Here is a 70,055-nt window from a genome sequence, read left to right as displayed (position 1 = left end):
TCAAACATTTTCAAAATTAAAATAACCAGCAGAAACCTTACGTTACTCTTAGTTCTTGGACATTATTCAAGATTCTAGATTGAAGTAGCAGGAACAACTTATAATTTATTATGAGTCCAAACCATGAATTTAATAAAGCCAATAATTAAGTCTATTGAATAGAAATATTAAATTTAAAATCTATACAAAATTGATTTTGTTTATACTTATTCTTATAGTTTTTTCGTTTCTTTTCATCTTGTAATTCTTACTTATCGCTTATCTTATTTTGTATTTTTTAATTATGGATGGAAATCAAAACAGAAGAATAATATTGAATATGAAATGCCATAGAATGCATATTAATATTCGTGTGTGTTCCTGTCACACCATACAAATATGGCTAGGTAGGGAATAATAACATAATACAACTAACATTCTATAACTTTACATTGTGTAACATGTAAGCATTATTCTCCAAGCCTTCAGCTTCAAGACCTAACAAACAAGAGTGCTGAAGCTGGCAAAAAATGCTCAGTTATCTTCATTCTCTGCTGAATTATGTATCCTTTTCCCTCTGCTTCTTCCTTCGTGTATTTCCACTGTATGTATCTACATCTACATACATAATATCATTTGACATGTTTAACTAAATCAACTTCACATAAAACAACTGTACGTGAGTTACTTTACTTTACTAGAGAATAATAGCTGCACAATTTCCTAAATGCAGATCATGAATACACCATGCACGTGCAAGATATAATTAAGTTCCCTATACATGAGACATATATACACAAAATTATACTAATTTATGCGATGTATTATTATTATTATAAGTAGTAGTGATTTGCAATGCCATAGGTAGCAGGATACCATGATATCAGTGTTCCATCTTGGCAAATCGGCCCTTGACTCTTATCCTGCTTTGTGCCCGAACTTTTCGTGATTCATATCTTATGTGCTTCTCATATCTGTTTGTTTTCCATGTCAAGAAGCAATGTCAATTTAATAAGATGTCTAAGGAAGCTCATAACTTTATATATGAACAGAATATAAATTCTGTAACACCAGCATTTTCCCTAAAAGTCTGTGTAGAACTCTTCCAACTCAACAATTTTGAGAAAATATGTTGCATAGAACTATGTTTACTTGTCAGTGAAAACTCAGGTGCAGTCGATTTTATGTGAAGTTGATAGCTGAGAGCCGTTAGATCATCTAACAGCTCTCAGTTATCAACTTCACGTGAAGTTGACTGCATCTGGTTTCCACCTTACTTGACATCTCAGGAGATTCTGAAGGACTGAAATCCAAAAACAATTACTAATGACCGATATTACGATTTTAACCGCAGCTTTTATAAGTGGTAAGAACTCAGTTATTCCATCCATCCTAATTTTCCTTGTAACACAAAGATTGTTGAGTTTAAAAGCACACCAACAAAGCAAGGGATGAAGCAATAGGAATACCTTCTGGTTTTCTTCTTTTGCTTGTACCGTAACAAAGCAGAATCTCTTTCTTGACTTGTTAACTCACATGGAGTAGCTTTTGGAACAACTGATACAGTTTCGGATTTGAAAGATATGGGTGTTTTCCCCTCATTGTTCTCCGAAACTGCAGAAGTTGGATGTTCAACTGCAACTTCTTCATTCAACAATGTATTCAGAGGAACAACTTGATTCATAGGTTCACTGCTTCTTCTATGCCACTGAAATACACAATCAATAATCATTACAGCAGGGAATTGGTAATAAAAACAAGTGCAATAGAAGGTTTAATTACCTCATAAGAAGGGAATTTATCAGTCTTGAAATCATGTTCAAGATCTGTGGACATGTTCCCTGATTGCAAGTATTGTTGTTGTTCAGTGTCTAAGTCTAAAGGCTCAGACTTTGCGAGTTCACGAAGCTGACTAAGAATCTCTTCTCTATGTCTCCCACAAGAAGACTTGCGATTCTGATTCAATAACAATCAATACCCTGAACCAAGTCAACAATCATAGAGCAATATACATAGATTTTCAATGTGTTCTTAACACATTCAAAACAATCCACACTCCTACTCAAACACCTGCCTCAGAGATAATGAAACACACACAAAAACAAAAGACAAGAACTATGTCTCTATCTTGAAACAAATTTGCTCAATGTTCTATCCATCCAAAAACAAAAATTGACATATTCACCGACACGAATTTCTCAATTGTTATAGAAAATGGAGCATGAATCAGAACATACCTTGGGGAGTGGAGGAACCTCCATAGCCTGAAAGTTATGAGAAGGAGCAGAAGAAGAAATCAAATCATCGAGACTAACAACAGAAGGAGCATCCCAAACGAAGAAATCTGAAAAGCCTTCAATCTCACACCCCATAAAGTCGTCAGCAGAATTCTTTTCCCCTCCTCCTCCATCACCACCACCACCACCATCACCATAAAGCAGAGCCTTTTTCCCAACATCTTCAAACCCCAGAATGGTTAAAAGCTCCGAAACGGAAGGGCAAGCAGTGAATCCTTCAAGGGGACCTCTCTCGTGTACGGTTGGAAGAGAAAGGTTGTGACTTTCCCAGTCACAATTATGGCAGAGAACAGAGGATTCCGTGGAACAGAGTATGGAAGCAGGGGAATCGTAGCAAGAGTCACAGAGAAGAGTGCGTGTGTGCTTCGAGAAGAGCTGGTTTGTTGAATGAACCTCGCGGTCACATTTGAAACAGAGCTTCGCTGAATCTGCTCTGCAGTACAGAACTGATCTGGAGCTGTTGCAGTAATCGCATGGTGATGGTGTTGAAGCTTTATCTTGTTGTGTGTGTGATGCAGAGTGTGTTGAATTTTGATGAGAACCAGTCATGGCTTCTTTGTATGAGTTCAAATCTCAGAAAAAGAAAGGGTTTTGAGAGAGAAAAGTTAGTTGGGTTGGGTTGAATATGAGAAGAGAAAAGAGGATATGGCTTCAAATCAGCGCTATTGAGAATGAGAATTTTGGATCAACCACCTACTTAGCTACATACACTCATTACTATTTCTTGCACAGCAAGAACTAAAATCAACACCAATTTTTTCCTTTTTTTTTTTTGTATCTGTCACTTAAGGTTGGTACAGAAGTATTCATTTAAGAAAAATGATAGATGGTTGATATTTTTATTTTTATTTTATATTTAAATTAATATTAATAAAAAAGAGTAATATTAGAAAATTAATTTTTTTAATTATTTTATTTTATTTATTTTAAATTCTAAATCATAAATTATTAATTGTGAATTTTATAATATTAAATTGATTAATATTGATTAACTAAAAATTAGTTATTTATATTTTTTTATTAAAAATATTAACTTCTTAATATTTATCTTAATTTAATTTGTATTGATATATTTGTATTTTTTAGAAATTAAAATAGAATTAAAAAAAAACGAGTGTTAGGGACTTTTAAGTTAATTGTTAATTAATTGTACGGTTTGGTATATAAAATATTGAGGTTAAGAAGAGAGCCCAGCAAAAGAGGAATGAAGTCAAAGAGAAAAGTTCATTAGTGGGTTTTACCGTTTTACTCAAAATAGAAAACATAATTTAATAAATGAAAACTAGAATGGTATCGAATCTTGTGCTTTTGAGTTTTTGACTTGGCTTTTTCTATAATCAACGAGTGATAATATAGCTGGACAGATAAGACATTTACATTTATTTATTTGTATTTTAAATACTAGAATAAATTATTGTTTTTATTCAAATGATTTTATGAATAAATAAATTTAATTTTATATTTATAAAATATGAATAAATCATCATTATTTTTTTTTTTATCAAATATAAGAGACTCGAATCCGTAATCTCGTAATTGAGTATCTGAAAACTATGTCATTTGAGCTATAATTCATTGGCTATAAATCATCATTGTTATTTATCAATAAAATTAACATTTGAATAATTAATACATGAAGTTTTTTTATGGGTATATTATTTAAGTAATTACTCAAATGAAGATGATAAAAATATCTTTTTATAAAAAAAAACTTTATTTAAAAATATGATTTATTTATTTAAATACACTTTAAATAAAAATAACACTTTTATAATATATTAAAATTTAACCATACAATCCATTATCTAAGAATAAAAAAATATCTTTAAATAAAAATAATTATAAAATTTTTATGATAATATTTACCTATTATTTATTTACAAATAAATTTGTCTAAGCATTTTAAATTCTTGCGAGTAAAATAGTTGTTTATTCTAAATACGATTATTTAAAGAATTATTTTTGCTACCTTTATTTTTATATGGGTATTGAAATATCAATACATTACCCATAATGTTAAATTGTTAATACATTCTCTAATGATTTAGTATCAAATTTCAAATAAAAAACAATATAATTTTTATTTGAGAAGAAAATATCCCTTCATAAGTTATTATGTATCTATAAACACTGATACTATAAATAGCGCAAAAAACATATATAAGCCAACGGTGAGCAGATATTACGTGAATCTGCCAAGTTGAAAATTGATTCATTAATCAACCAAAGCAATTCTCTATACAATTCAAACTAGCTTAGATCGAATTGCATTTGTATATAAATCGAATCGAATCAGCTCGAATTATTTGGCAAAATTCACAATTCGAACCATGTTGGTTCGAACTCATCCCATACACAATTCGTAGTGTTGGTTCACGACAGAGGATCCATTAAGAAGAAAATTCGTTCCGGTGTGAAGTTCACTGATAAGGATCCTCTGTGTATGATCGTCAGGTCTACTACGAGGTATGAGAACCTTGTTAGCTCTGTACTGCTGAAACTTGGTCTAGAAGGTGTGAAACGGGTTAAGAAGTTTTTCTATCGCATTCCAATCACGATGCTCCAGGAAACCGTTAAGTATGATTGTTTTACGATCGGGAGTGATGAGGATTTGCAGGTCATGTTTCATTGTCGCTGGCAGTTTCCAGAGGGGAGGACACTTAAACTGTTGGAAAAGTTGGTTGACGTGGTATCCAGCTCGGGAGGTTCGAACCGGCATACCACCACTTTAGCCACGGTAGCCGGTTCTAGCTCCAGACCTGCCGTTGCTTCTTCCTCCGTCCCTGCGTACGAGCCACCCATCCAACCTGTTGCCTCCCCTTCGTTCGCTGTTGATCTCAACGGCAGTGTAGGCGACGAGGTTGGAACAGGAGAATTTCTGCGAACCTCTTTACAGTGTGCTGCACCAGCTGGGGTTGGAGATGGATTTTTGGATGATCCAGATGACGATGATATCGAGCCGGATATGATTGCTGATGACAGTGGCGATGATGTCGGAGCAAGTGAGCCTGCTGGGGCGGGTGGTGGTTTTAGCTCTGGAACATAGGAGTACCCTCCACATTTTTCCTCTTTGGACTTGGATGCCATGAGGTAGGAGGGGGTTCCTGGGCAGCCGGCTGGATTTGGCGCTAGAGATGGCGAAGGGTCTACAGGTCTGACAGAGTTTCAGGTTGGTCAGCAATTTCAGGATAAAGATGAGGCCCTGTTAAGTGTGAAGACTTACAGCATCCGTTGAGGGGTACAGTACAAGGTCGTGGAATCTGACTATCGCCGGTATGTGGGCAAGTGTTCTGGGTTCGGGAATGGGTGCACCTGGTTGATTCGCCTGAGTCTCCGACAGCGCAAGGGCCTTTGGGAAGTCAAACGCTACAATGGACCGCATACGTGTCTCGCCACCTCCATCTCCAGCAACCACAGGAGTTTGGATTACCATGTGATATCGGCATTCATTATGCCAATGGTTAAGGCTGATGCATCCGTCAGCATCAAGGTGCTCCTAAATGCCACCGCCGCACACTTTGGTTTTAGGCCGACGTATAGGAGGGTCTGGTTGGCCAAGCAGAAGGATGTTGCCCTCATCTATGGTGACTGGGATGAGTCGTACAACGAGCTTCCAAGGTGGGTTTTAGGAGTCCAGTTGACGATGCTTGGTACTGTTGCAGTCCTTAGGACGAGTCCTGTTCGTGTTGGTGGACAACTGGACGAGTCTCAAGCTTATTTTCACAGACTATTCTGGACGTTTCCACCGTGTATCGAGGCATTCCATCATTGCAAGCCCCTAGTTAGTATTGACGGCACCCATCTCTATGGCAAGTATGGGGGAACGTTGCTTGTCACGATTGCACAGGACGGGAACTCCAACATACTCCCTGTGGCATTTGCATTAGTCGAGGGTGAGAATGCTGAGTCGTGGGCCTTCTTTCTCTCCGACTTGCGTGAGCATGTGACATCGTAGCCGAATCTGCTGGTTATATCGGACAGGCATAACGGCATCAAGGCCGCGCTTGAGGCTCCTGACGGAGGATGGTTACCTCCGTCTGCATACCGGGCATTCTGCATTTGACATGTAGCGGCAAATTTTGCCCTAACCTTCAAGGGCAAAGACGCAAGGAGGCTACTTGTGAATGCAGCGTACGCTAAGACCGATGTCGAGTTTCATTACTGGTTTGATATTCTGAGGTTTGAAGACCCGGCAATGTGTGAATGGACGAACCGGATTGAGTATTCATTGTGGACACAGTATTGTGATGAGGGGCGTAGATTCGGACACATGACGACGAATATCTCTGAGTGTGTGAACTCAATCCTTAAGGGTGTCAGAAACCTACCTGTGTGCTCGCTAGTGAAGGCAACATACGGAAGGTTGGCCGAATTATTTGTTCGCAAAGGGAGAGAGGCTGAGGCGCAACAGGAACCGGACAACAATTTACTCAGCACTTGGTCAAGTGTATAGAGGCCAACTTGAAGATGGCTAGATGCTTCACGGTGACTTTGTATGACAGGGATAACTCCGAGTTCACCGTCGCAGAGACGACTCCTACTGGTTCTTTCTCACTGGGTAGCTACAGAGTCTCGCTTGCATCTCAGACATGTGACTGCGGATACTTCCAGGCACTTCATTTCCCGTGTCCCCACGCACTGGCATGCTGTGCCTACTCACGGCTTACATGGGAGCCTTACGTCCACCAGGTGTATCGTCTTAGTTCGGTCTTCAGTGTGTATCGGATGGGTTTCACACCTCCCATTCCGGAGGGTTTCTGGCCACCATATGACGGGCCGACTGTCATCCCAGACCCGAATAAGAGGCGTGCAAGAGAAGATCGTCCGAGGTCCACTCGGATACGGACCAATATGGACGAGGCAGACCCGAACCGGCCAAAGAGATGTGGGCTTTGTCGGCAGTCCGGCCACACACGTTGGAGTTGCCCACAGCTCCAAGGAGCAGAGTACACAGAGGGACATGATTAGGTGTATTGCTAGCTTTCGTACTTTTGTTATTTCAATTTCGCGTTTAGATTCTAGTATTTTCGGTTTTCTTACTTGTAGTTGGTAAATGATAAAATTTGTTAATTGTTAGTGTGATGTACTGTGAATGGGATCATAATTGATGAATATATTTTGTTTCCGGAGTTTTAAACGAAATGTATTTTGAATGCACACCGGAATAACAAACTCTACGAGTTAAATTAAGACATTAGGCAGAAACTATGCTAGTAACAGAAATTAGTATGGAACGAATTGTGAGTAATTCGAACCAATCTGGTTCGAATTACTTGGGGAGTGGTTCACCTGTGTAATTCGAACCTAGCTAGTTCGATCTATGCTAGTTGTAGTTCAAACCAAATTGGTTCGATTTATTTATTATTGTAGTTCGAACCAAGCTTGTTCGAATTACATAGTAATGTGTTTTGGCTGATTCGTGAAACAATTTTCAGTTTGGCTGATTCGTGTTATTTTTTTGCTCCCTTGGTTTATATATGTTTTTTGCCCTATAAATATGAATATGAATACAATATAAAATTACGCATCAATCAGTATTATGTTGTTAAAATCTTATGCATATTTTTATAATATTACTATTATCATGGTTAAATATCTCTAATAATACGTATTTAATTAATGTCACAGAATATATTCTTAAATACTTATAAGTTTTCATTGAATAAATTATATCTTCTGAACTTTTTTCTTCTTTTTTAATATTTTTTGGTTTATTAGTGACTTTTACTTAGTCTTTGGATGGGCATATCCCTAAATTGGACTGAAGTGTATCTCTTATCCGCAATTAGAAAACCAACAAACTATAAAGAAAAAGTTGAAAGTTACTTCAAAAGGATTTGGTGGCTTTTCTTTTGAAGATGATTACTTGCTTTCTAACCTATTTTTTGGACTTAGTTTTTTGAATGGCTAATTGCTATTTAAAAAAAAAAAGGGTAAGAGGGTAAACGTAACATTTTTTCCATAAAAAATTATTATAGTTCACCTTTTCCTCGTGAAAACTGTACGACTGATTTCCAACATCTAGATAATACATCATTACAATATAACTTGTAATTATTATTTTCTTTTATTGGAAGAAATGAATTTCTTTATAAAAAAAACTCAATTACAAGAGACAGTAATTTCAGCATTATAGCAATGCCCAACAAAATGATAGACAAGGACTGTTAAGTATGCATACATACAGAAAATAAATTGTCCATAAAATTTAATAATTTTCTAAATTCTATAAAATTCTGTGATTTTCCAACAGTTCTTGTACCTTGCTTCGAATTTTGCCTATAAGAGGAATGAAGATAGCCTCCAACACATTTATTAATCGAAAATAAAGAGTTTTATTACAACTTCCTATTGGCATGTTGCACTAAAGCTCCTAAAAATCTTTTTTTTTTTTAAATTTGATAAAATTATAAAACAAAAGTAAATAAAGAGAAAAACTTAGAATCATAAAAAATAGTAATTTTTATTTAATAATTTAAAATGTTTATAACTTTTTGTTAAGTTAAATTGTTTCTATTGGAATGGCAACTACCAAAAAGAGATTAAAGATAACCACGGAAAGGGTGGGAGATATCGTTTTCAGAGAGAAGGGTAGCATGGCAATTGGCATGGATATTTGATGAGTGTGGGCCAAGGGCCTTTTCAACCGAACTTGCTGGAAAAATATTATGGGCCCCCCACCTTCCTCTTCCTTCTTTTTTCTGACCCATCAACCACAATGTCACTGCAGTGGCTAAATCCTCATACTCATAAATATTTTATGACCAGGCCACCGTAGACACTCATTAAGATGAAATTTGTCCTCTCTTCCTCAGCAAAGTTGATAGGACCCACTTCCATCCACATTTACACTTCCCACTTCACACTCTGGATTGAATATTGATTTGCAACGTAGTCATGGTTCAAAAACGTGACAATTAAATTATAGTTGCTCTTGTTATCGTCAGCTATCTATTTCAGTAGGAATAGAACATGACATAGCCCCTTCTTGTGGTAATCGAACAAGACATGCTTCTAGCCTTCTACTACGTACAATCTATGAATCTGATAAGATTCACATACCCACTTGTAACAATGAAAAAATGGCCACAATAACACCGAGGAGGGGACACCTCCCAAAAAAGAACACCTAGGAAGGGGTCCGAGACAACTCGGAGTCAAGGATTTAATATTACCGAATTGACAAAGTGATTAATTTTTCTGGTCCATTGTATCATAAATGTCTTATCCCAATTTTACACTTTTCTAGCACTTATATATACATACATAAGCCTTGCGTATTTCCCACGTAATCACTAGTCCGATTGAAATAGCAATTTCCCACTTTTCCATCTTTAGTAGTAATAATCGTGTTATAAATTACAAGTCAATTAGAATGCTTAATCATGTTCCAATTTCTTTTCTTTCCCTTTAACTTCATTAGTTCATTACATAGCGGCATCTATAAGAAATCTAGGTGAACCCACCTAATCTAGCATCAGAGAAATTGATCTGTCCTTGACCTTTTCTTTTTGGCAATTCCAGTGTCATCAGTTTAGAAAAGTACTATAATTTGGGTGTCCCATCTTTCTTATCCAAATTATTAATTACATAATGATTTTCTCTTTCCACTTCACCGAAAGAATTAGGGAATGAGAGAAAAAAAAAATAAAGGGTGTATATCACAGCCATCCACAATGGACCTCATCCACAGAATATGCCTATAATAAACAAAATCAAGATGATTTCTTAAATGAAACAGTGGCATGTCCAAAAACAAAATGGAAAAGGTGAAAGAGAAATTTTGGGAGAATTCATGATTTTACTTCACTATCACCACTCACCAGCATCATTACTAGCTTTCTGGTGCTGAAATTCTGCGGGTGTTATACGAACCACAGTTTCTGCATTTGTGACCAAATAGGTGAAAGGAAACCCTGCCTGAATTGTTACAATCATTGCACAGAATAGAAACCTGCAAAACACCCCAGCAACCTAGTATTTATATTTTTCATAAAAGCATACCAAAGTTTGGTAAACAACTATCAATTTTTTTTTTTAGAAGAAGATATTATTATTATATGATGAGAAAGTAAAGAAATATGCATTCCCCACCTACAAATAGCAGTAACCCTTTGTAAAACAGGCTGATATAGTGATATGACTTGTATTATTAGTTTATTACTAAAGAGGCATTAACTAGCTGAGATTTTTTTTTTTTACAAAAGATTTAGTGTATTATAGGATTGTTGAATTCGGCTACACTGTATAAGCCAATATATCTCTACTAAGTTCCTTAAAAGATTCCACTTAGTAACATATTTTACAGCACGTTGGTATGACATGCATTAGTTAGAGCCTTAGAGGCATTCATTTATCTGAGATTTGGATATAGCAAAAAAGGATTTGGATCCTCTAAATTTTAAATTTCACTTTAGAGAGTAAAGTGTGATCTCTCACCATTTATTTCATAGGTAGGACCAAGAGAAAATATGAGAGATAAACCATTTAAGGGTGAGAGGTTACACTTTTACCCTCTAAAGTAAAAATTCAAAATTTAGAGGATCCAAATTCAGCAAAAAATAGGTGTAGCTTAGAACGGTGAATTTTCCTACAATGTTTATGACATGTTATGCCTACTAAGTTTCATAACAAAACCTCCATACCCTCCTTCATCTTGACCTATTCCGCTAATCCCAATATATCAGAACCATGTTTAGTGAGAATAATATTCTTCATCTTTTATGATGAATCATGCATAACTGAAAAGAATACTATCAACGCACTTCCATGCTTGATGATACACAAATACCAAGGGTTTTAAATCCAGGTAGAAACAGTGCCGTAAACAGGTTATAAAAAATATTCTCACCAAATTATCTGGAACTGAACTGAGTAAGATATTATGTGAAAGCTAACTGGATAAATTTGTCGAGCAATGTTTTTTTTTTTATGACTAGCCTAAAGAGAATCAGACAGTGAAGTAACTACCTCAAAATTATATTCCTCAGGCATGGGAACAGCTTCAATCTGGCTATGCAAATATAACAATGTTAAAGAAAGACATGTATGTAAAAACATCATATATTGAATTTAAAATGTCCTCCAAATCTAAAGAACTATATCAACCAAAATGTAACAAAAACTTTAATTTCATCAATTATTAACAATTTATCATTCAATAGTCATGATATCACTATTGAACTCATTAAGATAGTCACAAAAAAAAAAAATCATTGAATCAACTAAACCAATAAGAAATATTCAATTGAATTAAAAACAATGAGCATAAAAAGTACAACAATTCAGAGTACTAGCAGTAATTGATTGAATTAATTCAATTCATCTATTTCTTCATTGAATTAAAAACAATGAGCACAAAAAGTACAACAATGTAGTGAAATTCAGAGTACTAGCAGTGAAAAGTAGCAGTAATAGCTAAGTCTACAACATGAAAAATAGCTTATATTAGATTTTGGGAGTATCACATGCTCAAAATGGAGTTCCTTTCTATATCAACTTAACTTCCATTAGAAAAATAGCCAAGTCTACAACATGAAAATCACAACCACACAGTACCCTAATTCCCTTCATACATTGGATCAGCCATAACAAAAAGATAAGCTATCACCAGTACAAAGATGAAGATGCCACGGAAATTGGCAAAGAAACCCAGAATTTGATCATCAATTATCTGTAGCAAGACGCAAAAATAAATTCACAAGGTTTATTAGTTTATTACTAAAGAGGCATTAACTAGCTGAGATTTTTTTTACCAAAAGATTTAGTGTATTATAGGATTGTTGAATTCGGCTACACTATATAAGCCAATATATCTCTACCAAGTTCCTTAAAAGATTCCACTTAGTAATACATTTTACACCACGTTGGTATGACATGCATTAGTTAGAGCCTTAGAGGCATTCGTTTATCTGAGATTTGGATATAGCAAAAAATAGGTGTAGCTTAGAACGGTGAATTTTCCTACAATGTTTATGACATGTTATGCCTACAAAGTTTCACAACAAAACCTCCATACCCTCCTTCGTCTTGTCCTATTCCGCTAATCCCAAGATATCAGAACCATGTGTAGTGACCAACAATTTTCGTCTACAAAAATTTGATAGGAAGTTGAACATACCTCCTGATCTAAATGTTCCCAGCTCCGAGACATATCAAAAACTGTCTTTGAGCATATAGGACAGCGATACCTGATTGATATAATCAAAGGCCAGCTTATCAATCAAAAACAATTGCTTATCTCAAAAGGAATCTGATACAAGAAAAGGCTTAATAGGAAGTAACTTAACTGATTTTGCTCTGCCATTTCATAAAAGCAATCCATATGCATTGTGTGTCCACAAGTCATAATTGTGGTACCTTTTATTGAATCAAACAGATACTACCAGCATAAAGCACTACTGTCAGAAACATTTTGAGCAACGATTCTAACTTCTAAGCAAAACTGGCAATCGAAATAGACAAACCTCATAACAGACAGGACAGAAACTCTTCATTGAGTTCTCCACACACGGGTGGTTGCCTTGCAAGTTCACTGAATAGCAAGAGCCTGAATTTCATACAATATTCATAAAACATGTTGAGGAAATTCATGCTAAGTCAGATCACCAAGAACTGCAATACAAATGCTAACACAGGAGGAAACAAAACAAATGAAATACTCCACAAAAAACCTTCACAAGAGAACATACCACATGTCGGACAGTGGAAGAAATTATCACGACCACCAACCCTGAAATTAAGAATTAAGAAGATCTGATATAAACAGAAAGCTCAATGTTTGAGAGAAGAACAACTCATACAGTATCTTCAGTCAGACTCATAATTAAAGAATTCATCAATACACGATTCTAACCTACAAATCCCGCATTCGTCGCAATGGAACTGTCCTTTCTCTGTCTGCAGCAATGAAAAAACATTAGATATTAAGAAAGGGAGTTATACTCCATCACACAAGATAACTAATTGGAATAATAAAAAAAAAAAAAACTTACATTATCATCATAAAATTTGCAAATTTCACAATAATATTCTCCCATGTTGACGCCACAGTTAGCACAGACCTTAGCAGCCTGAGAATCATCGATGTCACAGGTAATGAGGTTATAACTTATAAACAGAATGAACGATTTTCAAATAAAAGAAAACAGAGGACACGAAATTGTACCTCTTGCTCAGTATCACAGATAGAACATATAACCTGAAATTACAGAAACATTCATAATTAGTTACATCCTAAAGCATCTCAAACAGAACAAAATGCTCAATTACGCAGTTCTCTTACTTGCTTAACATCGCGCCTGACAAGTTCATGGCGCTCCTTGGGATCGCTAAGTGAACCCTGAATCGCAAAAACAAAATAAAATAAAATAAAATAAAAACCCGGAGATTGAGAGAGAGAGAGAGGGAACGGACCATGGCGTCGTTGTGGCAGTGACGGCAAGAGAAGATCTGGTTGCAGCATGGAGCTCGAATTTTGCAACGTCTCTTGTAGTGTTCGCACCTAGGGTAAAGCATTCAATGCAATTTATGTATTAAGAAGAAGAAGAAGAAGAAGAAGAAGAAGAAGAAGAAGAAGAAGAATACCCGTGCTGCAATTTCCCAAAGTGTAGTCTAGTTTGAGATTCAGGTGGAGTTGGAAGAGTTGATGCGGAAGAGAACTCTGCCATTTATGAACTGAATGGAGTGGCTCCGCTGCGTGGAAAACAATGGGCGCCACCGAATCGGAGACGGCGGGGGCCAAAACTTTGATCCGCTTTAATTTTTATGAAAAACATAAAAAGTACTAGTATTGTCTTGAACTATTATGATGTTGTGTGTAGTAGTAACCCTGTCAGGAATAAAACTCCCTTGAATTGGTCCAACAATCACATTCAAGAAGGTCTCAACTTGTTAACAAGTATCTTTGTAATTATTTGCCTTATATTAAATAGTCACACAAGGTTCAATTTCTAGCAATAATTGATTTGTGATAGAGAAAAGTCTACAATATGTGGGCTGATTTTTTTTGTTATGGAAAAAAAAGTTGGTGTTGATCAATGAAATGGATATGTGGACAAAAATTTTACTGTTAGTAAAACATAACCTATGTTTTACTTTTGTCTTTGATTTTTTTTTGTTCAGAAAACTAAACAAACGCAGCGTGCGTTTTGTTTTTTTGTAAAGTTTTTAAATTTTTTTTATTTCATTTTAGTCCAAACGCAGTCTACATTTAGTCAGAAATTAATTTGTAAATGGATAACACAATAGTGAAGTGCAAATAAATAGATGCATGGTGTGATGTTCATAAATGTGGAGCTGTGAATATCAGAGACCTGCAAAACGTAGGTAGCGTTTTACAGGCATTAGAAACAGAAAATTGCAGACCCTGCAAAACGCAGGCTGCAATTGGTGAGGGAAGGGAACAAGAAATTGAAACGTGCCCACAGGACCAAGACTTGACCAACTTCGAACTGAGCAAAACGCAGAATGCGTTTGTCAGTGAACCAGAGCCAAATGCAGGTTGCGTTTTGCAGGCTCCATAGCTGCATGCGTGCCACGTGTTTTGGGAGGGGTTCAGCCCAACACAAAACGCAACCCACGTTTGGATTAAAACAAATTAAAAAAATTTTTTAAAATCCTGCACCAACCAAAACGTAAGCCACGTTTGGCCCCTTTCCTGCAAAAAACAAAAAAACAAAAAACAGGCCAAAAATAAAACGCATCTTACGTTTTATGCCTGTCATCATAGTAGGAAAAATTTTCTCCATGCATCCATTACGTTGAATATCACCAAGCTTTAATCCATATAAAAAAAAGACCCACATTTAGTGGTAGGCATATTTTTTTTTTTGAAATAACAAAACGCAGCTTGCGTTTTGCTTTTTGTGTCAGTTTTTTTTTAGAAGATGCAAAACGTAGGCTACGTTTCATAAAAAAGAATTTTAATCAAGAGTCCTGCCTATAAATACGAAGCAAGACTCGTTCAACTTGCCTCACTCCACTTTTACTCATCTTATTCTTCTTTCTTGCACATATGTCGTAGTTCTTAGTTTTTTTTTTTTTTTTGCAGTTAGATGTGTCAAAAAAGTTGGATTAAGTGAGGTTGAAGTTATAGAAAATATTGCAAATTTGCGAGTGTATTTATAACGGTGAATGTCCGTTGCAATTTGTTATTCCATGTACCATGAATTTTGTAGAGTTGCAAAATGAACTTTGTAATAACATTCAAAGCCACATTTCGAAAAGGGCGAGTAACATTTTATACAGGAATCTTGTACAAGTATTTGGTGAGCTGATACAGTTTCAAATAATGCACATCACTGGCGATGCCAGTATGCAACAGATGTTATGTATTTATCAATAAATCCGATTTCACGTGCCGATGATAAAGCCATACGTTGAGTTCGAACAGCAGCCAGGGTTGGGCGCAGTTGGCGAGGAGGTCAATGTTGATGAGCTCGGAGATATAGATTGGGAGAAAGATAATAATAACAGTGAAGAGGAGTTCGAAGCCAACTATGAAGTCGATGACGAAAACGATGACGGAGACTTGGCAGGTAATCTGGCAGTGCAGAATGAAGCGGATGCGATTGTAAGCCAGCACCCGTTTGGTGTTCCGTCTTTTATGCGAACTCTAGATCTCGAAGCCATGAATGCCCCAAAATTTCCTGAGTATGCGAATATGGGTACGTTATGATTATTAGTTCAAGTTACCTACACTGTTTATTTTATTTGCCTTATTTGACTGATGGTAGTGCGCATGTCGTAGGTGAAGACAACGCTGTAGCGAAAGATAGTGAGTTTAGTGTCGGAATGGAATTTGGTTCGAGAAAGTCGATGATATCTACAATCAAAAGCTACACTATCTCTAGAGAAGTTGATTACATTGTGTATGAGTCTGAGTCGCAGACATTCTATGCGAAATGTAAGGGTTATGATGCAAATTGTGATTGACTTATCCGAACTGGCTTGATTCGAAAAAAAGCTTGTTGAAAAATCAGAAGATACAATAACAAACACACCTGCACCATGGACACGATTATTATTTATTATTAAAAAATAATAATAATAATAATTTATTATTATTGTTCTCTATCGTATTTTACAAAATTAACAATATAATAATCTTCATATATAACATTTTTTTTCCTCCGAGACTTGATCTTAGTACTAATAATAACAATAACAATGTCACTAATAATAATAATAATAATAATAATAATAATAATAATAATAATAATATAAAAGTAAATATATTTATTTACTAATCATAAAATTAAAAAAAATATTCTTATTCATTGAGAATGATCCAAATATTCAATAATGTGTTCTTTAGGTTTGATAAAATTATGAAGCATTTTTTCTTCCTTCACCGTATACTTCTTCTCCGACACTTGACTCTTCAGTTTTTTTGCTCTTGTTTCACTCTTGGTTCACCACTGCTTCCCCTATTTACATTTTGGTTTTGGCTTTTATAAACATATTTACTACTCTCCATGACACGTGTCGCGCATACAGCTAGGGTGGCTGCCAAACGCAACTTGCGCTTTGTCCTGCTGCATGGATGACAAATGCAACTTGCATTTTGCCTTCTCACATACTGGTCAACAACTGTTCCTGTCTGCATGCAGGAGACACAGGGCTACTTTCGTCACTTGGTTGCCCTAGCCTGCTAAACGTAGGTTGCGTTTGTAGCATGCTACACTTTTTTGGTCTTTGTCCCAACCAAAACGTAACCTTCGTTTTGTGGTCTCTGACAATGCCAGCTCCATATTTGTGCATAACACACCATGCATCCATTTTTTAACATTTCACCATTTTTTATCCATTTACAAATTAATTTCTGACAATATGCGTGTGTATATGACCAAAAAAAATTGTGAAGAATTACATTAAGGGTTCTTGAATCAGGCTCATTTTTTTGGACATGCTCTGAAAAAATCGTACTATTTGATTTCTTTGTTAAAAATAATTAGGCCTACTAATTGGACGGTTCGATTTGTGTGGGAAGAAGAATTTGAATTTTGGCATAGCTAATCGGACCATTCGATTTTCATATAGATTTAATTTTTTTTATTTTGCAAAAATCAAATTGGACTGTCCAATTTGATTATTATATATTTTATTTAAATTCATCAATACGAATTAGTGGGTCCAATTTGCTATATATATATATATATATATATATATATATATATATATATATATATATATGTGTGTGTGTGTGTGTGTGAGTGTGCGTAACTTGTATACAAGTTCTCAATCTTCTCTCCTCTTTCTTCTTTTTTTTTTCTTCTTCTTCCCTCAACTCCTCTATCTCTATTATTTCCTATGAAGCAAAACAATTTGATAATGAAGTTTATATTCATGTGAGTGAGAAAAATAGATGATAGAATTCTACTAAAAGTATATTATTTCGGTCAAATTTTGTTGCAAACATTTGAAGGAGTAAAATTTATTTGTGAAAATCCATTAGATATTGTTATTCCATTCACTAGTATTTTCTGACATTGAACTATTCCAATTTAAAAAATATGATAAAAACCAATAAACCGTAAATGTTCCTCCACACTTTGATTATACCGATTCCGAAACAGTAGGTGGTTACATCATGTCAAATTCCATGAACCCTACAAAAACATAGCAAACTATTAGTCAAATCATTAATAATTACTAATTTGGTACTAAAAGTTAATAATTTCTAATAATAGTAAATAATTTATTAAACTAATGCTAAACTTACTATTAATTAACTAATTTAGTAACTATGTATAAATACAACTAACCTACTAATTAATTAACTATCATTATTAAAAAATTTTCACAGTTAACTGCACAAAACATATTAATTAAATACCTAACAGCTATTATTAATTATTGAAAATACCAAAAAATAAATAATTTTATTAAATCCATTTTACTAAACTCCAGAATAATAATAATTTAACTTCTAAATTTAATTAATAATCCTAGAAATTATTTCAAATGCTTTTTAATTTTTAAAAATTATGATATTATTATACATATTAAATATTTTAGACATAATGTTTTCTAAAGTGAGGATTGAATTATTTTTTACATAATTATTTATTTATTTAGTCATAGATAATTTACCGAGTAATAATTCTTATATCACTAATAATAAATACTAACTTACTATTGATAATAACTAATAAATAAATTCAATTTTTATTTTACTAATAATGTTCTACTTTATTAAAATTTCAACTACAATAATATATTTATGTCAATTAAATATCTAACAATAAACAAATAATTATTACCCTAGCAAAAATATATTATATTTTACAAAACCTAATTATTAATCATAATTCCCAAAATTATACAACAATTAATGTAACTCTAAAGTTAATTAATTATAATTTCTAAAATTATTATAAAAAATTCTAAACACATATTTTTTATTAATATATCACATTAGTCTAATTTAAATATTATTATTGATTAAAATGTTCACTAACTACATTTAAATATATATATTTCTAACTATTATTTAAACATATATTTCTAAATTTCTAACGATAATAATAATTCTGTAACATATATATTCCTAAATTCAATTTCTAACAATAATAATAATTTTGTAACATATATGATTTAAATATATATTCCTAAATTTTTAACCATAATAATAATAATTTTGAAATATAAAAAAATTTAAAAAATAAATTTATATAATCAGAATGGCAGAGATAATTTATAATATGAAGTTTAGGACGATTAACATTTTTACACTTTTGTTTCTTTAGCATTAATTTTTTTTTTTAATTGAAGTAGAAGAAGAAGAAGTTGTTAAACTGGTAAAGAAGAAGAAGAATAGAGAATGAAGTTTTTAATATTTTTTGCTGGTTATGTGCTTATTTTTTTGCTGGTTTTGTGCTTGTTTAATGCTGGTAAAAGTGCTTGTTTTTTGCTGGTTTTGTGCATGTTTAATGCTGGTAAAAGTGCTTGTTTTTTGCTGGTTCTGTGCTTGATTTATTGCTGGTTCTGTGCTTGTTTAATGCTGGTAAAAGTGCTTATTTTTTTGCTGGTTTTGTGCTTGTTTAATGCTGGTAAAAGTGCTTGTTTTTTGCTGGTTTTGTGCATGTTTAATGCTGGTAAAAGTGCTTGTTTTTTTGCTTGTTTTGTGCTTGTTTAATGCTAGTAAAAGTGCTTGTTTATTGCTGATCTTGTGCTTGTTTAATGCTGGTAAAAGTGCTTGTTTTTTACTGGTTTTGTGCTTGTTTAATGCTGGTAAAAGTGCCTGTTTTTCGCTGGTTCTGTGCTTATTTTTTCGCTGGTTCTGTGCTTATTGTTAAGATTATCTGGTTTTGTTCAATTTATTGCTTGTTTATTGATGGCTGCTGCTTAATGATTTAAACTTTTATTGCTTGTTCTGTCCTTGATTTATTGTATTTTGGTTTGTCGATTTCAGTGTTATGACTTTGCATAATAGTATGGTAGAATTTTTTTTATTTGATTGAAAAAACCGAACAAACCGAACCAAACCAAACCGATTTTAATTGGTTTGGTTTGGTTCGGATGACCTTGGAAAAAAACCGAACCAAACCGAACCGCAGCATAATTAAACGATCGGATCGGATGGCTTTTCCTTCAAAAACCGAACCAAACCGCACCGCAAACACCCCTAGGTGAGAGTGGGTACAAGAAGGGGCATGTTGGTATAAGGGATATCTCTGTGGGACACAAGGCATGCGCGACACGCGACGAGAAGGACATAAATCAGACGGTCCGTTTTGTTCTTTCCTAACACCACATTCAGGTAAAGCATGCATGCACTTTATAATGCCGTTCTATTCCATTCACCTCTCCATATCAAAATTAAAAAGTGACTTGAATCACATTGTTAATTTGTTATTACTGAAAATGCTATCTATCTATGATAGAGTAAATAATCAAATCAATATTCGGAAAATTTAGGAGTATACATGTGTTGGGTGAAATTGAGTTTGTTTTAATCCAGATTCAGTCTTAAATATACACTAAGTCTATTTTTGAGATACTAATTCAGTCCTAAACTCAATGAAACCTAAATATTTTTGGACCACAATTATACCGGGTTTAAATTGGGTGAAAACTTGGTCTTTAAAGCTTTAACAATAATTTATAAAAAAAAACTTATTTATGATGCACTTATTTATAAAGAAGAAACTTGTTACCGAAAAATTGATATCTATATTTAAACTTGAGTTTGTCCATAAATTCTAATTTGATTCTTCTTTTATTTATTTTCTAATTGGACAAATGTGATTAAAAATAAAATAATAAACTTATAATTAATATAACATAATATTGAAATTAATTTAAAACGTATATACCTTTTTTAGTTTTCTTAGGGTGCACATGGGTCAGGTGAAATCGGATTTGCCTCGACCCGAACTCGATCCTAAATAATGACCGAGTCTATTTTTGAGACCCTTTTCCAATCCTAAATCCGTTGAAATCATACTAAATTAGCCCTTAAAATGTTCAGATCCGGACTGGGTCGGGCCATGTATACCCCCAGGAAGATTATAGCGTTGAGGAAAATAACTCTAAAAAACACAACGATAAATTATACTTTAAAAAATACGGATTAAGTATTTTTTTCGTCCTTAACATTTTGGGTTAAAATCAAAATCGTTTTTGACTTTTTTTTTATTAATATCATTATCAACGTTACAAAAAGTTATAAAATCATCTTTTTTCTAATTCTTGAACCAAAACACCATTTATCATCATCCTCCCCTTCACTTTCTTCACTCAATTGTTCATTAGAGAGAGAGAAGCATTGCAAACAAAAGGAGAGGGTTGGGTCGCTGCTGTTATTAGGTCACCATCGCCGCTGGTTCATCGGAGAAAGAAAGAAAAAGAGAGAGAAAGAGAGAGAACCAATGCGAACAGAGAGAGGGAAGTGTTGTTGTGGTTCAACGGGGAGGAAGAGAGAGAGAAGAGGAGGGAGGGAGAAAGGGGTTGCTACTACAGGATCATCGCTGCTGCCACTGATTCATAAGAGAGAGAGAGAAAGAGAGAGAGAAGCGATACGAACAGAAGAAGGAATTGCTGTTGCTAGATTGCCGTTGTTGCGGGTTGCTGCTACTGCCGTTGTGCACTTTATTGCTAGTGACACCTTCTTCTCGCTGGCAATGTAAGTGTCAATGAATATGGTGGAAGTGATGGAAGAGAAATGATAATAAAAATATTTTGGTCCTAGAATTAGGTAAAGGATAATTTTATAATATTTTATAACGTTAATGATAATATTAATTGATTCGTCCGAACACTGGGAGGCCGAGTTTGAGCACTTCCGAGCAAGTCGTTAGCCGAGAGGAAGGGCTTTACGTCGGCCAAGACCAAACACCGCGGCGGGAATACCTGCAAAAGATACTCCGACGCTCAAGTTAGTGACAGTCTCAGGAAAGAGAGAGAGAGAATAATTAAGTGAAAGTGAGATAGGTGAACTTAGAGTAAAAAGTAAGGGACCGAGGGTGATAGAACCTGAGACTTAGCCGAGTGTATTAGCTAGGTTTTATAGAAGTTGGTTTTTACCCGTTAGTGGGTGAGTCCTAGTTTATAGATTAGTTAAGATATTCGGTTTTGGTGCTATAAACCAGTTGAGCACGTTTCTTATTTTCAGTTGGGTGATGCTGCTTCGGTCCTGATCATGTGCCGAGATTTTCGGACGGCTGATACGGGACCGAGCTTTATGATACACGTGTCTTTTTAATTGTTTGGGTGAGGCCGAGCTTATCCGCTTTTGTTCCGAGCTTGTTTAATGTGACGTCAGCCTCAGGTATTTGCATACCGAGCATGCCGGGCGACCGAGGATACAGGTAACGTATCATAGCCCCCAAGCTAGCCTTGGTGTGGACAGGACTAAGGCGAGATTTCGGACCATGAGTATTGGATCCTCGGTCGCCGATTTTGTCGCGCATGGTCCTCGCAGCCCCCAAGCTCGTCTTAGTGGGGTGTGTTGCTTTTGAAACGTTTTTGGCAGCATTAAATGCTTACTCTGTTTTTTCGCGCCCTCATAAGTGATTGATTTGATTGTGCTGCGCGTTCCAAGGAACCCCTGACCGTCTGATTTGTAGAGTGCTGATCGTGGGTTTTCTAATGGGTTTGGTTAAAGGGTAACGCTTCATTTCTAACTGCTTCTTATTCTGTAATAAGCAAGGCTTCTTCTCTTAGTCTTTTGTGTTGGAAACTTCTGTATTTTGGAGAATAATGAGCCAGAAAGGTGAGTGTTGATTTCGAGTCCTTAATCTTTTCATCCTGTCTTACTTTTAGTCTTCTTCTGTTTTGTTCTATGGAAGGGGGAGGTTCTGGTATGGGTGAGGATGATGTGTATGGTTGGGTTGATCCAAGGGTTAAGGGATATGTTTCTCAATTTTATGATAAGGAATCGGTTGACATGTTAGGCTCTAATGTATGGGTTAGAAACGGTAGTGGTATAAGGATAGAGATTCTTCCCTGTGAGGCTAATGACCGGGTTTACCATCGTCGCGATGATTGGGCTTATTTCTACATGTACAGTTGTCTGTTTACTGAGTTGGGGGTTAGGGTTCCATTTACTGGTTTTGAGTGCAGCGTCCTTTATTGGTTGAACTGTGCTCCGAGTCAACTTCATCCTAACTCTTGGGGGTTTGTGAGAGCCTTTGAAGTGTTGATGAGTTTTCTTGAGCAGCCGCCCTCTCCTCGGTTGTTCTTTTCCTTATTTCAGGCGAAAGGGGTTGAGCGGGGTGTCTGGGTTAACCTAAGTAGTTACCCACGTCGTGCGATTTTCGGCCTTTACAAGTCTTCCTTTAAAGACTTTAAGACTATGTATGTTAAGGTGAGGAGCGTACCCGAAGAGTTCCCCTTCTACTTGACTGAATACCTTGTTGAGAGATTCCCTTTATTCTGGTGTTCTGAGCCCATGCAGTCTCTAGATGCGGAAGATAGGTCGGTTGACGATCAGCTTGTTATGGAATTTTTGTTTGAGAAGTTGGGCCCCAAGGGATTGTTATCCATGTCCGAGTTGTTGAAATGGGATACAGATAGGGTTGCTGTTCTGAAATATCTAGGTAAATTGATCCTTTTTGATTCACTGCTTGTTTCTTTTTTGGCTTGCTCTTATCTTTTTTGTTTTCTTGTATAGGGGATAAGGTGCCGACGATCACTACTGCCGGCCTGAAGTTATTTTTTAGCCAGCGAAAAAAGGCTGAAAAGGAGGGGTCGACGACCAATGCTGAGAAGGGCTTTGCTATTTGCCCTGATCCTGGTCTTAAGGCTAAACGAAAAAGAGGTCATGTGAGAGAGAAGGTTGCTGAGGCTTTGGAGAAGGGGGAGTCTTCCGTGGAGCTTCAGAAGGTGGAGTCTGCCTATGAGTCTCAAAAAAGATTGCATGGCTATTCGGAAAATGTTCATTGTCGTTCATTGTGGGGAAAACTGTATCCTTTTTCTGTCATGGCTGATGAGCTTTGCTGTTTTCCGGATGATATGAAGATGATCGAGGATGTTGGTCATGTAGGAGTGAGCCGTTTTATGCAGGTGGGGGTTGTATTTGTCTTAGTGTGTGTTTGTTTATATTGTGTTGATGTTCTTTGCTGTTGTTTTAGGTGATTGGTGCACGTATGGTGGCTGTTGGTCGTGCTCAAGAGCTAATTTTTGAGAGAGAACACAAGTCTGCTCTGGATGTTGCCGAGCTGTCCTCGGCTTTGGAGAAAAAGGAGAAGACTATTATGGAGTTGTCCTCTTCGTTGGAGTTGAAAGAGTCCGAGCTTGCTGAGGAAAAACGTCTCCGCCTTTCTTGTGCAGAGGAGATGAAGACTGTTAAGGCTGACAATGATCGCTTGGGGTCAAGGGTGAAGGAGTTGCAGACTGAGGTTTATGAGTCATATGCTCAAGGCTTCGAGTGCGCTGTTTCTCAAGTGCGGGTGTTGTTTCCTGGGTCAGATGCGGACATGCTTGATGCAACTAAAGTGGTTGTGAACGGGCAGCTTGTGGATGATGGTGCTGCTGCTTCAGATGATAGTAGGGAGTCTAGTATCGGCGATAAGGCAGAATAGGCTTTAGTTTACTCTTTTTATTTTGTACAAGGTGTAATAGCTTTTGAACTTGTGACTGTTTTGGTTTTGTTAAACAACTCCGCGTATTAATCTCGGTAGCGGCATTTTGTGTTCCGAGTGTGTGGCTCGGTTTGATTATGACTTATGTTGTTCAAATGAAATTTGGTATTTCGATAAGTTATAACGGTGCGTTGTTATTGAAAGATGATTGTGTATGTGTATTGAAGGTGGCGGCAGCCATCCTTTGTCTGATCAAATTGTCAATGAGGAGAGCTGGGGTTCTAAATATAGGGCTTCTGTTTGAACGAACCTTTAAGATTTCGCTTGGATAACTTGGTTATTGCTTGTGTTTGTTTGTATTTACACGTGTTTCTCCGAGTATTATTATCGGAATGTGCGTGTTGTACTCCGAGTATGAAGCTCGGGTTAGTTTTAAATGTTCATTTGTTAGAAATGACGGGGATGTCAGTATGTACTTGTCCGAGTATTATGCTCGGCATGCGCATGTTGAATTCCGAGTATGAAGCTCGGATTAGTATGTTCGTTAGAAAAATTTTGACTTGTTTTTGTGGTGGAGGTTTTCCGAGAAATAAGCTCGGCTCGTGATGGTAAGGTTCCGAGGATTATGCTCGGATTCTCTGAAATGTACGTTTTAACTGCCAAAATGTGAACCGTTTTGATTGCTCAATAGTTTGTATGAGTACAATGATTTGTTGCGTCCGGCCTCGTTAAAACCCTCTCCGAGTAAAACCCATGTATTTTGGGAGAAAACCTTCGGAGGGGAAAAAGAGTACCATCATTCGCAAATTATAGATTACATCATGACTGATATTTCCTTAAGGAGGAGATGTTCCATGTTCCTGGAAGTTGATCTCCTTGAAGGGTTTCGAGCTTGTAAGCCCCCTTTCCGAGATTATGAAGTACTCGGAAAGGCCCTTCCCAGTTTGCCGCCAATTTGCCATGTGCTGGAGGTTTTCGGGCTTTCTCGGTGCGCCTAAGCACGAGGTCTCCATTGTTGAAAGATCTGGGAACTACTTTTCTGTTGTGTCTTTGCTCTAGGTATTGTTTTCTGGCTCGCTGCTTTATGGCAGAAATGTCTCTTTCTTCTTCTATGAGGTCCAATTCGGCTGTCCGAGCTTGTAGGTTGCTCGTTTGATCATAGAGCTCGGTCCTTAATGTTGGGACGCTGACCTCTACTGGGATAAGTGCCTCTGCGCCATATACCAGTTTGAAGGGAGTCTCTCCTGTGGCGGATTGAATGCTAGTATTGTAACTCCATAGAACTTCTGGAATGAGGTCTGCCCATTCTCCCTTAGCGTCGCCGAGCTTTTTCTTTAATCCCTGCAAGATAATTCTGTTAGCTGATTCAACTTGTCCGTTAGTTTGCGGGTGCTCTACTGAGCTGAAATGATGTTTGATGTTAAAGTTTGTTAGAAAGGCAGCGAGCTTATGATCTGTAAATTGTCTCCCGTTATCCGAGATTATCTCTCTTGGGATACCGTATCTGCATATGATATTTTTCCATAGAAAAGATCGCACTTTTTCTGCCGTTATATGTGCTAGTGGTTGCGCCTCTATCCACTTAGAAAAATAATCTATTGAAACCAAGAGGAACTTTACCTGGCCTGGCTCTTTCGGGAAAGGTCCGAGGATGTCTAATCCCCACCTATCGAAAGGCCAGCTTACCTCTATGGTATGGAGTTCTTCGGCTGGGGTCTCCGAGAGGGTGGCATGATTTTGACAATTATCACATGCTTTGACTTTGGAGATGCAGTCCCGTTTTATCGTCGGCCAATAATATCCTGTTCGCAGGATCTTTGCTGCTAATGCTCGGCCGCCGATATGGTTGCCGCAGACTCCTTCATGCGTTTCGGCCATAATCTCCTCGGCTTCTTTATTGCTGATGCACTTGAGCAATGGTTGTGAATGTCCTCGTCTGTATAGGGTGTTTCCGAGCACTGTGTAGAAACTTGCTCTTCTTCGGAAGAGTGGCAAGTTCGGCTCATCATTTGGAATGGTGCCTGTATTGATGTAATCGAAAAAAGGTGTTCGCCAATCTGGGACCTGTGTAATACTTAGAATTGCATCCTACTCAAAACTTGGTTTATCAAGTGTTAGTTGGGACAGTGCCGATGTGTTTTCGGCCTGCCGAGTTGTGGCTAATTTAGATAACACATCGGCCCTGGTGTTTTGTTCTCGGTTTACATGAATAATATCAAATTCTTTGAATTTTGAAATTAGATCCTTTGTTATGAGCCAATATTTCTCTAACAAAGGATCTTTTACCTGGAATTCTCCTTTTATTTGATGTACCACTAGTGAAGAGTCGCAGTAGGCTGTTATTCTTTGTACTTGTAGTTGTAGGGCGAGTTTTAGTCCAGCAAGTAGGGCTTCGTATTCCGCCTGATTGTTGCTTGCGTTGAAGCGGAACTGTAGTGATTGCTCGGCCACCACTTTGTTTCCTTCTTTGAGTAGTATCCCAGCTCCACTGCCTTCTTTGTTAGACGCTCCATCTACGTGTATGGTCCAACTGACTTCTGTATTATGTGTGTCATTGGTCATTTCTGATATAAAGTCGGCAAGCACCTGTGACTTCAGTGTTTTTCTTGATTCGTACTGAATGTCGAATTCGGAGAGCTCGACCGACCATTTTATTAATCTGCCAGCGAGCTCGGGTCTGGTTAGTATCTGCCTTAATGGTTGGTCCGTTCGTACTATGATTGTGTGGCTCTGGAAATAGTGCCGCAGTCTTCTTGCTGTTGTGATTAGTGCTAGCGCCAGTTGTTCTATCTTTGGGTACCGTGTTTCTGTTGGTTGTAGCACCCTACTGATGAAGTATACTGGGCTTTGATTTCTTCCTGTTTCTGTTACCAAAACCGAGCTTATAGCATGGTTAGATACTGATAGGTATAAGTACAGCGGCTTACCTGTCTCTGGTCTTTGGAGGATTGGTGGTGATGTGAGGTGTTGTTTAAGTTCGGCAAAAGCGTTCTCACACTCGTCTGTCCAGTTGAACTTCTTGCCTTTAGAGAATGTCTGGAAAAAGTGATAAGATCGGTTTGCCACTGCAGGTAAGAAACGTGACAAGGCAGCTATTCGTCCTGCAAGTTGCTGGACTTCCTTTACCGTTTTCGGGCTTGTCATGTTCAGTACGGCCTTGCATTTTTCTGGGTTGGCCTCGATGCCTCGAGATGTTAACATGAATCCAAGGAACTTCCCTCCTTGTACTCCGAACGCACATTTGTCTGGGTTACATGTTATATGCTCGGAGTTGCCTGAAGATTTCTACTAAGTCGTCACAATGCGACCCCTGCAAAGGTGTTTTTGCTACCATGTCATCTACATAGACCTCCATATTGCGGCCTATCTGTTTGTGGAATACCTTGTCCATTAGCCTTTGATACGTCGCACCTGCATTCTTTAGGCCAAAAGGCATTACCTTGTAACAAAAATTTCCATGTTCTGTTATAAAAGCCGTTTTGCTTTGGTCTTCTGGGTGCATCAGAATCTGGTTATAGCCAGAGTATGCATCCATAAAACTCAAAGCTTTGAAACCAGAGGCGTTATCAACTAATTTATCAATGCAAGGCAATGGGTATGCATCTTTGGGACAGGCTTTATTTAAATTTGTAAAGTCGACGCACATGCGCCATTTACCTGAACTCTTCCTTACCATTACCACGTTGGACAACCATGTGGTGAAGCGGATCTCTCTGATAAAACCTGCGTTGAGGAGCTTTTGGGTTTCTTCAAGTGCTGCTTTTCTTTTCTCCTCTCCGAGGTTCCTTTTCTTCTGTGCGACTGGTCGGATTGTTTCGTCAACTGCTAGCTTGTGGCAGATGACTTCGGGGTTTATTCCGGGCATGTCATCTGGTGTCCATGCGAAAAGGTCGGCGTTCTTACGCAGTATTTGAATGAGTCTTGCTCGTTCTGTCCCTTCTAACGCTTCTCCAACATATGTGCATTGCTTCTCGTTTGCTGTTAGTGTTACTTGCTGAAGGTTGTCCATTGGCCGAGGTCTGTCGCCGAGGTCTTCCCTAGGGTCTAGGTCGGCTAGTGTTGCCGAGCTGGCAGACATGTGAATTGCTTGAACTTGGGGCCGAGCTTCCTGCTTTGTTTGGACTGGTTTTAAACCAGCGTTGTAGCATTGCCGAGCTTCTCGATGATCGGCGTGTACTGTAGCGATCTTGTTTTCCTGCACTGGGAACTTGACGCACAAGTGTAATGTGGACACCACTGCCCTGAATATATTCAAGGCAGGTCTCCCGAGTATAATATTGTAAGGGCTGTAACAGTTTACTATTAAGTATTGAATGTCCATTGACTTTGACATAGGGATTTCTCCCATTGTGGTCTTTAGCCATATGTGTCCCATGATAGGGACTTTCTCTCCGGAGAACCCAATTAGCTCTCCAGAGGAAGGTCGTATTAATTTTTCAGATAATTTCATTTTTGTGAAGGTAGAGTAAAATAAAACATCAGCACTACTACCTGGATCTAATAATGTCTTTCTTACCAACAGTTCTCCGACTTGGATTGAAATCACCACGGGGTCGTCGAGGTTAGGGCTTGCCGATTTGAAATCTGCTTGAGTGAAAGATATTGTGGCATCTGGTTCTTTGTCCTTCCTCGGTTGTATGGTTCCTTCGATTGCCAACATTGCTCGGTAGCTCCTTTTCCTGGCCGAGCTTGTTTCTCCTCCACCTGCGAATCCCCCTGATATATGGTTGATGACTCCTCTTGGCGGCTCAGGCGTCGACTTCTTTTCTTTGTCGTCAGCCCTTGCTTGCTTATGCTCTATTCTGTCCAAATTTCCCCCTCTGCCCTTTCGGGTCTCGATATATTTGTCCAAGAGTCCTTGGCGTGCTAGCCTTTCCAGGAGGTCTTTGGCGACAATGCAGTCATCCGTAGTGTGGCCGAATTTTCGGTGGAAAGCGCAATGCTTTGTCTTATCCACGAACCTTTGGTCCTGGTAGTTTCCTGCTCAGGCTGGTGGTTTTATGATTTTGGCGTTGAGGATTTCTCTGATAATGTTTTCTCTTCTGGTATTGAATCTGGTGTATGTGTTGTAATTTGAAGCAGGCTTGGAGGGTTTCTTACTGTCCCTGTTGAATGGTGATCTGAAAGTTCTTTCCTCGTCTCTCCGATTTGGGTGTTTGTCCGATTTTTGGGCTTCTCGAAGTTCTTCGATTTCCATTTGACCTGCCGCCCTTTCTCGGAACTCCTCCAGGGTCTTCGGCTTTGTTATGGCAATGGTCTCCCGGAATTTACCAGGTCTGAGGCCGGCTTTGAGGGCGTGCAGGTGAACAGCTGGGTCCAAGTCTTGGATCTCCATGGTGGCGTCAGCGAACCTGGTCATGTAGTCTTTCAGGCTCTCATGCTGGCCTTGTTTGATGGTGCCGAGATAGTCCGATCCGTGGACGTAGATTCTTGATGCGGCAAAGTAGTCGATGAATGATCTGGCAAGATCTTCGAAAGAGGAAATTGATCCCTCAGGGAGTTTGGAGAACCAGAGTAATGCAGCACCGTCGAGGTAGGTTGGGAATGCTCGGCAAAGGACGGGCTCGTTCTTAGGGCCGTTGAAAAACATCATTGACTGGAACTTCTTTATGTGGGCTTGGGGGTCGCCGAACCCTTTGTACGGTTCCAGTGCGGTCGGGAGAGTAAAGTTTTTTGGCATCTGATAATTTGTGATCTCCTCGGAGAAGGGGTTGTCGAGGGTGAGCTTCTCCCTTGGCGGGGCGATGTTCAAGGGGTCTGTAGCACCTTGAGCCGAGTTTTTGGAGCTTTCTCCATTGTTCTGCGTAGACAACTCGGCTATTCTTCGTACTTCCGCCTGCAGCTCGGCGATTCGAGCTAGGAGGTCATCCTGTGAGAGTTGTGGGCTTTCCTTGTCAGCCATGTTCGATGATCGGGAATCCTGCAAAACAGGGTAGAAGACTAAACAAAGAAAAGAGTGGGGTTAGATGTACTCCGGCCCCACGGTGGGTGCCAAGTGATTCGTCCGAACATTGGGAGGCCGAGTTTGAGCACTTCCGAGCAAGTCGTTAGCCGAGAGGAAGGGCTTTACGTCGGCCAAGACCAAACACCGCGGCGGGAATACCTGCAAAAGATACTCCGACGCTCAAGTTAGTGACAGTCTCAGGAAAGAGAGAGAGAGAGAATAATTAAGTGAAAGTGAGATAGGTGAACTTAGAGTAAAAAGTAAGGGACCGAGGGTGATAGAACCTGAGACTTAGCCGAGTGTATTAGCTAGGTTTTATAGAAGTTGGTTTTTACCCGTTAGTAGGTGAGTCCTAGTTTATAGATTAGTTAAGATATTCGGTTTTGGTGCTATAAACCAGTTGAGCACGTTTCTTATTTTCAGTTGGGTGATGCTGCTTCGGTCCTGATCATGTGCCGAGATTTTCGGACGGCTGATACGGGACCGAGCTTTATGATACACGTGTCTTTTTAATTGTTTGGGTGAGGCCGAGCTTATCCGCTTTTGTTCCGAGCTTGTTTAATGTGACGTCAGCCTCAGGTATTTGCATACCGAGCATGCCGGACGACCGAGGATACAGGTAACGTATCATTAATAAAAAATATAAAAAATAATTTTAATTTTAATTCAAAATACTGAAGACGAATAAAATACTCAATCCAAAAAATAATTATTTACCTTAACAAACTTTTCTTCAACAGATAGGACTTCCAATTTAAAACACCAATAGTATGATTATTTTTACAATTTCGGCACGAGACAATGAATTAGATTAACCATTAATTTTTTTAAGAAAAAAATTTCTACCACATGACAATTATTTTTTTTCATACAATACAAACAAAAACAAGTTATTTGAAAAAAAAAAAACCTTTAGTCTTTTATTAAAACAAGTTCATAAGAAAATACGCATATGATATAAAAATTTGTGTTATATACAAAAATTTATATACTATATTAATGAAATATGTACAGAATATATAATTTGGTGTACAATGTAAAAATTTTAATACATAGTACAAAAATTTTGATGTGTAACACAGAAATTTTAGAAGATTACATCTCTAAAATATTGACTTACTCAACTAACAAAATACATTCGCAATAAAAATTTGTGTGTTATGTGTAAAATTTTTTATACTATATTAATAAATTTGTGTTATATACAAAAATTTATTTACTATATCAATAAAATACATATAACATATAAATTTTGGTGTACACCACAAAATTTGGTGCATAATATACAATTCTTGATGTGCAGCACAAATTTTTAAAGGACTACATACCTAAAACATTTATTCACCCAATAAACAAAATACATTCATAGCAAAAATTTGTATGCTATATACAAAAGTTTGTGTACTGTATTGATAAATTTGTGTTATTACAAAATTTTTTATGCTATGTTTTAAAAAATTGTGTACTATGTTAATAAATTTTTGTAGCATTACTGAACATAAAAAATACTAGTATTAGTACCAAAGATAGATTGAGAAATTTTATGACCAAACAAGTTATACACATCTCGTCTCTCTGTTTTCACTTCCAAAGAGAGACCGAAAACTTGAGCACCATATTCTTTTCTTTCTTCTCCCTTCTTCCCCTTCTCTTCTCCGTTTTTCATCTTGTGTTTGCTTTGATATTTTAAGCTTCAATTATTTTTTTAATCAAAATATGTATTCATTCTCAGGTTATATTTTAATATAAAAAGTATTTTTTTAAAAAAATTTAGATCTAACATATCGTTGCTATTTACAAATTTCATATGTATTTAGTATCTGACCAAGTTATAATCCAGTAGCCTCCTGATTAGTAAAGAGGTTACAGAAGTATCGAAAAATTATTAACCCCAAATAATAGTAAGATTTTTATTTAATGTCCCAAGCGATAGTAATAGGTTTTTGGGGAATTCTTATATACGGTACGCTTTGACAAGCAATGTTACTGATAGTGATGACCTGCCTTATTATATGGCAATTTTTTACATCCATAGTCTACATAATTAAATCAATTTGGTTGTAAATTAAACTTACACTATTCAATATCAAAGTAGTCTACACGTTACAATTTAGAAATTGCTTCCATAAATAAAGATAAAGATTAGGACTGAAGTGTAAGTTGGTGCTTCAATAGCTGGATATTTATAGCGTATAAAATGTCAAATTATACATTTCCAAACAACATATATTCATCAAATGCTACGAAGTGGCCTAATATGGACTCGTGGCCAAGGCTTTATGTCCTCCAATATTACACTCTTATTGTGGTCGTTGAGGTCAGAATTTTGCAATGATAATATCTGATTTCACTCCAAAGACAATGGCTAGTAATGAATTGAACATAAAAAAAAGCAAGCAACAAAGATTTGATAAATCCAAACATGTCAGAAGGCAATGCCACTTGATAGCGCACTGCCAATTCAACAACCGGAGAGGCTGAGATAAAAATAGGAAAAACGCAACCTTATCTTCAGGGGCAGCCGCAAGGTATGCCTCCTAACTAAAGGATGGTGCATGCACATGAATTCATCTTTTGCTTGTTCTCCTGGTTCTTTTCTGCAAGATAAGTAGATAGCCAAGGGGGAAGAGCGTATCGTGTGAGTGTAATTTAGTAATAAATAAATAAGTATCTTTAACTTGCCAAAAGCATCATATCTTTCAGAGCAACATAATATTAATAGCTACATTGATAGATATGAAGGACAAACAGATGACATCAGACAAAAGATAATTAACCTTATTCCACTAAGTTGGAACAGCTGCAGCCAGAGTGTTCTATCTTATTATTTTATGCATATTTTTTTCAAGATGCACTGTCATAATTGTGATTATTTACCAGACTAGACTCACTAACAGACCAATACCATAATACTACATTCACCATTACTGATCACGATCTGTTCAAGTTGTTGGAAGGAACATTTTCCATGACATCACAAGAACTACTTTAAAATCATTTGTGTCTTAACAGTCTCTATTCTACATCATTTACATCTCCATCCTGTTATAAAAGTAGGAGTGGGAAAGAAAGTGAAATGCCATACAGAAACAGATGGACGGAAGTTGGAACAGGATAAGAGATAGACTATAAAGTATAAACTATATAGCTTAAAATCAACTAATGAAAAATTAAATTTGCCAAATTTTTGCGGCACCTATGCTGGTATGTATTTGGTTAAGGTACTTGCTGGATGCACACGACTTATCTGTAACGGATTTTCTTTGTTTTTTTTTTTTAACTCTTTCCATTGTTCACAGTTTACTATCAACTACTAGGATACAAGAGCTGATATCTCACAGGTATAAGCCAGTCCATGCAACCTAGATGGTTCAGAAAAAGAACAAAACGTTGGATTGAACAAACCTGATTTCTTTTTAACTAATGGAGGTTGCACTACAACATGCATGGTAATAGCACCACCAGGGATGTCACCAAATGTTATTCTGGAATCCGCAAGAGTTTTGTTGTTTTCCAAAACTTTGCCCGCATGTATAATTTTTACATCATTTACTGACTTTGGCGTAACTGTTTTGCCTGTAGACAAAAATATTCAAATAAAGTTATGGATAAACAAATAGCTGAGACGAGAGAACAAAAGGTTAAATCAAATTGGTGTTAAATGACAATACTCATGTAAAAAGTATTCATGGAAAAGGAAGTTGAGTCTTTCATTGTTAAGAAGGATAATGCGTAAGACAGGACTTTGTATTAACTTTTTTGGTTAAACATAAAACTTGACTACAAACTAGTGAACTGCAGAATAAATGCATGCAGAACAGCATCCATTTCTGTAATTTAGAGAAGTAATACAAAATAATAAGAAAAATATTACATATTTTAGCTTATATAATTTATGCTTAATGAGAGATAATGAGTATGGCGAGATTGTAGCACTGTTACTGTCGTAAACCATAAAACAATAAAAATGCCTAGCACATATTTGCAGATAATCACTGAAAGATGAATCTAATGCTTGCTTTGAATTAGTTCTTTTTGGAAGGGTATCTAAATAGAGCATTCAATAACAATAGTTCAAAAATAACAACACAAATTATCAACACATGTACAAAAATAACAAAATCTATCTCATAGATGCCCCTCAGGATGACTCACCTTGAGGCCACTCGGTAATTAGCCTTTGCTTAAGGGTAGCAACTGTAGTAGATGGTAAGTAAGTCCTGTGCGCTATATCAGTTCCATCATATATGCGGAATTTAAGCTCAATCTCCTCTCGTTCAGCCATGATGGCCCGTCTCCACCTCTGCCAAGCTTATGCAACTGCAGAACGGTACTCCCCCGCATCAAATAATTTGGACTCACCAGGTCTACCTGCAAATAAATTCCCCTTCCAATGACTTCAATCCATTTAGAAACAATTCAATCACCACCTTAAATATTCTAAATGAAAAAAAAGGAAATCAATAAAATCAATAGTTCGATCAAGAATTGTATGGCAGGGTAGAAGGTTTTCAAGTGTAGGCACCTATAGCATATGTTTAGATTGGGAGACCACAAAATTAAAATCCCGAAACATAAACACGAAGAATGAAGTTAATGCACACGGTATCAACATGATCGTGCACAACTAACCTCAATGACTCCGCTGGAAATTTCCTTATTACAGCAAGCTCGCAAAAATTGCACATCTGAATTGACAGCTGGATAATCAATACAACCAAGTGAACACCTCATATGATCCAATTGCTTCTCCAAACAATCTTTACGACAGATATTTCTGCGTGAAGATATGGAATTTTAAGGCACAAAAAAATAAAGAAGAAGAAGAAGATCGGATTCCTACAGATCGCACCGAATTCAAATCAGAATTGATTCTATTCGAAAGCAAAACCTTATGAATCAAAAGGAGAATTGATTGGCATGCTCTCGACCGAATGAGATTCTACCGTATTACATGTATATATACGGCGCAAATTAAACCCTAGAATTGCAGGGAAAACGAAGAACCTAAACAAAGTGACGAATCAGACTCAACTTTCAATAAGGAATGGGTTTCTCAGAACGGGAAAAAAAATCCTGAAATTCTAGATAGCTAAAAGTGAAATTCAGGAAGAGAATAACAATATTTTCTTCAAAAAGAAAAAAAAGAAGAAAGAAAAGAAATGAAAAGTGTGAGAGTTTAGGGGAAAATTGATAGTACCTGGTCAAGAAGCCATTAATGGATGATGAGTGAGAATGTGAAAGTGTTGTTAGAGAGAAAGAGATCTATGTGAGAGTGGTGTGGGTTCGTTTCGGTTTCGATTTCGTTTTCGTGATGCTTTCTTTCTCCTCGCTCTTGTTGCTTCTTCGATCGGTTAATAGAGAGAGAATGGATCTAACTCTCAACAGTGGCAAAGCGGTTACCACTTACGACTTAATGAGTGGTATATCCAGTGCGGCCGGTTCTACAAACCCCAGGTGTAGTGCATTACTTGTAGTTTGCCACGTCATACGAGTTAATGGTATTGCCGTGTGTAGTGACTAGTATACCCTTGCCTAGGGTCCTCTTTGCTTTCTTTATTTCTGTGTGTTCTAGCCTTCTAGGTAATGCCTGAAGGAGTTAATTGCTCATAGAGTCCGTGGCAATTTTGACATTTTGCAACGTTATTTTTATTTTTTTTTATCAGATTGTTAAAAGTTATTGTTTTTTAAAAAATATTATTCTTATACCAAACATTTTTAATATTTATATAAGAATATAATAAATATTAATTAATTATATATTTAAATTATTTTTTAATTAATAAAATAAAAAATTATGTATTTGATTATTAAAAATATTAATATTAAAATAATATTTTTTTATAAAAAATATACACTTAATAGGATTTTTTTTATTAGGTTGTTAAAAATTAATGAACAGGTGGGAAAAAAAAGGAGAAAGTTGAACCTACTAGTGGTACATTTTTTTTTGTCTTCTGTGTTTTTACTATAGTAGTGAGAACGAGACCTCACTTGTTAGTTGTTACTTGATTTGGTAATTTAATAATTTAGAATATATAAGTTATCGAATTTTTAATTTAATACTACATTTTTATTTAAAATTGTTTCGAGCGTTACCTGAAATTGGGTCGCTTTAGGGTTGGCAAGCGAAGTCCAAATTTTCAATGGAGCGGATTCTGACTTATTTCACGTTTGGTGAGGATGGTACCTGCAAAATATTCCGATGTCTAGGTTAGCAAAGGTCTTAGCAGGTTTTAATGTATTGGAACTTAAGTATACCTGAAGGGTGTCAGTATATTTATAGGTGATGTGTCAATAACCACAGTTGGAGTAGTTCCACTTTTGATGGTGGATAACCGTCCCTTTATCTTAGGGTTATTAAGATCTCTCTTCTAGAAGTGGGTGAGAGATATTAGGGATTGATTATAACTCCTCTAAGACGGAGTCATCAAGCAGCGCTCTTATCCAACCTCTCAAAAGGTCGGTCACATGGTGGATGTCTTTTGGGCCTGGCCTATGGTTTTGTTAACGGAGGGTTCTTTTAGGGTTTCTTGTATAAGGCTTCTGTTGTTTTCTCCTAGTTTAGTACTTGCCAGCTTGAAAAGGGCATCAGCTCGGCTGTGGAGTTTCCAAGTTATATGCTGGACTTCAGTGTCATCAAATTGTTGAAGATGTTCAAGCGTTTTTTCTAAGTATCTCTTCATATTAGGGTCTTTTGCTTGGTATTCTCCATTAATCTGTGAAGTTACTATCTAGGAATCACTGAAGATTATTACTTTGGTCGCTCCCATTTCTTTGGCAAGTTTCAGTCCTACGATCAGGGATTCATATTAGACCTGGTTGTTGGAAGTAGGGAACTCAAATTTCAGGGAAACTTCAATTTGAGTCCCTTCTTTATTGACCAGTATTATGCCGCTCCACTTCCGACCTTATTAGATGACCCATCTACATAAAGTTTCCAGGTCGTGGAACTCTCTATTTATTCAACTGTATTCTGTGACAAAGTCGGTAAGGCATTGGGCTTTAATGGCAGTCTGAGTTTCGTACTTCAGGTCAAACTCAGATAGTTCTATGACCCATTGCACTATCTGACCTGCGATGTCGGTCTTTTAGAGAATATGCTTCATGGGTTGATTTGTCCAGACTCTTATAGTATGTGCCTGAAAGTAAGGTCGGAGTCTTCTGGACGACATGATTAAGGCATATGCAAATTTTTCTATTTTGTTGTACCTTAACTTTGGTCCTTGTAACACTTTGCTAGTGAAATAGATGAGATAGTGTCCAACCTCATCTTCTCGTATCAGTACTGAAGCCACTGCCTTTTCAGCAACAGCTAGATACAACACCAACTCCTCTCCCGCTTGTGGCCTGGTGAGGATGGGTGGTTCACTTAAGAATTTCTTAATTTCTTGAAAGGCCTATTCGCATTCAGAGTTCCACTCAAATTGGCATCCCTTTCTTAGTAATGAAAATAATGGCAAGGATCTCAAGGCTGATTCCGCCAAGAATCTGGATAATGCAGCGAGTCGGCCATTTAGTTGTTGGACTTCCTTTAAGCAAGTCAGACTCCTCATCTCTAAGATAGCTCTACAGTTGTCAGGGTTAGCCTCAATCCCCCTTTCTATGAGCATGAAACCTAGGAATTTTTCTACTTCTACTGTAAAGGTACATTTGGTGGGATTCAGTCTCATCCCGTGTCTTCTTATGGTGTCGAAGACTTGTGAGAGGTCGGATAGAAGGCAGGTCTCATCCTTAGTTTTTACTAACATGTCGTCCACATAGACTTCTATTAAGCTACCGAGGTGAGGTGCATACATTTTGTTCATCAACCTTTGATACGTGACCCCTGTGTTTTTTAATCCAAAAGGCATGACCACGTAGCAGTAGTTTGCTCTAGGTGTGATGAACGATGTCTTTTTCTGATCCGACTTATATATCGAAATTTGGTTGTATCCCGAGTATGTGTCCATGAATGATAGGTACTTGTATCCCGAGGACGAATCAACCAAAGCATCAATATTGGGTAGGGGATATGGGTCTTTTGGACAAACTTTGTTGAGGTCGGTGTAGTCGACACACATCCTACATTTCCCATTTTGCGTTTTTACTAGTGCCACGTTTGCTAACCATGTCAGGTACTTGACTTCCCTTATGAATCCTGCTTCAAAAAGAGCTTGAACATGCTCTTCAAACACCTGAGCTTGCTCCAATCCGAGCTTACGACGTCTTTGTTGCACAAGTTAGGATCTGGAATAGACAGCCAGCTTGTGCGTCATGAGCTCGGGGTCTATTCCAGGCATATCGGAGGCCTTCCAAGCGAAGAGGTCGGAATTTTCTTGTAGGAGTTTTACGAGCTCCTTCTTCAAATCTGCTTTCATGTAAGCTCTTATGTTGGTGTTTTTTCCTTCTTCTTCCCCGATTTGGATTTCTTCCATTTTCCCTTCAGGTTGTGACCGTAACTCTTCCCTTTCTCGGACTCCTCCGAGTTCAATGGTATTGACTTCTTTACCTTTACCTCGTAGGTTCAAGCTTTCATTGTAGCATTTTCTTGTCAACTTTTGATCTCCTTTGATGGTAATGATCCCTTCCTTTGTCGGGAATTTCATATAGAGGTGAGGAGTAGAAATGACGGCTCCCAGTCGATTTAGCGTTGTCCTGCCAATTAAGGCATTGTAGGCTAACGACACATCCACAACAATATAATCGATACTTAGGGTTTTGGACTTCAATCCCTTTCCAAAAGTAGTATGTAGGGAGATGAACCCTAGTGGCTTAATTAGGTGTCTCTCAACCCGAAAAGAGTGTCTGGGTAGGATTTCATCTCTTTTTCTTCCAGTCCTAATTTGTCAAAGGCATGCTTAAATAGTATGTCGGCCGAGTTTCCTTGGTCCACCAAAGTTCTGTGTAGATTTACAATGGTAAATATCATGGTGATTACCACGGGGTCATCATGCCCTGGTGAAATCGCGCTACACGTCCTCTTTTGTGAAGAAGATGGTGGGGAGGTCGGGAAGCTCTTCTCCGATGTAGTAGACTTCTTTCAGGTATCTCTTTCGAGACGACTTGGTCACTCCTCCCCCAGCAAAGCCTCCTGCTATCATATGAATGTGTCACTCTGAGGTTTGTGGGGGCTGACCCCTTCGGTCAGCTTCTTCGTTGTCTCTTTACCTTTTTCCGTGATTGTCCGACCTTTCTATGAAATATCTATCCAACCGATCTTTCTTGGCCAGTTTTTCTATCACATTTTTTAGGTCGTAACAATCATTCGTAGAGTGTCCTTAAAACTTGTGATATTTGCAATATTCGCTGTGGCTTCCCCCTTTCTTATTTTTGATCGGCCGCAGAGGGAGAAGCTTCTCGGTGTGACAGATTTTTCTGTAGACATCTACGAGAGAAACTTGTAGCGGGGTGTAGTTATGATATCTCCTAGGTTTTTCCGATTTGAACTCTTCCTTTTTCTTGGGCTCTTTCTCTTTTTCCCGAGGTTGGAGAGAATTCCCTAGTCGCCAGTTTGGTTCTCGCAGCTTGGCATTCTCTTCCATATTGATGTATTTTTCAGCTTGTTCCTGTACATCGCTCAAAGAAGTAGGGTGTCTTTTTTAGATGGACTGGGAAAAGGGTCCTTCTCAGAGGCCATTTACTAACCCCATTATTACTGCCTCAGTGGGCAGGTCTTGGATTTCCAAACATGCCTTATTGAATCTTTCCATGTAATCTCTCAGGAGTTCGCCGACCTCCTATTTGACTCCGAGTAGGCTGGGTGCATGCTTAACCTTATCCTTCTGAATTGAAAATCGCGTAAGGAATTTACGGGCAAGGTCGTCAAAGCTAGTAACCGACCTAGGTGGAAGGCTGTCGAACCACTTCATGGCGGATTTCGTTAAAATTGTCGGGAAGGCCTTGCAGCGTGTAGCATCCGAGGCGTCAGCCAAGTACATCCGACTTTTAAAATTGTTGAGGTGGTGCTTCGAGTCGGTTGTCCCGTCATAAAGATTCATATCGGGACTTTTAAAGTTTCTAGGAACTTTAGCCCGCATGATATCTTCAATAAAAGGATCTTCTCCTCCCAACGGGGTATCTTCTCGAGTTGTGCTCAAGCTCTTATTGCGGATGTCGGGTTCCAGTTTAGAGAGCTTTTTTTCCAGCTCTCTCTGTCGCTCGATTTCTTTTCTCAGATTCCTCTCTGCTTCGTGCTGCCACTCTAACTCTTGTTCTAAATGTGCAAGGCGGTCATGGTGTCCATGTAGCAGCCCCATGAAGTCGGTGGAATGGGGTTGTTCTTCCTTGTCTGGGTGGCGAACCTCAGAGAGGATCCTTCTGTGGTGATGCCTTCCTGAGGAGCCTTCTCCGTGCGGTTCCTTCGTAATTGGAGGAGGCACCACGAGAGCTTGGTCGTTATTGACCGTGTCTCGGTTCTCAGAGTTTGATTCTGACACCGTGCGTCCGTCTTCAAGGTGATCATCCGCCATGGGTGTTGACTTTCCAGTCCCTGGAAACGGTGCTAATGAGGGTTACCTGAAACTGAGTTGTCTTGAGGTTGGCAAGCGAAGCCCAAATCCTCAATGGAGCGGATTCCGACTTATTCCACGTTCGGTGGCCGTCGTCCGAGTTGTTTGTGAGAAGGTGGGGGAGGGGGTGGTACCTGCAAAATACTCCGATACGTAAGTTAGTAAATGTCTTAGTAGGTTTTAATATATTGAAACTTAAGTATACTTAAAGTGTGCCAATAACCATCGTTGGAGTAGTTCCACTTCTGATGTAGGATAGCTATCCCTTTATCTTAGGGTTGTTGAAATCTCTCTTCTAGAATTGGGTGAGAGATATTAGGAGTTGGTTATAACTCCTCTGGGAAGAAGTCATCAAGCAACGCTCTTATCCGACCTCTCAAAGAATCGGTCACACGTTGAATATTTTTTCGACCTGATCTATGTTTTTGAACCAAATATATGTTTTTTGGTCAGACATGAATAAAAATTATTTAAAAAAATATATATCGTCATTTATAGAATATTAAAGATTTGTAAAGATATAAAATCAATTTGATACTTATAATTTTTTTGATTAGTTTAATGAAATTATCAAATGAATTAAATAATCAAATTGTATAATTAAGTACGATTAGAATTTGAGTCAGTATAATATTTAATTTATGTAGAGGAAACTCCATTAATTAATTACAAGCTAAGAATCAGAATTAGAATCACATCAACTGAAATATTGCTTTAGAATTTGTCCTTGTCTTCCGTCTTCACCCTCCTTCACTATTAAAGTATTAAGTATTAACCACCTCCATGGCATGGAATCGAACTAGCTTTTCCAACCACTTTGGTTATATTTTCCAATCCGAAAGAAGGTGTCCCATCGTGGTCTCCACAACGTATTGTTCCATGTCATACACAAATTACATGCATCCATGAATTCTCATCTATGACAAGTAATAAAATAGGTAAAATTTTGCTAAGAAACTAATAAAATATATGTACAATGTATATAATTGGTTGTTTATTTAGTTTAATATGAATTAAAAAATGAATATTCGACTTATTTTAGTTTTTTTTCTGTTTTCATCAATACAATAGGATCATAAATTATATTATAAATGGTATGCCCAAAATAATCATCCACTTTAAAATGAAAAGAACCATCTACAATTATACTAACATAACATCTGCCTTAATTTAAAATTTTAAATTATAATAGACTCCATGTACACAATATTTTTAACAAAGCCATTTAATCAGGCAAAATTATGTTAAATTCAATCCAAATCAATTAAACACCCAAATTAGAATGAAAATAACCATCAACCTACCTAGTAAAACGAACATCCAGTCTATTTCAGTTTTTCTTTTAATTTTTTTATTTATATTAACACAACAGGATAATAAATTGTACTACAAATAGTATACATAAAATAACCATCCATTTTAGAATGGGTAAAACCATCCGTAATTATAGTAAAATGCACATTTGTCTTATTTTACATGGTTTAAAGTATAGTACATGATGTATTTCAATCCCTATGCAACTTTTTATTGAGCTCTCAATCCGTCTTCGTAAAATGAATATCCAAACTATTTTACTGATTGGACTATGTCTATTATGACCAAAAGGTGGCTGTGGCTTTTACTGATTTTTTAATGATAGATTTCAAAATAAACAGCACCCCAATTTTTAAAACTCTTGAACTTAAAGAAAAAATGGTACCATTTCTAATAGTAACTCCTATATTTGAAACATTAAATGACCTCAAAATATATTTAAAAATAAACCAAATATAACAACAAAATAAATTAAAAGGTATTAAATCCTAAAGATATGCAGAAAATATCAGATAATAATTCTAAAATTTTATTGGTCAAGTTACCATTCTAGGACAGGTTAAGCATATAATATGCAACTAGCCTACTATTACAGATGCATTATATATACACACTACAGTAATTTCAGCGACTCCATTGAAAAGAAACAATGAATTTCAAAACATATCATATGATGGCAATGGCTAGTTTCTCTTTCTTTTTCAAGAGATTTATTTCTCATTGTCACAGACATGCTTAAACAAATACCAATTCTAATAATAGCAACTAGCAAGCAACCCAAATTATCTGAAAAGAAACAGCAATAAAAATAACAAATTTGGTTAATAAATTAATTTCTTTTTTTTTTCAAAAATGACAACAAAAATCTTATTTCCTTGCACAAATAACATAATCTTATCAACAAGTAATTATTCAGCAAAAAATTAGAAAGCATCAAAATCGTTATTTTATATATTTATTACCTAATACATCTTTACACATAATCATACACATGTGCTGTTCCAGCAGCTAGATGCCAATATCCAGAAGCATCAACATTTTTCAATCGAAATTAATAAATTAAAAAGATCAATTATTTTGCATTAAACCAATCATACCCAAAAAAATTCACGACTCAAATAGAAAAAAGAAAAATTTCAACCCACAAAAAGAAAGAAAAACTGAAAATTGTACGTGTTGTGAGTAGGGGTGGGTAGGAGCGGATTTTTGCCCTACCCGACCCCGCCCTGCCGTCCTTATACTCCACTACTACCTGCCCCACCCCTACTCGCGGGTAGTAGGCTGCCCTACCCTAACCCGCCCCCACGGGTACCCGCCTCGCCCCTACCCGCCCCTATAAAAATTTAAAATTCATAACTAAATTAAAATACAAACATAAGATTCATACAATGTCAAATAACTTGAAATTAAAAAAAGATTAATGTTTAATCACTACAAATTTAACAGCATAATAAAAAAATTGCATCAAAAGAGTCTTCAATCATTATTCTTGTTCTTCCACCATTTAACAAACCTACATTGAAAACACAGCATAAAAACTAGTTAAGTTAAGCATTATGAACAGTAAACACAAAGTTTTATCAAATAACTTAGCACCATTTTTGAAAAAAAGGTGAAATAATTTTTCAGAAGTAACAACAATACCATTGAGAAGAAAGCAACACCAAATTAAAATTTCAAAACAAAGATAAACAAAAATAGAAGCAGCTAACACTTATTTTAGAATTGAACAATTTGCATAAGTATAGTTTCTATGGTCAACAAATAAAATAACTTTAATGATGATGCAATTAAAAATTACTATATAACTATGCAGAAATAGTTACTCTAACTCTTATTTTGTAAAATAATAAATAAAAAAACCAATCTTAGTAATGCCTCATGCTAAGAAATAAGAATATATAAAAATTGAGTCCTATTAACCAATCTCACCACTCTTTACCTGTTAACCATAACTAATCAAGTGTTATCCCAGCAAAAATTTCTCAATTATATCAAAAGACCAAGTGCAAACTCTACAAGCCTGGTTCCAAGTTCCAAGTTTCTAGTCAATCTTTTTTAAAAGTAAAGCCAAAAACAAATTAGCACCAATGCATCATATATCACACTATAGTCTCTTCTCTAAATACTTAAACCAGTTTGACAAGAACTAACTTTTTAAAAAATTTAAGTTTATTCAATGTTAATTCTAATAAAATTCATTGTATAAAATAAGAGTAACAAATTTACAGTCAACGGATTAATAATTTAATAAGCAAATTTGATACAACAATGCTAAATGTAAGCTGTAACATCAGCAAGTGAATCACTCATTACCTAAATAAGTTTCATGTGTATACATAGCAAGCATGATGACTTGATGGTGTTAGATTGAAATCAATTATAACTAATCAAGCACAAATCACAAGATTGACTGACTCTGAATCAGCTCCAAAAGAATACATGGCATTATGGATAATCAGCCTTCAATTTTATAACTACCACAAGTATCTTGATTGCTAGAAAATATTAATCAAGAAAGCCATAAACAACACTTAAACAGAAAAGCCATATGATATATATTTAACATAAAAAATGAGAAGTAATAGATAATTTCAGTTTCCAAACATACTTTGATTTAAAAAAATAAAGATACATAAGGCCAACATACATAAATTAGGCCGATTCTTACTAGTAAGTAAGAAAACTTACAGTTATTATTCAAACAAATTGCAAAGCTCATGCTTTAAAGAAGTACATAAATCAACTCAGATTAGCAAATGTTAATTTCTTTAAAAAGGAGAGGACCTTGGCAGGGCCAACAAGTTCCTGAGGGCTGAGGACATCATTCTTTATATCGTCATTTAGGGATTTTTCAAGATCAATAATTATTGTATTCAAAGAAGTCCTCTGTCATTCATCAACAATTTACATAATATTAATGAAAAGGCAAGTTTAACTGTTCTAACATAAAAAAAATTAACTATAAAATCTACTCACAAAAAACAAATCTGGAGAAGGCAAGAAGCAAAGAGCAAACCAGTAAGCTGTAAGTAGTGAGTAAAGGAGGAGTGCTTGCTGCTTACCAGTGAGACGACGACAGAGGAAAGAAGGACCAGAGACTGCAAATCAAAGAGACGAACGGCGAGGAGAGTGACGGCAACGAGAGAAGTGCGAGCGAAGTGAGTACGGTGAGGGAGAGCGGCGAGGTGAGCGACTGCGCGACGACGGCGGTGAGCGACTGAGCAAAGCAAGCAACAGCGGCGGTGAGCCACGGAGTCGGTGAGCAAGGTTGCTGCTGTGTGGGTTTCTGGGATCTGGGTAAGTGAGTGCTGTGTGTGTTTCTGAGATTTGGGTATGTGGGTAGGTGGGTATGAGGGTATGAGGGAGGCAACCCTAATTGCTAAGAGAGATATATATATATGAGGGAGTATATGTACACTCCGGGGCGGGTAGGGGCGGGTTTACCATGAACCCGACCCCGCCCCGCCCTGATCAACACCCCGCCCCGCTTCGGGTCGGGTTTAAACCCGCCTTGGTTGGGTTGGGGCGGGTTGGGTACCCGCGGGTTCGAGTACTCCTGCCACCCCTAGTTGTGAGTGGCGGCACAACACAATGAAAGAGGATGAGACTGGGGAAGAGCAATTCCATTCACACGGGAGAGAGGAAGGCAGTTATGCTGTGCGACGATGTCGCTCGATCCTTCGCGGTGCGCACGGCGACGTCTCCCGAGTCTATGTGTGATGGCGACTGTTGTGGGTTGCGAAACGATACTGTTAAAAGAAGATGAGAATATCTGAGGAGTAAATTTGTGCAAATAGGAGAGAAAATTAGTAGTTTTCAAGTTTGCATTGTTTACGATATGAAATTTTTATTTGGGTTGAATTTAAAATTGAAAATAAATAATAATTAATTAATTTAATTATTATTTAATTTTAATTACAAAACTATTCTTATTATATCCATTATACATTAATTATATTGACTTTTATACTTTTTCAAATAGGTATTACCTAATAGACAACAAGTAACAAATTAAAGAAAAATGAAAACATGTAAGCATACATACACAATGTACAGTGAGTGCATCCCTCCTAGCTACTTTCCATAATATATACGGGAGAAATACAGTGAAAGTATATATCCGTATATATATTGTTTCAAGGCATCCTCAAAACGGTATATATATTGTTTTGAGACATACTTAAAACGAATTGAATTTATTTTAGTTTACGAAAAAAAGACCTAAAAGATAATAGTGAGAATTTTAAATGTGTTTTTATGTCAGCTTTAAACGATGATAGGAATACTTATAAATAATTTTAATATTTAAATTAGTAAAAATTCAAACAAGTTTATGCGAATTAAAATTGAATAATATTTTAGTTAAATAAAGTATTTAGAGAAAAGAATGATAATTTATCAAAAAAAAAAATGATAATTTGATCATCACTCCTAAAATTTTTTTATATGAATAATAAGTGATTAAAATTTATTTTTTTATGTATGAAAAATTATTTCGCGTCGTGTAGATATTTTCCTCTATTTATTATCTATTATATATCATTCAAATCGAGCTTTTCCAATTAATAACATAGTTAACATGTTATATTTTTTAAGGTATTTTTTATTTATTTTATTTGATTTATTTAAATGAGTTATTTATTTATTTATTTGATTGAGATAAATATTAAATTATTTAATATTTTGTTTATTATATAAATTATAACTAATCAATCATATTAATTATAAATGAATTTATTTTATTTTAATTTATATTAATTTGTCGTCTTATCTATTTCTATTAGAGTAATACTACACATTCAAGCTTTTTTATGAACCAAATCTAACCAAGTTAAATAATAAGACTTTAAAATAATGTTAGTTATAACTAATTTTTGTTATTTCAGACTAATTTAATTAATAAAAAAACTTGACGTGAAAAAGGTAAGGAGGAAGAAGATGGTGGTAGTGGTGGTGAGGTTGGGAAGGTATAATTGAGGATGGTGACAATAGGATGGTAGGAGGTTCGTACATTGAGAAGGAGAAAGAAGAAGGGAAGAAATAAAACGTCGTCGTTTAGGTGCAAACAGCAAAATGACATCATTTAATCGTGTCACGTCATCTCTCTGGTGACGGAATGGACGGATGGACCAATTTGAGTCACGCCTTAAAATTTTAAGATACAACTTGAGTCAATTAAAAATTAAAGAAGAGAAAGTATAAGGAGCCAATGAAATATCTGTATAATGTATGCAATGGGGTATAGGGATGTTCGATTCAGTAAGATATCAGATGTTTATTATCCCTGGTATCCGAATGGTTATTCTGGATAGTATGGGTGTATTGTGTTTAAGAAATTAGTAGTATTTTATCTTGGATGTTCATTTTTTCACTCATATTAGGCCAAATAAATAGCTCATTGTACATATTGTATAAATATTCCATTTGCTCCCTAACGAGATACATTGAAAAAATATTATTCACGATTATATAATTAATGGTAGGTATAGAACTGTTAGCCAATAAATTATAAAAAAAAATATTAGATTTGATATTAAAATAAAAAATATTAATAATAAATAAAAATTTAAAATTTAAAATTAAAATATTTAACATCATAAAAGAAAATGAAGATTAGCTTTTAGTAAATAATGACTTAAACATTAACCTCTCAATAAATTAAATAATTGATTTAATAAATTAATAATAATGACTTGGCTCAATAAAGTAAGTTAAATAAATAAAAATATCTTATAAATATGCTACGTAAAAATTGAGTTAATATTTAAAATAATTTTTAATATTTGACTCTGATTCAATTTAACTTTTTAATTTTGAATTTTGTTAGGGAGTTAATGAAGTATTTGTACAATATGTACAATAGACTATTTATTTGATCCAATATGAGTTAAAAAATGAATATTAAAGGTTGTAGTAGGCTTAGAGAAGGGAGTGTTGAATCTATACCTTTCTTTAAGTTACTGTGTTAACTCTTTAAAGCAAACTTTCAGTTCTGATTCTGTTTGAACTCAGCAGCAAAAATTTATGAGAGAATTTATTTTTGTCTTATGAATATCAGAAAACAAAACTGAGCAGAGAAGAGAAAAGCTAACACCATCATGTATCCTGCTTCGGTTGTCTTGTGCTATCCAACCTACGTCCAGTCTCCACCACAACAGTGGTGAAATTTTCACTAGAGTTAAAGTATTACATACACCAATTCCACATAATTGACACAATCCTTTCACACTCAAGTTCTAACCTAACTTGACATTGGCTATGCTAATACCTAACTCTTCACTCTTAGTGCTCACCCAACTAAGAAAGGGATATCTCACTGGTACTTAATACAAGACACAAACTTACCTAAAGAAGTCTGAAAATAACTATAGACTTTTCTCTCAAGTGTATCACTTATCATCTTTCACTCATTGGCTTTTATTTGAACTCTCTCAATATGTCTTTTCACTCAAGAAATTACAGAAAGATAAACATTGAAAAGTAAATTACAATCAGTAAAACATGAAAGAGATTGACTCTTCAACAACCTCTTTGCTATGTGATAAACCAGATTTGCATGTCTCTTATTTAGTTCTTTATTTTTGGCGAAATGCTTCGAAAGAAAGCACTGGTCCAAGTAGAGGAACTTCTTCAGAGAACTCTTCACAGAACACAACTCACCAAACTTCTTTTATCTCCTTGCATGTTGCTGGGTTGCTCTTCCTAGGTTAACTTTTTGAGCTTTGTGCTTCACCAACTCAGTCGTTCACTTTCTTCCATTTTTACTCAAATTAGGGACTTTGGTTCTGACATCCTTTGTTCATCGAAATTCACAAGTCATCAAAAACAAATGTTTCCAATGGTAAAACCCTATTTCAGCCATTGAAAACCAACATGGTCCTCAAGATACACTTGTAACCGTAGATACACAGCAGAGTTGAACATAAAACAACTTTTCCGTGAATCCCATTTTCGGACTAGTAGAGAGTTAGGAAGAAGAGAAGCAAATAAGATGCATATAGAAGGAAATAAAATCACCTTTAGCTTCTGACCTCTTCTTTACACGGATTGATGTGGGTGATTGGACTTCTACCATTTGCTTAACCTTACAGCTACCAATCACATCATCTAACCAAACTCTAGCATGAAAGACTTATGATTCACCACCAGTAAAGCCCCAATTTTCACAGATTCAAACAAAAAGTACATACCAAGAAGAGCACAAAACAGCAGCATAGAGAAGAGAGAAAGTCACGAATCAGTGGCATTACGAGGATAGCACAGATGAGGAAGAAGAGTGGCGGCAATGGAGGAACGAGGAACGAGGAAGGAGAGTTGGGGCAATGGAGCACTGAGGTCCGAGGCTTATGATTTGGGAAGAAAACGGCGCTATCTGAGGCAGAATACCAGCCTCCCAAGTCGTGTTAGGGTTTATAACGAGTAATAAGTGATTTCTGAATCTTAAATTATATATGATTTTTTATTTTGTTTAAATTTTATTTTATGTAACTTCATAAATATACAAACGCACTATTCTATCAAAGTAAGTAGCTAGAAAACCTTTCAGTTTCCAGTGCGTTTTCTTTTTGAAAACTTTATTTTTTTTATTTCTTTTGTTGATCTATAGTTTTAATTTACTTTTTATTCTCAATACCCATCTAATCGAATATATTTTGATGCACTTTTAAAAAATTAGTATTTGCAAAGAGTAGTAGATTTTGCTTCGAGACCATTAGATATCGAATCACCATCGATTTACTAAAAATTGACAAAACACATGTATCATGTACGAAGTATGTTTAATTTGCATATTACACTATAGAAAATTTTTAATTATATCTCTTATATAATAAAAAATATATATTTTTACTGCATGGCTAGTAGTGAAAAATTACAATAAAGTAGAGGAGAGGGACTATTTTTTATCATATATATATATATATATATATATATATATATATATATATATATATATATATATATATATTTTGTTATTATTCTAGGTTACCCCAAATCTTACCAGCAACACAAAAACACACTAATATATGGTTGCGGAAAAACTTTCAACTGAAATTCTTAGACTTGGAATCTCTAGTACCATACATACTCTCTTTCCATCATCGGTAAAAACTGGCCGCCAGAAATTGCAGAGGAGTGTCTTCCAAGTCTAAGGCATATTAGAGATGAATTCTAAAGGCGTGTTTAATTTGTAATTTTATTTTGTTTTTATTTTTAGTAATTTCTATTTTTTATTTTGTAAAAAAATAATAAATGTTGTTTTATATTTTGAACTTTAAATTTTTTTTACAAAATTCTAAAAATATATATCATTGAAAATATAAACATAAATCAAGCCTATATTTAAATTCTAAAAGTTGTTTGATTTGTGTTTTGTTTTTATTTTTAGTGTTTTTTTATATTCTATATTTTGTTATAAAAAAGTAAACAATAAAAATAATAAAATTATACTTTATATTTTTATTTTTTTTTTAAATAAAAGAAATCAAAATATAAATCAAATGCAACCTTAGCCTTTTTTTTTTTTTAGAATTTACATACCCACTCTTTCTTCTTTTAGTTTGAGTAATTTTTAATTTTCTCGTCATCTCTCTTTACTACTGTTACCCAATCTTTTTCATCTTGGGTTTTATTGTTAGAAGGATATTGGATTTTTTTATTGAAACAAATACAGAAAAATTATTATTTTAAATACGCATGGATTAAAACTTTTTTTAAATACGCAGTATCAAATCATGAGAAACATCCACAATTGAGAAATAGCCTCCATTTTAATATTGGCGCCCACGAAATCGTGGCAGGAATCCATCTGATGTATGACACCCACAAAATGGGCTACTCAGGTATGGCGAACGCGAATTTGGCCATTACAGAGGTGATATCCACGAAATGAAGGCAGAGGGAAAGCTCAAGGGATCAGACTTCTAATTCTTTGGTATTAAACACGAAACAGCAACTAAGTTGTAATAATTTGAAAGTATTGACTTTCCACCAGCATTGTCACCTAATGATTATATTGACCTTTTACCACTATTTTAAAACAATGTTCCATTTGACAATAGGAGTAAAAAAAAAAAGAAAATAAAAAAGGAAGAGAGAATTCTAATAAGAGTAAAAAAATAAAAAACCAACAAAAAAATATATATTGACACACATTTTACGTTTGTTTTTTATTTTTACCTACCATATCATACACAATAAAACAGCAAATACTAACTACACAAAAAATTTTTTGGCATTGCCATCAAGAATTCAAAATTATTGTGAATTAAAATTTTATTATTATTCACCACATATAAGAACACCATTTTCTAATGATATTACGTGGAAATAACTAATTGCCTAAAAAATGGAACTAATAAGAGAGCAAATAAAGAATCAATTGCCTAAACGATTGTAATCTTAGTTAGGTTATATAAAATCTAGCCTTCAATGTTGAAAAGTATTTGTTATCATCATTATTTAAATATCTATTTTCTTGTCTAAAAAAAAATTGTATTTTTTGAGTTATTTATCTAAATGCTACAACTTTAAAATAAGTACTTCTATAACTAAAAATTCAAACACAAAATAACTTATTTATAAACTTCTATTAATAAAAGTCCTTATATTTTAAACTCTTTTTTTAAAAGAACTTATTTAAGATGTTTATCCAAACTGGACCTTAGTTGTTAATTATTAGAATTTTTTACATTCTAGATCCCAGCCACGCACTTAATTAATTAAATTATACAATCTTTGATCCACTGATATACTATAGTTTAATTAAGTTAGTTAAACCACCATTTTCATAATTTAAAAGGTTGGTTTGTCAAAGATTGATCGTTTCTTTGTCATAGGAATTTTTTTTTCAAAGATATAAAATTTTATTAATAAAAATTGCAATGAAGCAATAGTGGTCCATGGCTGAACTCTAGCAAGGATAAGGTGGGCATTAACCTAAAAAAAAAGTATTAGAATAACCTAGAAGAAAATAAAAAGAAAAACTAACAATAAATTGTCTTAAGGTGAAATTCTCTGTTTATGTTTGTGCCTCTTTCCAAATAGCATCCGGTTCACTTCTTTTGCTATTAAAAAGTCATTTGTTCCTAGATTTTCAAATCCTCCATAGCACCATTACAAGAAGACTTCGTTGCTTCTTATTAAAACTATCTTGCTTTATCTTTACCTGCATCTCCCTCTACCAATTGCCAAAACTATTCTCTTCATCCATTATATTTAGACTGCTGAATAAGAACTCCATGTGATTTCACACTTGCCGCGAGTAATTGCAGGTAAGCAAACAATGGGTCAAAGTCTCGTCCTCCATTTCGCATCTTGGGCATATCGCAGGGACAGCTTGAATACGGGCATGTAGTCGGTGCCTCACCGGAAAGTCATTATGGAGAGCTTTTCAGGTAAAGACCTTAACTTTGGATGGACAGTCAAGATCCCAATCGAATTTCATAGATTTTTGTCTCCAAAAATTGGTGGAAGACTTTCGAGTGTCTGGTGAAAAAAATTGAAGCATACCTCATATCCTAACCTTACAGAGTAAGAGCCTACTTTTCTCCTGTACCAAATCAAGTTATCTTCTTCTTTAATGTTTATTTGAAGTATTTTCTATGTAATTTCTGGTGTGAAGTTGCTGGCTATACAAGGCTCATTCCAATTACCTTCCTCAGTGATGAGTTGAGAGACCCAAATTAAACTTGGATTAGGCTCCTGATTTTGTTTCAGTGTCAATGGTCCTTGTCTTTCAACCTAACAATCTTGCCAAATCTTCACTGCTGATCTCCTCCCAATCTGCCAAAAAACCCCTTTTTTCAAAATCTTTCACCTTTCTAATAGACTCTTCCAAGCCCATGATGGATTGTAGCCAACATAAGCTTTTAGAAATGAGGAATGTCTAAAATACCTGCTTCTGAATACTTTAGTCACTAGAAAATTCGGTCTGGTCATCAATCTCCATCCCTGTTTTTCTAACATGGTAAGATTAAAAGCTTTTAGGTCCTTGAACCCCAATCCTCCTTGATTTTTTGGTCTACATAGTGTGTCCCACTTAATCCAGTGAAGACTCGTTTCTCCTTGTTTCTGTCCCCACCAAAATTGCATAAGCAGTCTTTGAATTTTGTCTATAAAAGTTTTAGGTAGTTTAAAGCACCCCAAAGTGTATATCGGGATAGTCGTACCCACAGATTTAATTAGAACTTCACGACCACTAACCGACAGTAACAATGTTTTCCAGTGCTGTAATTTTTTTGCAACTTTATCTTTGACATATGCGAATGTTGCATTTTTTATTTTTGGATTGTTGTTGGTAAATCCAGATATTTGTCTTGAGCGCCAACATTCGGCACTTGAAGTATGGTTGCAAAGGTTTTCCTCTCTGATTGCGGTGTATTCGAACTGAAAAACACAACAGATTTATTCAGGTTCACCTCCTGTCCACTTATACTGTTGTAGTCATTCAACATCTGCATTATATTTTGGCATGCTTGAGAATTTGCTTTGCTGAAAATTATAGAGTCATCTGCAAAAAATAAATGTGTGCTAGTAGGGCAATTACTGTTTAATCTGAGCCCGACAATATCATTATTCTGTTCTCTTCTGTGTAGTAAATGGGAGAGTCCCTCTGCGCAAAGAATGAAAAGATTGGATGAAAGAGAATCCCCTTGTCGGAGACCTCTTGTAGGTTTAAAGAAACCTTTTGGTTGACCATCCATAGTAATAGAATAGGAAACAGTAGTTACACACTCCTTCATCCATCCTATCCACCGATTACAAAATCCCAATTGACTCATAACCTTCCATAGGAAGTACCATTCCACCTTGTCATATGCTTTGCTCATGTCGAGCTTCAAAGTTAGATCCCAGTCACCAAATTTTTTATTCTTCAAAAAATGCATGTACTCATGTGCTATTAGGACATTATCACTAATCAACCGCCCCTTTATAAATGCACCCTGGTTATCACTGATTATCCGATTCATGATAAATTGCATACGATGTATCAAGACTTTCGAAATAATTTTATAGAAGACTAAGCATAAACTAATAGGTCGTACCTGTGACATGTTAGCAGCTTCAGGTATTTTAGGAATAAGACAAATGAGTGTATGATTGAAAGACCTCAGCATTCTTCCACCTGAGAAAAAACTAGTGACTGCTTTTATTATATCTTCTTTAATAGTATCCTAAAAGAAGTGATAGAATTTCGTTGTAAAACCATTGTCTCCTGGGACTGAGAAAGAGTTAATTGAAAAGACTGCTCTCTTAATCTCCTGCTCATTAATTGGTCTTGTAAGGGCCCAATTGTTTTGTCTAGATACCTTCCTTCTCATTGTTTGAGAGCAATGAATTCGGGTTAGCAGGGGACCTTGAACTGAACAAGTGTCTCAAAGTATTCCTGCACTGTCCTCCCAATTCCTTCCGGATCAGTGTGCACCTCCCCTCCTTCATCTTCAAGTTTCTGTATTCTATTGTGCTTATTTCTCATTTGCGCCCTTGAGTGAAAATATTTCGTATTTTAATCACCATATTTTAGCCATTACTCTCTTGCTTTCTCTTTCCAATAACGTTCTTCACTTAGGTACGCTTTTGTAAGTTCTTCTTCTAAAACCTTAATACAAAAGTTGTTTGCTTACTATGCTTTGCTTTTTTTGTCTTCTATCATTTGTTTAAGCTGTTAGATTTGTCATAGTGAGTTGCTATCGGGCTGTTGTTGCCACTCAACAAGGCGATGCCTAACAATTTTAAATTTTGTGTAAAGACGGAACATAGGTGAGCCTTCTATAGATTATTTCCATGTGTCTTTTACAATTTGTCCAACCACCTCATTATCACACCACCTCTCTTAAAACCTAAACCTCTTCTTAAACATCCGTTGCTCTATCTCCGATTCAAACAACAGTAGTTTATGATCGGAACCTTGATCATTTAAATGAAAAATCGCTGCTCTCGAGTATAATTCCAATAAATTCATAGAGACCAAACACTGATCTATTGCTCCCTTATCAAATTTCTCCCAAACTGCTTATTGCACCAAGTAAATTTGCTTCCTTCATATCCCAAATCAATTAGGTCTGCTGCATTTATAAAATTATTGAAATTTTCAATAAAAGTAACTGATATCATCCTCCCTCCATCCTTTTCATCATGAGCCATTATGGCATTAAAATCACCAATAACCATATAAAGATCTTCGATATCTTCCAATTGATTCAAAATGGTGTAATACTATTGGTTCCGCAAACCTTTTTTACTGTGTAAATGCACTGCAATATCTATACCATCCCTCCATGCCAACACCAATTTTTCTGATAGTCCTTGAGGTTCAACACAACTAACCTTTGCAAACCCCAATTTATGGCAATGGTCTGTCACGAACGAAGAATTATTCTTTGTCTCACATAAGAACTTCGGGAGAATGAGACCTATTAATCTCTTTTATGTTGTGAACTGTCAGGGGTTTTTCCAAACCCCAACAGTTCCACATCATCATCTTCATAATCCTTTGGGTGCCAAATTTGAGCTGGCACCCTCCCCCCTTGTCTCTGAGCTTTCATCACTAATGCATTATTTTTTTTCCTCCATTGTCTGTTACGTTCTCCGTTATTCCCCCTTTTTTCACAACTGAATTTTTTATATTTACTTCCATTCCTCCTTGCAATTTGTTTTAACTTCATCCTTCGGCCATCGTCCTTCAGTGTGTCAGATTCTCGGCCAATATTAAATCCAAAGCTCACTGCCTCCTCCACCCCTTTCAGTCCTCCCTTTCTTCTTCTTTCATTAGCTTTACTTTCAGTTCTGCCTTCATTAAAATCTTCTTTGTCTCCACATTTTTTATGCATTAACAACAGCCTCTCCCCTTGATCTGCCACCATCTTTTCCTGTGCTCCATTACCACTATTATCTTTCTTCGATTTGTTTCTAACTTGCTCATCTTTGCTACTATTTTCCTGCATTGAGAGATTGGCAAAGCTCCTTAGCAAGTTAACTGGAATCTGTTTTTTAAGACCTTCAATCCGAGACATCTCAACCTTAGGGATATTAGGATTTGCATTCTCCTTGTGACTTTCAACCTTCCAACCTACTTGCTCGGCTTTTAACCAATTTCCCCACTTCTCCTCTTGCACTTCTCCCTTAACTGAGTCTTCAAGGTGTTGATTGCATCCTCTACTTTCATGTTCGAGGTGACCATAATAGTTGCAGAATGTCCCAATTCACTCATATTTTGCGGATAACTCAATCACGTTTCTATTAGGTCCAGCAATCTTGAGGCTTCTTCTTAAAGGTTTTGTAGCATCCATGAGAATTTTAACCTTTAAGATTCTGCTTTCTCTTTCTCTCATTGAGAAAAAATCCACCTCTACGACCTCTCCTAGAGTACCTCCAATCTTCTTCCCTAACTCCTTTGATTTATAGTGCTCCAGAATCCTTCACAGTTGTACCCAAATTGAAACTCGAGATAGTTCATTATTGTTATTAATATCCTTCTCCTCCTACCTTTTGATATTAACAATTTAATTTTTCAGCAGCCATGGTGCACCGCATTCTACGCGAACCATATCCACTTCCTTTTTAAAGAAGAATTGAAATAGGTCATCACCTAAATCCATAATCTTGAACCCTTCTTGAACCCTTCTGGGTGAGACCAGATCGTCCTCATTGTACTTTTCACTGTACCAACATCAAAGGATCGATCTGCCAAGATCCGGCCTATAAGACTTTTGGCACAGATCTGGAGGCTTTCCTATATTTTTTTCTTCCTAAACACAATAATATCCTCGTCCTCCAACCCTCCAGTGTCATCTAACACCACTCCTTGACCAACATTACGTCCAGCCATGGTTACTATCAGAGCACAATTTAGTTTGTACTAGAATTCGACTTAAAATCGAAAGAATTAACCCTACAGAGAGAAATCCTAACAGAGCACCCTTTAAACCCTAAAGGTTCAAAAAAGATTTGAATTGTCATAGAGTTTTTGTCTCCTTAAGAATTAATTTTGTTTGATGAGTACATCTAAAATGGGGACATTTTTTAACAAACTATTTTTTCTATTTAAAATATTGATTTTAATTAAATTAAAATGAGGAAGCCCATTTTGTGTGTGCCAGAATTGGAATGGTCCAATTCGTGTGTGCCGCCATTGACATGTCCATTTCGTGGAGGACACCACTTTAACGAAGATACTAAAAATCTCTTTTTTTTTTTTAACTTTTACATGTGTCATATTATTATTGGACATTTTTATTAAACCAGTTAATAATTTATTTTTTAATAAACCAGAACAAAATTGGTTTATTATAGCAACAATAATAAACCCAATTGTCTACATTATAATTATTAAATCCGGTTTGATTCAATTGAATTACACAATCAAAACTGAATATCTTTAAATTTTTTGATAAAAAGACAGATATATCCCTAATTTTTTGTTTTACGGATATTTAAATTTCTAAAATTTTAAAAATATAATTAGATCTCTAAAAAATTGAATTTATTATTATTGTTATAAAAAAAATCGATTTTATTTTAATTTGTTAAGAAATTAAAAAATAACTGGTTCAATATGTCCAATCATAATGCAATACTTAAACGTTTTTATAATAAGATGTTTTACGCATCTTTACAAGAGTATTTTCTTTTGTGAATGTCATCTATAAGATGGCCTATTTTGCGTCTGCTGGAGTGGGTTGGTGGTCAACGCTTCCACTCTCATGGGTACCACCATTTCGTGGACGCTGACATTGAGATGGAGGCTATTTTTAATTGGTGAATACTATGATATTTATTATTTTGTACCTAAATTACTAAAAAATAAATAAATAATATTTAATAAATATTACATGATTTATTTTTTATTTTAAATATTTTATTTTTTACTTTAAAAAGAAAGTTAGACTATTTAAAAACCATAACAAAGATACTATAAAATTCACTTTTTTAATTTTTGGATGTTTTTCATAATTTAGTACTAAACATTTTCAAAAAAAATTTTATACATGCATATTTAAGGAAATAAATTTTTTTTATGTATTTATTTCAATTAAAAAAAAAAGCCTTAGTAGGGTTTTAGATATTCTCTCTTTTACGATCAGTATTTCCTGCTTTTTTGTTTTCTCTTCTTTTTCTAATTAAACTAATTGACACACGTGTTGCTTTTGCTCGTCACTCTCTCCTCCTTCATTCATATTCAATACCTCTCCCTAGAAATTAAAATGATATGTGCAGTCTTATGTTTTTTTTAGTTATTCATAATAACGGTGGTCAGCATATAATTATATCACATTTTCATTTTTATAATTCCACTGTGCTTCTCCTCTGTCTTTTTATTATTAATTAAATGAATTTTATTTATTTTTTTAACTAAATCGTATAATTATATGGTAATTTACCAATAATATTTAGAATAATTTAATTTAATTTTGTTAAAATTAGTAAAACTAAAAATTATTACTCCTAAACAAGTTTTTTTTTAACTAAAAATAGGGAGACTCGAATCCACAATCTCTTGGATAAGTATCAAAAGATTATACCATTTGAGTTATAACTCATTAACACTCCTAAACAAGCTTTTACTTTATAATAGATTTAAGTTATTTTCATTACATTGTTTTAATAATTTCATGTATATATATATAATGAGTAAACTTGATTTTTTTTTTTACTTTTATTTAGTCTTGTATTAACTTATGTTAGTTTATGATTTTTTTAAGAAAAATTGAAAATCAAAAGGTTTATGTGATTTAAATTAAATTGAAAAATAAAATCAAATAAATCAAAACCAAGTAATTTGAAGTTTGAATTGAAGTGGTAGCTCTTTCCAAAATCAAAGCATGCCTAACAATCTTCTATTTTTCTTCTTTTTTTATTTTATTTTTATTTTTTACTTAAATAAGCTAAATAAAAAAATTCTTTTTTTTACTTAAATAAGTTAAACAAAAGAAAAAAAGAAATAAAAAAAACAAAAAAATTATTTAAATAAAGAAACAGTTCCATTTAAGTTTACTGTTAAACTCCTCTTAATAAAAAAAAAAATTTACTTAATGAAGTTGTAATCTTAGCGCCAATTTCTATTTGATTTTGGTGAGCCTTTTATATTTTTATTTGTTATAATATTTAATTTTAGTTTAGTTTAGCTTATATTTTTATTTGTTATGAAATTTAATTTAATTTAATATATTTTTAATTTAGTTAAAGGATTATATTTTATATTTATGGGTTTACGATTAGATTTTTTTCGACCAAATATGAATTCTATAAATATTACTTATCAAACTATTGTAGCATTTGTAATAAAGTATAAAATACACAAATAAATTAATTTGATGACTTCGTGAATTTAAAATGGTGAATGTTATTTATTTGATTCTATTTTCATGTTTTTTTTGTTTTATATGTCTTGTTTGTATTCGAATTTGTACTCACGTCCTCCGAGTTAGAGAACCTTGTGAGTTTATTTACTGATAAAAAAATTGACTGAGTCATTTTTTAATGTAATTTATTTTTAATATATTTTATATTTAAAAATAAATTTGTTACAAAATAAAATAAAAAAAATAATTTTTTATTATTTTAATTTTTTAAATTTTAAAATAAAAAGTAAAAAAATTACTTAATTGGCTTACGTTACCGATTTAGTTGTTGGGGTTGGTTTTCTTTTGACAGTCCAAACATGTCCTATAATTTTTAATCGATATTTAAATTTAAATATTTTTTTTATCTTAACCAGATAAAATAAGATAATAACAGTCCAAATCTTATTTTTGACTTGGGCGTTTTTTTTAGGTACTAAAGACTTTAGTACAGCTTATATTATAGTTTGCTCTCACTAGACTCTTTTATAAAAATAAGTAAACTTCCTTTTTAAGAGCATCAACTTCACGCTTTCACTAATCAGGTGCCAGACTTCTCCCAATAATCATTGTCACGTGAGAGAGATGGGTAAAATAATCAAATTCCTCTTTCAATACTTCTTTACATGCCAATTGAGGTAAATTATATTTTATTTTTTCATGGAGTATAAATAACACTGTAAATTTTTTATTTCTCTTCTTTTAAATTATTTTGTATTTAATTGTCAGGAAATCCCAAGTGCGTAAGTCTTGTTTTACCAGTCTTCCAATCGATATAATTACCGACATTTTTGTTAGACTTCCCATAGAGTCTGTTCTGATTTGTAGATGTGTTTGCAAGCATTGGAATACATTAATTTCTGATCCAAACTTCGCCAAGTTACTCTTTACTTATACACCTCCTACTACCATGATCCGACACTTACATTCAAGAATCTTTCACCTGGTTGAATATGACCGAATTAAATGGCATGAAAGAAAAAACAATCCATTATGCTGCAGTGTGTTTGAGGTCCTAGAACCAAATAGTAATAGTAGCATAAAACTTGATCCTAAATTTGAGATTCCTCTCCCTGATCCTAAATCAATCCAGGGTAGAAAAGTTTATGTTGATGTGCTTTCTTGTAATGGTCTTTTTTACTTGAGTTGTTTAATGGATAGAGACATTTCACTTGTTTGCAACCCAATAACAGGTGAGTTCATAAGACCTCCAAAAATAGCTGCAATCCTGAAACCCTGCAAGCAAATATCTTGGGGTTTTGGTTTCCACCCAAAAACTAACCAATACAAGGTAATGAGAATACATATCTCTAAACATGATCATCATATGGTCGTTGAAATGCACACAGTTGGAACATCGACATGGATAAATATTGAGGTAGATTATCCCAAGCATTTAATAAAATTGTTTGATTATTCTACTTATTTAAATGGGGCACTTCATTGGATTGGTATGGATGTTGATGGAAATATTTCGATATGGGCTTTCAATTTTGACACGGAGAGGTTCCAATCCTTTCCTATGGCGCCAAATGATCAATATCCAAACTTCGCCTTATTTGAATTCAGAGGTTCTCTTTGCTTGATTTATTGTAATGAACTGCTGGCCAAAACATGGATGATGGAAAGATATGGAGTTGGAGAATCTTGGGTTCCAATTTTGACCACATCTCAATTACATGGTTGCTTAACCTACCATGATAGTGAAAATCAAGAGTTTAGAATTTTTGCGAGTCCTTGGTATGATCCCAAGGTTCATGGTTACAATGTTGAAATAATTAGCCATGTTCCTACTCTTATCCCACTGAAGGATATTATCATTGGAGATAATGTGGAGGTGCAGAATATTTACTCACGGCATAATTTAAATTGAGTTATACTGTTTGTTAGATGTAGAAATTTTTTGTTTAATTTTGATATTTTTTTATTAATAACAAATTTATACTTAACTGTTTTGGATTCACACTATAATGCTCACATCTTATTTGGTTGCTTAATTATTGTCTCTAACTATTTAGTAATGTTTGCAAAACTGTTACTAACATTCTTTTTTAAATTAGTATAATTTGAAATATAATTTAAAATTTAATTTATAATTCCTGTTTTAATTTTATTGGTTTAATCATCTTTGACGAAATAAAATTTTAAATTTTGAATGTTAAAAAATAAATAAATAATTTATTTGGGTATATATATATATATATTTACATTTTTTTATTAAATACTTAATTATTAGAATAATCAAAATTGTTTACAATAATATAAAAAAAATTATGATGAAATGCAACATACGTGTTTATGTATAAAATACTTATTTAGAGACTCATTTTTAATATATTTATAATATGATTGTATAATTATATGTTGACTACTGTCGTTATAAAATTAAATAAAATATAAAAATACTAAGTGTGCATTAAAATTAAATTAATAAAGAATGAGGTAGAAGAAGTTAAGAATAAGAGGATCATTCGTAGATCAAGAACTAGGCATCAATCTATATAGCTAGATACATATTATTGTAATAATAACATTTGCATTATACTAAGTCAAAATAATTAAAGAAAAATAAGGAAGATGTATCTTGATAATTGAGTACCAGTATAGCAATAATAGTGGTGCTAATAAGAGATGGCTTAGAGTCATTTTTTTAATAATCTTGATGTAGAAAAGAAAGAAAAAAAGGTTGTTTGTTGTTTATGCCATGACATCTAATCCAATAAAAATGTTAAAACTATTTTTTATAATGATGTTTATTTATTTTCACTTTAAAAATGACTTATAAAAAAAAGTAATGATTTAAAAGAAATAATAATGTTTTTAAGATAAAAATAAAATTTTTATAACATGTAAAAGTTAAATTTTATAATTACTATTTAATAATAAAAAAATATTTTTATATAAAGACAATCATATAATCTTAATTAAAATATTCACTTTATTTTATATGCTACTGTATATTGTAGCATGCATCACACAATGTAACTTCCTATGTTAGAGAAGATGCTCCTTACTTAGTCTCACTTGACACATGGAGAGGCATTTAATTACATGAAGGTTGAATTTAATGTGATCGGCAATGACAAAATAATTTGTAAAAAAGAATTCTTAATATAAACCAACAAGGGTGAGATATAATAGCAATGAGAAGGTCTAATGTGGCAATTATAGCATAATTTGTCTAATAATGAATATTCTTAGGGACTAATTAGTTTTATAAATAATTTTGGAAACTAATTTATTTAATAATGAATATTTTAGAGGACTAAATTAATTATAAATTCTCAAGATTAATTTATCTCTTTTGTAACGTGACACTTAATGTTTGACGTGATAATTTAACATAACACAGACATAGAATAATGGCTGATTTTTTTGGTTATAGAGGGGGTGTAGGTGCTTTACAGGGATATGGAAGATGGGGTTCTACACCGTTATGTGGGATAACTTTTTTATTAGAATTGGTGTGGAGAAATCAGACCCTTCGAATTCTTTGTTTTCAAAATTTATATGCAAATCAGATGGTCCGTTTTATTTGGAGAGGATACTCACATAATGAAAACCGGACTCTGCGATTTCTCATTGAATAAATCGGATGGTCCGTTTTGTTCGTTGGAGAAGTAGGTTATAGTAGTCGCATGATTCGAGTTGTGCAAGATTTTGGTTTTTTTTTTAATTCACAATAAATGAAATCGGACCATCTGTTTTTATTATTATATATTATTTTTGAATTAGGGTTCACAACTCGGTTGGTCCGAGTTCTATATATATATATAGTTGTGAAGGTTCCCGAACCATAGATAGCCGAGCAGATCTTGTTCATCTTCTTCGACTTCTTTTCTTCTTTCTTAGGGTGTGGGGTCTGTATTGTTGGGTTGAAAAAAAATAGTTGCTGGTAAAGTTTTTGTTTTTGTTTTAGTGAGTGATAGGAATGGATGATAGAGTCTTTTTGAAAGTGTATTATTTTGGTCAGATTTTGTTGCAGACGCCTGATGGAGTAAAATTTGTTTGTGAAGATCCGTTAGATGTTGTTATTCCCTTCACAATTTCATTTGAAGAGCTTAAAGGCATGATTTATGAGAAGATAGATTCCGAGATGTCTAGAAAAATATCATGTATTTTGTACAGATATCTTGTACCAGTATTTGGTGGATTCGTTCAATTTCAGACAAATATATAACGGACGAAGCGAGCATGCAAGAGATGTTTTCGATGTATATTGAAAGTCGTGCTCAAATCTCGTTCATCGAGTTGTACATCGAATTCGAACAATCTGAGGCCGACCGAAATATTTTACGGGAAGACTACAATAGTGACACTGAGGAAGAATTCGAAAGCAATTACGAAGTTGTTGGTCTAGACAGAGATGAAGAACAAGGTAACGACACTATGGCTCCGAATGTGGCAGACGTGGCAAATGCACTCACGAAAGAGGTGCCTTTTGAAGAGCCATCTTTCATGCGTGTTTTGGATTTGGAAGCCATGCATGCTCCAGAATTTTCAGGCTATATGAGTACAGGTACTCAATCTATTATTTGGAAAAAAGTTTATTTAGTCAAGTTTAAGATAAAAATATGTTGAGATAAATAGTATTTTGCCAAGTGGAGTGGAGTATGCAGTTGACCTCCGTCGTCAAAGATGTGACTGCGGTGAGTTCCAAGTGGACCGGATTCCTTGCCGGTATGTGTTTGCATGTTGTGCAAATCAATGCCTAGATTGGCAGGTGTATGTGCATGACGTCTTTAAGATGGACCAGGTTAGACGTGTTTATCGAGCTAGATTTAGGCCACTAGGGAATCCTACTACGTGGCCTTCTTATAATGGTCCTCGATTCGTACCGAACCCGTACCTAAGACGCATTTCTAAAGGTCGGCCCAGGAACTATATCCGGATCAACACGGTCAGCAGAATATGCAACCCACACAAACTGACAACAGTAAAGCAAGCAACTAATTAAATTCCAAATAAGTAAATCACTAGACCTAACCCACATACAATGTCAATGCAAACACACCTGACCTTCCTGAAGTTCATCCAAGGCCTTCCTAAAATGAGCAAGCTTAAAAAATCTATAGACTCGGTCTCCACGCTCCCAGTTTTGCCACCTAATATGACGCATGGCGTTAACACAATTGGTTTCTAAACATGAAGATACTAGGTAAATGTAAGATAGTCTAACCTGTTTGCAAGCGGAAAACTGCGAGGTTCCTTAGGAACCGGTGCTAGATATGGTAGGCGCATCCATGCCCAACACAGTAGAAGTGTCAGCGGACCATCTATTTCCTTACAATCAAAACGTGATGCTCTGCATAAACTCCTGTACAGGTGTGCTAGGCATGCTGATCCCCAACTGTACTGTCCAATACTAGCAAAATCATTGAGCAGAGGCAGATACTTCCAATGGACAGATGCCCCAACCTTGTCTCCAAACAAGATCGTACTGATCAACAACATGATGTGAACCTTAACGTACACCTGTATACTGTTCTCATCAGTCAACTGTAACCTTTCTTTTAAATCCCGTAGCTACGTCAGTTTTATGCCGCTTCCTCGACAATCCAACTTTCTCAGTAAGACCCTAAATTGGTGCAGACACTCTGCCTCTAAGCCGTCAAAACTGCTCAAAGTCATCCCTGTCACTGGAAGACCATCAGTCGAAAGACCAAATATCATAGCCACATCTTTCAGTGTCACCGCACATTCACCAACCGAAAGGTGAAAGGTATGTGTATCCGGGTGCCACCTTTCCACTAAAGCATTTATCAGCGCTTTCTGACATTGCACCACTCCAATCTGGGTGACATGGTAAAACCCGGTTAATCGTAAATGCTTTTCCGCTCTCTCATTATACCGATTCGGAGGGACAGTGTGATCACAGGTCAACATCCGTGAACCCTACAAAAGCATAGCAAAATCACGATTCAAATTACACAACTATCATACATAAATATAAAAAATCTAATTATACTTATATTGAATCCGATTTACTAAGTACTAACATTTTTATCTTTAATTTTAACATATTTCTGTCTATTAAAAGGCTACCAATAAAGAAGTAATTACTACAAAAAAATGGAAATATATTATACTGAAAAAATATAAACAACTCCTTCTTAATACTAATCTATTATACTGAAAAAAATTCTAAAAAATAATTACTTACATTGAAACACACATGTAACTATTATTTAAACATATAACCATAAATTTTTACAATTAATTATAACAATTAACTATTTTACTCTAATTTCAAATAAAATTACAAAAATTTATAAAGACCTCATCATTCTTAATACTGATCTATTCATATTCGAAAAAAAATTCTAAACAAAAATTAATTATGTTTAAATCCACTAATCTAACTATTATTTACATACATATTCCTCTATTTTTAAATTTAATTAGAACAGTTATCAACTAAACAACAATCAACTATTAGACATATATATTTTTCTAACTATTATTAAAGTATATATTACTAACTTTCTACAATAATTAACTAACCGGGAACTACTACTACTAATTCTTCTAATACATTACAACCAAAAAATTTCGAAATTTTTTTTTTAACTATCCATTATATTACAAACATAGAAGCAAGAACCAAGTTTAAACATTTATTTTTAAATTTTTGTGAATAAAACTATACACTAACTCACATATATATCTTTCAGTTTAACTCCTAACAATCATAATTATAATTAAATTTCTAAACATAACAAATATAATTCTAAAATATAAAAAAAAATTAACAAATAAACTTACATAATCAGAATAGCCGATATATTTTACAATGTGAAATTCTGGACGATCAACATTTCTAGATTTTGATTTCTTTAACATTTGAGTTTTTTTGAGTTCAAAGAGATGAGCAGAAATGGTTGAGAGAGAAAAAAGATAAAGGCTTCGAAGCTGGCTGAGGAGGAAAGGAAAAGTGAAATTCTTGATACGCATGCAATAGAGGGGGATGGTTATGTTAAATGGGCACCGTACTGGGGAGCACCTGGCCAACGACACGTGGGTGGGATTGGCAACAAATCGGACGGTCCGCTTTGGCAGTAGGAACTCACACGGTCCGAGTTGCGTCTTTCCAGTTGCATGGTCCGACTTCTATTTTCCCTAACACGACCCCAATGTCAAGCACCCCTCCTCCCCATATCAGCGTCTAGCACCAGTTGTGCCTCCATATTAAAATTCAAAAGCGTAGAATAGTTTCATTATAAATTGACAGAATAAAATAGACCGTTAAAAATCAATACGATTTACGAAATTAAATGTTAGAAACTAATAAATTAATTTATTTTAGTTGAAAATTAAAGTATTTAGTCTAAATTTTTTTAAAAATTAAAATGAATAAATACTCAAAAATAAAATAACAACCCGAATATTTTATCTTTTGCTTATCAACTAGAAACCCGTTAAGTGTTTTGGATAACCACATTAATTGCTTTGTGAATTTCTCTAGATTCGTATATTATTGACTCATTGAGTCCAATTACCTAACTATTTTACACAAATTAAATCTGTGACAAGATATGGATCTCTAAGCCCATTCCCGCCCTTAATTAGGCATGAACAATGAGAAGTCTCACAATATCAATATCAAACCAACCGCATACACACACTTTATCATATTCCCTAGCTTCTAGTATTTTCAAGTTGACATTCTCTGTCTTCCCCCTTCATACAGTTTGCTAATATGATGTGTAAGAATCCCTCCTCTTTTGGATAAAGTAAGCTTTCTTGGATATTATATATATTCAAGAATTATCCCATCCCTCCCTAAAGTTAATGTGATCACTCATCAGATCAATGCTACACAAGAGATAATAAAAACCAATGCATCAATAGCAATAATATATAGTAGAAGTAATTTTAATATACATTATAAAAAAAATTTAATACGTAATTAGATAATAACAAATCAATAAAAATTATTATTTTTTATATTAATAATTGATAATACAAATAATTATAAAAATAGATATAATTAATAAATATATAAAATATTTTATACTGTCGTTACTCAAATTATAGTTTTGAGAATTAGATCGAATCAATTGGTTTAATCGAATTAATTAAAAATCAATTATTAAATTAATTCTGTCTAAGTAAAAAAATAATTGGCAACAAATAAATCAAAGAACAAAAAAATTTGATTAGTATATATAAGTTAATTAATGAAATTTGTATTTTTTAGTAGTTAACCGATTTAAAATAATAAAATACAATTTTTTTTAAAGCAAATTATATATTTTACATAAAAATATATTATTTTATTATGATCGATTTGATTTTAATTAAATTTTTAAATTTTTGAACTCTAACTTTATTAATTTAATGACGGATTTGTTTATCAATTTAATGATGATCCCTTTTTCAGAACCTTGGTAAAATTAAGCTCTACATAATATGAGTGATTAATTATAGTGTCGTTACATTCACACTCCCCAGTTTCTAAATTTGAAGAATCTTTTTTCCCTTCCCATAACTAAAGGGAAAAATACTCATATCCAAGAATGTCGGATCTAACAACTATTTATGGATTCCGATTCCATGAATCTGATGCAGGGACCAAATATAGATGAGAAAGTAAGAAAAAGTGGAATGGAAAATAAAATAGATAAACTCACTCTTGATGAGTAGTCTTATCTGATCTTCAATTCCTCCACATCACCTTCTTTCTCTTGAAGCCAAGCTAGCAAATAGCTTCATCATGTTCAGAAACAAATGCATAACACTTGAAGACTTTGTTCAATATAACTGGAATCTAAATTATTATTAGCTCCATAATCATTTGCCCTTTAGTTTATGCTTTTTGGGCAGCCCCATACTTTTTTTATTTTGCATTATGCTCTTTTAATTTAGAAGTATAGGCTGTATTTGTAATAACCTTAGAGGATGAAATATGTCATAATTTAATAAAATTATTGCTATGGTGTTTAAAAGATTATGTGTAATTTATTAAAAAAATTAATATTTAATTTCAAAAATATAAAAATAAATATTTTTAAATATTTAAAATTTATTATAAAAAATAAATTAGATAAAATTTAGACTTCAAAAAATAAGTACTGTAGAATTCAAAGTTCAATAATATCTTGGGTTTATCTTTCTTTGGTAGTTATATATCGTTAGTTAGTCGGTTACCTTATGAATACTCGTGCAGATGACACGTATACCATTCTTGTCCTCTGACCTTTCATTTCGTTAATTAATTAATAATTAATAATATATACTAATTGTAATCTCTAAAGTCTAATGCCGATATTTGATTCCATAATTAGTTTAACATATTTAATCGACAGTACATGGCATTGATTTTGTGCCACCTGCCTCTAAGAAGTTTTGCTTATTTAATAATATTATTCTAATTCTGTTGATATATATAATATAAGAAAGTTCTATATATTGATATTTTTATTAAAATTTAGTTAATATTTAATTATTAAAAAATATATAATTTTATATTATTAAAAATATTAATAATAATTAATTAATAATTACAAATTACAAAATATACTGAAATCTTCTAATACTACCGATATAATATATATATTTGATGCCGAAAGAGTAGTCTCTTTGGACAAATAAATTAATACACATCGTTTTTATTCCAAGGTTTGATTGCATGTACGGCCATCTATCTATCCCAAGATAGATTTAAAATTGAATTATTATCACTAACATAGTTAGATGCTAAAATGCAACTTGTTCATATAGAATTTGCAGTGTCACCATCGACCAAATGATCACTTAGCAGCATTATTTGATTTATTTCCCTATTCTTATCCAACCAACTATCTGATCTGAAGCAACTTTTTTTTCTCTATAATTTATTAATATATGTATGTATGTGTTTCTCTTTCCTATATATCCATTTAACTACACAAACAAAATTAATAAAATAAAATAAAATATAATGCAATAATAACCCACAAGCATGCATATGAGTATATGACCAACAACCACTATAAATAAGAGGTGAATGAAATCTCAAAAATCCACCAGCACCAAATAAACATACACTTAAGAACAACACATACATCTTGGTTGTAAATGGATAGAGTGAGGGATTTGGCATCAAAGAAGGCAGCAGTAATATTCACAAAGAGTTCATGTTGCATGTGCCATAGCATAAAGCAACTGTTCTATGAGCTAGGAGCAAGCCCAGCAGTGCATGAGATTGATAAGGATTCATATGGAAGGGAAATGGAATGGGCCTTGAGGACTTTGGGTTGTAACCCTTCAGTTCCAGCAGTTTTCATTGGTGGAAACTTTGTTGGTTCATCAAAGGATGTAATATCCCTCCATGTTGATGGAACACTCAAACAAATGCTCATGGATGCTAAGGCCATATGGTTCTAGCCACCTACCTACCTATCATCATCATCAAAATTAAACAAATTAAGCTCCTATTATATATACACCAAAAGTGGTGTTATTAAAGGAGCTTTTTGCTTTTTACTTCTTTTTTTTTTTCTTCTTTCTAGCAGACAATTATCTGGGGCACCCTTTTTCTTTTTCTTGTGTGTGTGTCCTGTTTGTTTGATCACTTGTATGAAAATCAAACTTGTCTGTATAAAAAAGAATGTCTTTTGTTTTAATTTGGTACCCTTTTTTGTTTTCCTTAGTTTAATAAGTACATAGTTCTTTGTGTA

The 70,055-nt window shown here is 34.7% G+C and overlaps 7 protein-coding genes and 1 long non-coding RNA gene across 14 annotated transcripts in view; 2 read left to right on the top strand and 6 right to left on the bottom strand.

Annotated features, from left to right (window-relative positions):
• Positions 1-308: 308 nt before the first annotated feature.
• LOC112695849 (zinc finger protein CONSTANS-LIKE 13) lies at positions 309-3,523 on the bottom strand. Its single transcript, XM_025748362.3, has 5 exons — positions 2,217-3,523; positions 1,762-1,935; positions 1,449-1,687; positions 856-953; positions 309-597 (listed from the first exon to the last, which is right to left on the bottom strand). Exons 1-4 carry the CDS (start codon positions 2,823-2,825, stop codon positions 863-865), a joined length of 1,113 nt encoding a protein of 370 aa, XP_025604147.1. The 5' UTR covers positions 2,826-3,523; the 3' UTR covers positions 309-597; positions 856-862.
• Positions 3,524-5,410: 1,887 nt separating this feature from the next.
• LOC112805261 (uncharacterized) lies at positions 5,411-6,729 on the top strand. Its single transcript, XM_072198070.1, has 5 exons — positions 5,411-5,428; positions 5,521-5,660; positions 5,760-6,033; positions 6,124-6,211; positions 6,347-6,729. Exons 1-5 carry the CDS (start codon positions 5,411-5,413, stop codon positions 6,727-6,729), a joined length of 903 nt encoding a protein of 300 aa, XP_072054171.1.
• Positions 6,730-9,662: 2,933 nt separating this feature from the next.
• LOC112695847 (E3 ubiquitin-protein ligase MIEL1) lies at positions 9,663-14,198 on the bottom strand. Of its 2 annotated transcripts, XM_072196647.1 has the most exons (14): positions 13,863-14,198; positions 13,692-13,779; positions 13,561-13,617; positions 13,444-13,476; positions 13,271-13,348; positions 13,132-13,175; positions 12,968-13,008; positions 12,743-12,825; positions 12,566-12,657; positions 12,397-12,466; positions 11,887-11,949; positions 11,247-11,285; positions 10,100-10,230; positions 9,663-9,976 (listed from the first exon to the last, which is right to left on the bottom strand). In XM_072196647.1, the coding sequence occupies exons 1-13, from the start codon at positions 13,943-13,945 to the stop codon at positions 10,111-10,113; spliced, it is 891 nt and encodes a 296-aa protein (XP_072052748.1). In that variant the 5' UTR covers positions 13,946-14,198; the 3' UTR covers positions 9,663-9,976; positions 10,100-10,110. The 2 variants fall into 2 exon arrangements, with proteins under 2 accessions (XP_072052748.1, XP_025604145.1); XM_025748360.3 differs by lacking the exon at positions 11,887-11,949.
• A 10,925-nt stretch (positions 14,199-25,123) lies between these two features.
• On the bottom strand, positions 25,124-30,206 carry LOC140173587 (uncharacterized). Its single transcript, XM_072198069.1, has 5 exons — positions 29,405-30,206; positions 28,028-29,284; positions 27,654-27,812; positions 26,591-27,549; positions 25,124-26,392 (listed from the first exon to the last, which is right to left on the bottom strand). The coding sequence occupies exons 1-5, from the start codon at positions 30,204-30,206 to the stop codon at positions 25,124-25,126; spliced, it is 4,446 nt and encodes a 1,481-aa protein (XP_072054170.1).
• Positions 30,207-32,397: 2,191 nt separating this feature from the next.
• LOC112695846 (membrane-anchored ubiquitin-fold protein 3) lies at positions 32,398-35,821 on the bottom strand. Of its 6 annotated transcripts, none has more exons than XM_025748354.3 (5): positions 35,449-35,694; positions 34,881-35,025; positions 34,404-34,619; positions 33,654-33,824; positions 32,398-32,845 (listed from the first exon to the last, which is right to left on the bottom strand). In XM_025748354.3, the coding sequence occupies exons 3-5, from the start codon at positions 34,531-34,533 to the stop codon at positions 32,790-32,792; spliced, it is 357 nt and encodes a 118-aa protein (XP_025604139.1). In that variant the 5' UTR covers positions 34,534-34,619; positions 34,881-35,025; positions 35,449-35,694; the 3' UTR covers positions 32,398-32,789. The 6 variants fall into 6 exon arrangements, with proteins under 6 accessions (XP_025604139.1, XP_025604142.1, XP_072052745.1 ...); XM_025748357.3 differs by having other exon boundaries at positions 34,881-34,948; positions 35,449-35,688; XM_072196644.1 differs by having other exon boundaries at positions 34,404-34,645; positions 34,881-34,948; positions 35,449-35,684.
• A 7,154-nt stretch (positions 35,822-42,975) lies between these two features.
• Positions 42,976-45,436, bottom strand: LOC140173410 (uncharacterized). Its single transcript, XR_011862125.1, has 2 exons — positions 45,118-45,436; positions 42,976-43,565 (listed from the first exon to the last, which is right to left on the bottom strand). It is a non-coding gene; the product is annotated as an uncharacterized lncRNA (long non-coding RNA).
• Positions 45,437-64,243: 18,807 nt separating this feature from the next.
• Positions 64,244-66,237, bottom strand: LOC112805259 (protein MAIN-LIKE 1-like). Its single transcript, XM_025847659.1, has 5 exons — positions 66,160-66,237; positions 64,925-65,289; positions 64,574-64,834; positions 64,409-64,499; positions 64,244-64,321 (listed from the first exon to the last, which is right to left on the bottom strand). The coding sequence occupies exons 1-5, from the start codon at positions 66,235-66,237 to the stop codon at positions 64,244-64,246; spliced, it is 873 nt and encodes a 290-aa protein (XP_025703444.1).
• Positions 66,238-69,341: 3,104 nt separating this feature from the next.
• LOC112698077 (glutaredoxin-C11-like) overlaps positions 69,342-70,055 on the top strand; it is an 805-nt gene continuing 91 nt past the window's right edge. Inside the window, exon 1 of the mRNA XM_025751490.2 lies at positions 69,342-70,055. This exon is cut by the window's right edge and continues 91 nt beyond it. Within this exon, the coding sequence (XP_025607275.1) occupies positions 69,454-69,762 (309 nt within the window). The 5' untranslated portion in view covers positions 69,342-69,453 and the 3' untranslated portion in view covers positions 69,763-70,055.

This window comes from Arachis hypogaea, chromosome 6 (assembly GCF_003086295.3).
Source record: "Arachis hypogaea cultivar Tifrunner chromosome 6, arahy.Tifrunner.gnm2.J5K5, whole genome shotgun sequence".
Taxonomy (NCBI): Eukaryota; Viridiplantae; Streptophyta; class Magnoliopsida; order Fabales; family Fabaceae; genus Arachis; species Arachis hypogaea.
The sequence above is the reverse complement of the archived record's forward strand: the minus strand, read 5'-3'. Positions and strand labels throughout refer to the sequence as shown.

What these genes read in the sequence shown, in the direction of transcription:
- LOC112695846 (XM_025748358.3), bottom strand. Translation starts at nt 34,533, where the DNA reads ATGGCTGAACGAGAGGAGATTGAGCTTAAATTCCGCATATATGATGGA. An exon ending in AATTACCGAGTGGCCTCAAG is followed by an intron (nt 33,825 to 34,403) that starts GTGAGTCATCCT and finishes TTTTGTCTACAG; the next exon opens with GCAAAACAGTTACGCCAAAG. An exon ending in ATTAGTTAAAAAGAAATCAG is followed by an intron (nt 32,846 to 33,653) that starts GTTTGTTCAATC and finishes CTTATCTTGCAG; the next exon opens with AAAAGAACCAGGAGAACAAG.
- LOC112695849 (XM_025748362.3), bottom strand. Translation starts at nt 2,825, where the DNA reads ATGACTGGTTCTCATCAAAATTCAACACACTCTGCATCACACACACAA. An exon ending in AGGTTCCTCCACTCCCCAAG is followed by an intron (nt 1,936 to 2,216) that starts GTATGTTCTGAT and finishes TTATTGAATCAG; the next exon opens with AATCGCAAGTCTTCTTGTGG. An exon ending in ATAAATTCCCTTCTTATGAG is followed by an intron (nt 1,688 to 1,761) that starts GTAATTAAACCT and finishes TGTGTATTTCAG; the next exon opens with TGGCATAGAAGAAGCAGTGA.
- LOC112805261 (XM_072198070.1), top strand. An exon ending in CGCTACAATGGACCGCATAC is followed by an intron (nt 5,661 to 5,759) that starts GTGTCTCGCCAC and finishes TGCATCCGTCAG; the next exon opens with CATCAAGGTGCTCCTAAATG. An exon ending in CTTCTTTCTCTCCGACTTGC is followed by an intron (nt 6,212 to 6,346) that starts GTGAGCATGTGA and finishes TTTGACATGTAG; the next exon opens with CGGCAAATTTTGCCCTAACC.
- LOC140173587 (XM_072198069.1), bottom strand. Translation starts at nt 30,206, where the DNA reads ATGGCTGACAAGGAAAGCCCACAACTCTCACAGGATGACCTCCTAGCT. An exon ending in CCAAAAGCTCCTCAACGCAG is followed by an intron (nt 27,813 to 28,027) that starts GTTTTATCAGAG and finishes GGCTATAACCAG; the next exon opens with ATTCTGATGCACCCAGAAGA. An exon ending in AAATAAAAGGAGAATTCCAG is followed by an intron (nt 26,393 to 26,590) that starts GTAAAAGATCCT and finishes AGTTTTGAGTAG; the next exon opens with GATGCAATTCTAAGTATTAC.
- LOC112695847 (XM_072196647.1), bottom strand. Translation starts at nt 13,945, where the DNA reads ATGGCAGAGTTCTCTTCCGCATCAACTCTTCCAACTCCACCTGAATCT. An exon ending in TTTGGGAAATTGCAGCACGG is followed by an intron (nt 13,780 to 13,862) that starts GTATTCTTCTTC and finishes GCTTTACCCTAG; the next exon opens with GTGCGAACACTACAAGAGAC. An exon ending in GCAAATTTTATGATGATAAT is followed by an intron (nt 13,176 to 13,270) that starts GTAAGTTTTTTT and finishes TCATTGCTGCAG; the next exon opens with ACAGAGAAAGGACAGTTCCA.
- LOC112805259 (XM_025847659.1), bottom strand. Translation starts at nt 66,237, where the DNA reads ATGTTAAAGAAATCAAAATCTAGAAATGTTGATCGTCCAGAATTTCAC. An exon ending in ATATCGGCTATTCTGATTAT is followed by an intron (nt 65,290 to 66,159) that starts GTAAGTTTATTT and finishes ATGCTTTTGTAG; the next exon opens with GGTTCACGGATGTTGACCTG. An exon ending in ATGAACTTCAGGAAGGTCAG is followed by an intron (nt 64,322 to 64,408) that starts GTGTGTTTGCAT and finishes TACTGTTGTCAG; the next exon opens with TTTGTGTGGGTTGCATATTC.